Raw genomic sequence first — 72,089 nt, 5'->3', positions numbered from 1 at the left:
TTAAAGCATCTCTTTAATAATACTTCCCGTTGACCCGACCAAGTGAAATCTCACCTATGATCATGCTGTGCCCTCTGTGTCAGCCAGTTCAGAATGGGGAGGAGTTCACCAAACCAGCTTATATAACCGTAGAGAGTTTAGAGAGAAGGGGGAGATGGATGAAGTGAGTAAGAGAGAGACTCTTATTTTGTGTGTGTGGTCTCACCTGGTGTCCACACTAAGTGGCTACAGAGTACTTTATGATGAAAAACAGACACATAAGGACAAACAATAAAATGGCTGTGTTTATGTGGTGTAAATCAGAAAATTAGCAGCATCTTAAGGGTTTTTAAATTAATGCATGTGAGATAGGTTCCATGTACAACAAGACAGGCAGAGATGGAGAAAAACAACACAGAACAGTTTAATTACCTCTGGTTATGGACACTTTTGCCAGCAATAAAGCTTCCACAGCCTGTTCCTCGGATAGTGAACATCTGGCAATATCTACATTTGAGACTCCTTGGTCAGCTCGCTCTCTGAAAGTAAAGAAAATAGCTTATTTTTTATACATATGAAAACAATAGCTGAGATATGATCATTCAATCTCAGGCAGCAGATGTGATTTTTAGGATACGACAATACAGCCCAGTGCTGCTTACCTGACATACAATCTTCATCCGCTTTGACTTCCTTTGTGTCGAAAAAAGTTGCTTCCAGGACAATTATTTTTGATTGAAAATAAAAAAGGTTTTGCTTGACAAAAAGACACAAATGTACCTCCATAAGCATATAACAATTTGCCTGTGAATAACCACACCTTCATACAAACGTATGCAGAATTCTTGACGCACAACCGAAAAGGGCTGCCATATCGTGCCAGCACGCCCACAGGCGAGCCACTCAGGAGCAGAATAATGACGTGTGGAAGAGGGAAAGGAATGAGATGGGAACAGAAATTTGTTGCAAGTTGGGGAGGGGGGCTAATAGCAGAACAATAGACTATTCAACCTTTACTAAAGAATAGTCTCATAGCCTAGCTAGGTGTGATTAAAAAAAAATCATATACCAGATTTGATCTAATGACCAATTGGTGGCTTGCTACTCAATGTAATAAAGTAATGACTTTTCAAAGAAGTTATATTACACGTTATGCTGCCTGACAATTTGCTACACTGTCCTTACGAACCACATAGTATATCATTACAGCAGTATGTACTGGTATGTTAGCTAGCTACCTAACATTAGTAGTTATACATCATACTTGCCAGGTTATTCACTATAGGCTAACTACCCAACGTTTATTGACTTGATTATTCTCGTCATTCTTAGCTTAGCTAAATGGTGTAGTCGTGATGCTTTCTCAATGGACATGAATGGAATTCCATTAAAAATGGATCCCTTTTTTATTTTACCACTACAATCTTTTCGTCGGACAAAACTGGAAAAAAACATTGTTACCCATCGCTTCACAAAAGCCGCAGCTCTCAGTGACGTCACCAATTGAACCGCTATTAGTGCGGACCCCACTAACTAGCTTGCCATTTCACACCGGTTTCACCCGACCTGAAAAAAATCTAAATATACACATTGCGAGATATTTTGGCGAAATATTCCCCCATAGGAAACAATGAAGACCGCAGAGTTCCAATATTATGTTATTTACATTTTGTTGTTTACATTTTAACTATAAAACAACTGAGCAGCTCTCATTGCCAACAATAGTGAAGCAGGCATTGTGACGTTGAACAATAAGCTGGGAATAGAAAATTCGGAATGCCACGGTGCTCAATAGAACTAATAGTGTCACGTTCTGACCTTAGTTCTTTTGTTATGTCTTCGTTTTAGTATGGTCAGGGTGTGAGTTGGGTGGGTTGTCTATGTTCTTTTTTCTATGATTTGGGATTTCTGTATTTGGCCTGGTATGGTTTTCAATCAGAGGCAGCTGTCAATCGTTGTTCCTGATTGAGAACCATACTTCGGTTGCCTGGTTTCACTTTTGAGTTGTGGGTGCATATGCTCTGTTCTGTGTTTTGTTTCACCGTTCTGGACTGTTCATTTTGTTGTTTTATTGTTTTGTTCAGTATTTCTTATTAAAAAGAGATGAACACTTACCACGCTGCCCCTTGGTCCTCCTCTCTTTCTCCCAACGTCGAACATAACAAATAGGAGCTAGCAGGGTGAAAAATGCTTGAAAATAAGGCCTGTTTTTTCGTGATTACTTCAAAAAGACAGCAAGCAGCTGGGAAATATGGTCATAGTATGAAACTGGTCTCCACGGCAGATGCAATGAACAAATTTTTATTCGAAAATAACGTTACAAATGTCATGTGTCCAGCCTAATATCTACACGAATTTCAGAGCACTCTAGTCTGAGTGTATCAGAGCACAGAATAATGAATTTATGAGCGCTCAATACCCGTTGAATATGGCCGAGTCAGTAAACTCGGGGGGAAAAAAGCGTAATTAAATTCTTTCCAGCAGCACATTTACGCTCTGGTTAAAACACAACATATATTTATGTTAGATCACCACCAAATCCAAATCCATTTTTTCCCAGGCAAAGATAGAGTCACAAAAGCAGAATTAGCGATGAAATTAATCACTAACCTTTGATAATCTTCATCAGATGACACTCAAATGACATCATGTTACACAATACATTTATGTTTTGTTCGATAATATTCATATTTATATCCACAAATCTCGGTTTACATTGGCGCCATGTTCAGAAATGTCTCCAAAATATCCGGAGTAATTACAAAGAGCCACGTCATATAACAGAAATACTCATCATAAACTTTGACGAAAGATACATGTTTTACATATAATTAAAGATACACTGGTTGTTAATGCAACCGCTGTGTCAGATTTTTAAAAAACATTACGAAAAAAGAATACCATGCAATAATCTGAGACGGCGCTCAGAAGTAAATATATTTCTCTGCCATGTTGGAGTCAACAGAAATACGAAATTACATCATAAATATTCCCTTACCTTCATCAGAATGCAGTGCAAGGAATCCTAGTTCCGCAATAAATCGTTGTTTTGTTCCATAATGTCCATTACTAGTGTCCAATTAGCTGCTTTTGCTAGCACGTTTTGTTCAGCTGGCGCCGGTCCAGGCGAACTCGGACGGAAACTTCAAAAAGTTATATTCCAGGTCAAATAAACTGTTCAAACTAAGTAGAGAATCAATCTTCAGGATGTTATTATCATATATATCCAATAACGTTCCAACCAGAGCATTCGTTTTTGTCTACAGAGTAATGGAACGCAAGGCGATATAAGGACTACTGCGCATAACCAGGAACTGGCATTCTGCCAGACCAGTGACTCAAATAGCTGCCATCCGGTCCCACATCACACTAGAGGCTTCATTCCGCGTTCTACTGACTGTTGACATCTAGTGGAAGGCATAGGAAGTGCGAACAGATCCATATCTTATTTGGATGTGAATAGGCGAGGAGTTGAAAATCAACCAGCCCCAGAATTTCCACTTCCTGTTTGGAAGTTTGCCTGCCCTATGAGTTCTGTTATACATAATTCAAACAGTTTTAGAAACTTCAGAGTGTTTTCTATCCAATAGTAATAATAATATGCATATATTAGCATCTGGGACAGAGTAGGAGGCAGTTCACTATGGGCACAGAATTCATCCAAAGTGAAAATGCTGCCCCCTATCCCTAAAAGGTTTAACTCTCTGATGGCCTTGAGATAGCTGTTTTTCTGTCTCCCAGTCCCAGTATTGATGCACCTGTACGGACCTCGTCTTCAGGATGGTAGCAGGGTGAACAGGCAGTGGATCAGGTGGTTGTTGTCCTTGATGATCTTGATTATATATAACATACTATACAGTCAATTTAACATTATTTAGTTCATTAATGTCAAATGCAGAATGATGTACAGTAACAAAGTTATTTTGTATCCACACAGGAATAACTGGAAACATTTCAGACACTATATGCTCCTTTCCCAAGTCAATGTGATATTCATTTGATTATACCTCATATAGTTTGTTCCTGAGAGAAGACCAATTATGTAAAACATGAATGACCTCTTTCTATATAGTTTGGACCTTCTTATGGCTGTAATCCCGTTAACGGTATCGATATGACAACAGTCAGTGAAAGTGCAGGGCGCCAAATTCAAACAGAAATCTCATAATTAAAATTTCTCAAACATACATGTATCTTATATCATTTTAAAGGTCATCTTGATGTTAATCCCACCAAAGTGTCTGATTTCAAATGGGCTTTTCAGCGAAAGCACCACAAATGATTATGTTAGGTCACCGCAAAATCACAGACAAACACAGTCATTTTTCCAGCCAAAGACAAGAGTCACAAAAATCAGAAATAGAGAGAATGAATCCCTAACCTTTGATGATCTTCATCAGATGAAACTCATAGGACTTCATGTTACACAATACATATATTTTTTGTTCGATAAAGTTAATATTTATATCCAGTTTATATTGGCACCATGTTCAGAAATGCCTCCAAAATATCCGGAGAAATTGCAGAGAGCCACGTCAAATAACATAAATACTCATCATAAACTTTGATGAAAGAAACATGTTTTACATAGAATTAAAGATACACTTGTTCTTAATGCAACCGCTGTGTCAGATTTCAAAAAGCTTTACGGCAAAACACAAGATTCAATAATCTGAAAACAGCGTTCAGCCACAAAAGCAAGCCATACAGTTATCCGCCAAAGTGTGCAGTCAACAAAACTCATAAAATTCATTATAAATCTTCACTTACCTTTGCTGATCTTCGTTTGAATGCACTCCCAGGACTCCCACAAGAAATGTTCGTTTTGTTCGGTAATGTCCATCATTTATGTCCAAATAGCTATTTTTGTTAGTGTGTTTGGTAAACAAATCCAACGTCAGGAAGAGCGTTCACTAAAAGCTGACGAAATGTCCAAAAGTTCCGTAACAGTCAGTAGAAACATGTCAAACGATGTATTGAATCAATCTTTAGAATGTTTTTAACTTCTTGGATATAGGAGGCGCTCTTTTAATTTATGGATTAAAAAACGTGCCCGTTTTAAGCGCAATATTTTGTCACGAAAAGATGCTCGACTATGCATATAATTGACAGCTTTGGAAAGAAAACACTCTGATGTTTCCAAAACTGCAAAGATATTATCTGTGAGTGCCACAGAACTCATGCTACAGGCGAAACCAAGATGAAACTTCAAACAGGAAATGAGCAGAATTTGTTTTCCATTGTCTCCTTATATGGCTGTGAATGCGCCAGGACTGAGCCTGCCCTTTCTATCGTTTCTCCAAGGTGTCTGCAGCATTGTGACGTATTTGTAGGCATATCATTGGAAGATTGGCCATAAGAGACTACATTTACCAGGGGTCCGCCCGGTGTTCTTTGTCTAAATTGGTGCGTAATCTACAAGCTGCACGCAGTCATCCAGTGATTGAGAGGAGAGAGGAGGCTTCCACGAACGATATATCATGAAGAGATATGTGAAAAAAACCTTGAGGATTGATTCTAAACAACGTTTACCATGTTTCAGTTGATATTATGGAGTTAATTTGGAAAAAGGTTTTTTTTTTTTTTGGTAGCCAAACGTGACGCACCAAACGGAGCGATTTCTCCTAAACAAATAATCTTTCAGGAAAAACTGAGCATTTGCTATCTAACTGAGAGTCTCCTCATTGAAAACATCTGAAGTTCTTCAAAGATAAATGATTTATTTTAATGCTTTTCTGATTTTTGTGAAAATGTTGCCTGCTGATGCTAACGCTAAATGCTACGCTAGCTACGCTAGCTGTTACACAAATGCTTGTTTTGCTATGGTTGAGAAGCATATTTTGAAAATCTGAGATGACAGTGTTGTTAACAAAAGGCTAAGCTTGAGAGCTAGCATATTAATTTCATTTCATTTGCGATTTTCATGAATAGTTAATGTTGCGTTATGGTAATGAGCTTGAGGCTGTATTCACGATCCCGGATCCGGGATGGCTAGAATCAAGAGGATTCTTGGAGCTCGGGTCTTTTTTTTCAACATTTTGTTAAAAATCGCGCAAATTTTCAACGTCCTGCTACTCATGCCAGGAATATAGCACATGCATATGATTAGTATTGTTGGATAGAAAACACTCTGAAGTTTATAGATAGTTAAATCATGTCTGTGGCTATAACATAGCGTGAGGGGCAAGCGAAAGCCAAAGGAAAACTGTGCACAAAAAAAATAATGATATCCAGCCAGTTGCCTGTATTGTCAATGGGAAATGAAAAAAGATGGGGATGAGGTTGCAATACCTACAGCTTCCACACGATGTCGCCAGTACTGTCATTTGCATTGCTTTTAATTCTTGGTCAGATGAGAAATAGACCCTGCCTGTCATCAAGTACACATCTTGAACTTTTGAGAGAGGGAAAACGGAGCTTCATTTCAAGAACTGCTGCTATTGAATACAGATCGCCCCGTGATCAATTTGATCGATTATTAACGTGTACTAATACCTAAAGTAGGCTTATAAAAGTAGTTTGAAGTGTTTTGTCGAAGTTTATCATTAACTTTTTCAATTTAAAAAAATGATGTAGCGTTTTGTAAAGCTGTTTTTTCCTGGATCTGACTCGCTTCATAAATGGACATTTTGGGCATACATGGACGGATTTAATCGAAAAAAAGACCCAATTGTGATGTTTATGGGACATATAGGAGTGCCAACAAAGGATCTCGTCAAAGCTAATGAATGTTTTATATTTTATTCCTGCGTTTTGTGTAGCGCCGGCTACGCTAATTCCTTTGTTTACGTCTTTTTCCAGTATTGCGGGGGGGTGCATGCTATCAGATAATAGCTTCTCATGCTTTCGCCGAAAAGCATTTAAAAAATCTGACATGTTGGCTCGATTCACAACGAGTGTAGCTTTAATTGAGTACCCTGCATGTGTGTTTTAATGAAAGTTAGAGTTTTAGCGAGTACTATTAGCATTTGGCGTTGCGCATTTCCATTTCCTGTAGGCTGTGAGACGCAGACGTCTCACCTGGCCCTAACAGGTTTTAAAGGTGAAGATTAAGCATAACTCTGACTGGTGTGTGATTTGCTCTCTCATCATTTGGTAATTAAGGAAATTTCCACGACACACATTCATTACTATGGGGGACAGCTGGAGATCGACTTGCAATATTGAAACAATGTTGCAAATGTCGACGGGACAAACAGCAAGATTTATACAAATCTCCGCTTTTGAAAACCAAATGCTAGTCTAAAAGAAATGGGAGATAATGTCAAGATGCTTTGCATAGTGGAAATCAAGTTTATCAGCCCAACCAGGCAATGTATAAGACTAGATTGCGCAGTGAGATGGAACAGAGTAAATATGCATTTCATCACATGAAACTTTATTAATAAACACATGAAGCACATTTGGGCCGTCTTGATACAAAATTAACAGAAATACAATGGTTCACTAGATCAGTCTAAAACTTTTAAATCTAAATTGCAGCTGAGTTGGCTGGAATAATACATTATGGTCTTTCTCTTGCATTTCAAAGATGATGGTACACAAAAACTGTAGAGTCACAATCTCGATGTTGGCATTGCCTGCTAGTAATATTGGACCACATTCTTCACTTTCTATACTTAAATACACATTGTGTGCATTGCCCCCCCCCCCTTTCACAAAGTGCTTTAATTTTGAAACAGTTATACCGATATGGATGAAAAGTCCAAACGAGTACAGAGTCAAAACAACAAGAAATGTGTCCAAATCAAATCAAATCAAATTTATTTATATAGCCCTTCGTACATCAGCTGATATCTCAAAGTGCTGTACAGAAACCCAGCCTAAAACCCCAAACAGCAAGCAATGCAGGTGTAGAAGCACGGTGGCTATGAAAAACTCCCTAGAAAGGCCAAAACCTAGGAAGAAACCTAGAGAGGTACCAGGCTATGTGGGGTGGCCAGTCCTCTTCTGGCTGTGCCGGGTGGAGATTATAACAGAACATGGCCAAGATGTTCAAATGTTCATAAATGACCAGCATGGTCGAATAATAGTAAGGCAGAACAGTTGAAACTGGAGCAGCAGCATGGCCAGGTGGACTGGGGACAGCAAGGAGTCATCATGTCAGGTAGTCCTGGGGCATGGTCCTAGGGCTCAGGTCCTCCGAGAGAGAGAAAGAAAGAGAGAAGGAGAGAATTAGAGGACGCACACTTAGATTCACACAGGACAGGAGAAGTACTCCAGATATAACAAACTGACCCCAGCCCCCCGACACATAAACTACTGCAGCATAAATACTGGAGGCTGAGACAGGAGTCCATGTCCCAATACTTTTGGAACTCACTTTATTACAATGCATTCGTACAGTATTTGGACCCCTTGACCTTTTCCACGTTTTGTTACATTCTAAAAATTATTAAATTGTTATTTCTCCTCATCAATATAAATACAATACCCCATAATGTCAAAGCAAAACAGTTTTTTTTAAACGTGTGCAAATGTATATATATATATATAAAAAAAAAAAGATTTAGATAAGTATTCAGATTCTTTACTCAGTACTTTGTTGAAGTACATTTGGCAGCAATTAGACTAGATTCTTCTTGGGTATGACACTACAAGCTTGGCACACCTTTATTTGGGAAGTTTCTCCCAGTCATCTCTGCAGATCCTGTCAAGCTCTTTCAGTTTGGATGGGGAGCATCGCTCCACAGCTATTTTCAGGTCTCTCCAGAGATGTTTGATCGGGTTCAAGTCCGGGCTCTGGCAGCGCTACTCAAGGACATTGAGACTTGTCCCGAAGCCACACCTGCGTTGTCTTTGCTGTGTGCTTAGAGTCATTGTCGTGTTGGAAGGTGAACCTTCGCATCATTCTGAGGTCCTGAGCGCTCTGGAGCAGGTTATCAAGGATATATCTGTACTTTGTTCATCTTTCCCTCGATCCTGACAAGTCTCCCAGTCCGTGCCACTGAAAAACATCCCCACAGCATGATGCTACCACCACCATGATTCACCGTAGGGATTGTGCCAGGTTTCCTCCAGACATGACACTTGGCATTCAGGCCAAAGAGTTCAATCTTGGTTTCATCAGACCAGAGACCAGAGAAACTTCAAGTGGGCTGTCATGTGCCATTTACTGAGGATTGGCTTCCATCTGGCAACTCTTCAATTAATTCCTAAATGTTGGAGAGGTACAGATATTGGAAGGTTCTAAATGTACATGTATTGATAAAAACTTGTTTTTGCTTTGTCATTATGGGGCATTGTGTGTAGATTGAGGATTTGTATCTATTTAATCCATTTTAGAATAAGGCTGCTTGGCATTCAGGCCAAAGAGTTCAATCTTGGTTTCAACCAGTCACTCACCCCGTTACAAAAGGACTCTCATGGTCTGAGGGGGGTGAGTGACTGGTTGCCGGGAAGTCAGGCGCAGGAGAGCAGAGAACTTTAATTTACACCCTGGCCCAAAGGCACAGGTGAGGCAGCACAAAGCACAACCACGGTAAACATGAACTGGATTAAACAAAACAAACAGACCTAGGTTTGAAAGAAACCTAGCGCAAGCCAGCCTGTAGCGTAACACCCTACACAAAGAACAATTCCACAAACAGACATTGTGTTGTTTAAGTGTTCCAAACAGGAAGTGGGAATTCTGAGACTGGTCGATATTCAACCAAGATTTCACAGCGAGATATGGATGAGTTTGCACTTCTTATAGCTTCCACTAGATGTCAACGGTCTGTAGAACCTTGTCTGATGCCTCTACTGTGAAGGGGGGCCGAATGAGAGGGGAATTAGTCAGGTCTGCCATGACCTGACCATGCTCTAACCATACATGTTCACATGAGAGGGAGCTCTGTTCCATCGCTCATCTGAAGTCAATGTAATTCTCCGGTTGGAACGTTATTCAAGATTTATGTTAATAATAATAATTAAGCTTTTGCAATAGCATTTTGACTTTCAACAGTTCAGTATCTCTAATGAAAAGTTGAGAGTGGTCAACATAATGGCAAATGGGATCCTTTCTAGCAAAGATCCACCCCCCATAGACGACATGACAAACCACAGGTCTTAGGAACTTACACAAAGAAAGACTTTACTTCAGAGAGGAATATCCCCTAGCCAGACAGAGTTGGCTATAAATTATCGTTCAGTTTGGTCTCCTAAACAAAGCTCTTATCTCGTCCTTGGTACAAAATGGTACCAAGACATTACCCCCACCCTATGATATATATCAAATTGTCATTTAGATACAACCAATTCTAAATACAACCAATCCTGGACAAGCTCACGGAGAGGAGAGTGAGGCTATAGGTCAAGATAGGAGCAACAAAAGAGGGAGCATAGAATGATTCCAGACACTGCCATCCTCCTCTCCCCGATGGGAAAAGTAGGGAGTGACTGGCACACAGACACAGTGGAGCAAAAGATATGTTTACACATGATGACACCTTGACCTCTCCCCTCTCTGCGGCCCAAGCAACTTAGTCCTGACAGAGAACAGATAACTGCCAATGGCCACCACTATAGTACAACGAAATACATTCTTATGAGAACTAACTCATAAGCATATCATGAAAATAAAACATCCTATCTATGTTACCCAACTAATTCTGATTAATCCCCAACACGTGTCGGGAAGAGGGATGAGACAGACAGGCAGACAACTGGCATCATTTGTATTGATCTACACAGAGAAATGTCAATTTAAAAAAATCAGGTTAAACTAAATGAAATGCAGTTACTGTAGTTTGCTGTCTTTCCAGCTTCAGTTTGAAGTGATTGTGTTAACTGTGTTGTTGGCTAGCTCATCTGAACAACAGTGTCCTGACAAGAGAGCACATGTTCTATGCCAGTCGAAATCACCCATCATTAGCTCATTGTTATGGACGTATCCAAATAAATGTCACTAGAAAACAGCTTTAACAAACGCAAATGCAGTTACTTTGCTGTTATTCTGGCTGCATTGTTTGAAGTAACTGTAAGTTTTGCCGTAGTTTACTAGCAAGCAAACAAGGGATAAGAACATTGCGAGCCAGTATGGCAATGGAACATTTAGAACAAACGACTGGATGGCGTCCATAGATAGAGAACAAAAGACTTAACGACTTGGTAGTGTCTCTGGCAACTAAACCGATAGAACAAACGCTTGTTTTTCAAGTTTTTCATGAAGATATATCAATCATTATTTGAATATGTTGGTAACCGGTTGTATAAAACTCATAAAGCCCTCAAGTCCGGTTTTTGGAGGATATATTGGTACGGTTTGCCAGCCCTCGACTTCATCTCAGGCCTAACAACACCCGTGCCAATATATCCTCCAAACACCGGCTTCTCAGGCATTATCACTTCAACAATAAACAGTCATAGGAATACAGCTGTAATAAAAGAGAACAAAAATCACACTTTTTTATACACATACAGTGCCTTGCGAAAGTATTCGGCCCCCTTGAACTTTGCAACCTTTTGCCACATTTCAGGCTTCAAACATAAAGATATAAAACTGTATTTTTTTGTGAAGAATCAACAACAAGTGGGACACAATCATGAAGTGGAACAACATTTATTGGATATTTCAAACTTTTTTAACAAATCAAAAACTGAAAAACTGGGCGTGCAAAATTATTCAGCCCCTTTACTTTCAGTGCAGCAAACTCTCTCCAGAAGTTCAGTGAGGATCTCTGAATGATCCAATGTTGACCTAAATGACTAATGATGATAAATACAATCCACCTGTGTGTAATCAAGTCTCCATATAAATGCACCTGCACTGTGATAGTCTCAGAGGTCCGTTAAAAGCGCAGAGAGCATCATGAAGAACAAGGAACACACCAGGCAGGTCCGAGATACTGTTGTGAAGAAGTTTAAAGCCGGATTTGGATACAAAAAGATTTCCCAAGCTTTATACATCCCAAGGAGCACTGTGCAAGCGATAATATTGAAATGGAAGGAGTATCAGACCACTGCAAATCTACCAAGACCTGGCCGTCCCTCTAAACTTTCAGTTCATACAAGGAGAAGACTGATCAGAGATGCAGCCAAGAGGCCCATGATCACTCTGGATGAACTGCAGAGATCTACAGCTGAGGTGGGAGACTCTGTCCATAGGACAACAATCAGTCGTATATTGCACAAATCTGGCCTTTATGGAAGAGTGGCAAGAAGAAAGCCTTTTCTTAAAGATATCCATAAAAAGTGTCGTTTAAAGTTTGCCACAAGCCACCTGGGAGACACACCAAACATGTGGAAGAAGGTGCTCTGGTCAGATGAAACCAAAATTGAACTTTTTGGCAACAATGCAAAACGTTATGTTTGGCGTAAAAGCAACACAGCTCATCACCCTGAACACACCATCCCCACTGTCAAACATGGTGGTGGCAGCATCATGGTTTGGGCCTGCTTTTCTTCAGCAGGGACAGGGAAGATGGTTAAAATTGATGGGAAGATGGATGGAGCCAAATACAGGACCATTCTGGAAGAAAACCTGATGGAGTCTGCAAAAGCCCTGAGACTGGGATGGAGATTTGTCTTCCAACAAGACAATGATCCAAAACATAAAGCAAAATCTACAATGGAATGGTTCAAAAATAAACATATCCAGGTGTTAGAATGGCCAAGTCAAAGTCCAGACCTGAATCCAATCGAGAATCTGTGGAAAGAACTGAAAACTGCTGTTCACAAATGCTCTCCATCCAACCTCACTGAGCTCGAGCTGTTTTGCAAGGAGGAATGGGAAAAAATGTCAGTCTCTCGATGTGCAAAACTGATAGAGACTACAAAGTATTAACTTAAGGGGGCTGAATAATTTTGCACGCCCAATTTTTCAGTTTTTGATTTGTTAAAAAAGTTTGAAATATCCAATAAATGTCGTTCCACTTCATGATTGTGTCCCACTTGTTGTTGATTCTTCACAAAAAAATACAGTTTTATATCTTTATGTTTGAAGCCTGAAATGTGGCAAAAGGTCGCAAAGTTCAAGGGGGCCGAATACTTTCGCAAGGCACTGTAGCAAGTTAACAAACATACATGGAACGGAATACATGGAAAACGGTATCAAACACATACACTTCTGATGGGTTAAGCAGAATTCCATCCAGGTCAGCGGGAGTGATAAGCCAATGCATTATACTTCTGAGCAAATATTCCAGCACCGTACAGGTGCTTTGCTTTATGCCTGTTGAAACTATACAACATACATCACAATAGTAGGCATTATGCACCTTTTCATTTTAACAAACCACCAATAATCTCCTAGAAGTAGAATAACCTTTTACTATTTTAAAATGGAGAGAGCACTCAATGGTTCTGGTCAAACTGTCACATACACGGAAATGGCAAAGATAGGGATGTGTCCTCTTTACAGCTTTAGGGTGACAGAACTTCTGAAGGAGTATGTATGCTTTGTCCCTGATGTAAAGTGAAAGTAAATAGGAGACAACAAATTCACAGGTAGGAATGTTCCTTGTAATAGAATTCCGTACTATAAACAGGTAACTGAATACTAAAACAACATACCCTTTTAGAAGTCTATGATGGTATTCTAATGTTCCTAAAGAATGAGTATATGACACCAAAAAACAAATATATGCTTTCCTTTGTACTTGAGGGGAAAAGAAGCCTAAATCTCAGCCTGCATTAAATACTGCAGTGCATCTCCTCCTCATGGACTGCACCAGATGTGCCAGTTCTTGCTGTGAGATGTTACTCGCACCAAGGTACCTCCATGTTCTTGATATTTCTTGGGGGAATGGCCCTAGCCCTAGCCCTCACCCTCCGATCCAACAGGTCCCAGATGTGCTCAATGGAACTGAGATCCGGGCTCTTCGCTGGCCATAGCAGAACACTGACATTCCTGTCTTGCAGGAAACCATGCACAGAACGAGCAGTATGGTTGGTGGCATTGTCATGCTAGAGTCATGTCAGGAGGAGCCTGCAGGAAGGGTACCACATGAGGGAGGAGGATGTCTTCCCTGAAACACACAATGTTGAGATTGCCTGCATTTCTGAACAATAAAAATGCACAAATAAATAGGTAGTAGACCCAAAATGGCTTTGTAAATAAAAGTATACCAGTGACTGAGCCTACGAGTGACTAGAGAAGGCCAGCCAACCCTGGTATACAAAGTGCAGTGGTGCGTAAGGGTTTTGCAGTTTAAAATAAATCTCAAAGTGCCATGGTAAAAAGAGTGTCAATTGATCTCAAACACTGAGCGGAAGCATTCATATATAAAATATCCCCATGGTCTAGTAAAGGCATAAATGTAGCTGATACTAGCCTCCTTCTGGCTTCAAAAGAAAAACAGGCCTTATTCCTAAAATAAACATGTATGTGTGCATTTATTTTGCAACGCGAGCAGTGTGGTCACCATGTTAGCCCCACCCATGTCTTTAAGGAGTGACATGGGGTCCATGTACTAAACAGAGTGATTATGGTAATGTAGTAAACACCCAAAGATTTCAAGACTAAAAGTGGTTAAAGGAGTAGCCTACAATAAGGAAAAACTCTATGTAAAAATACACTTCATCTAGTCCTTGGCCTTTATTCTAGTCTGACTTTGGTGCCAGTCGTGTTGTTCTTCACATTACCATCTCTGGTAATCACACACTATATCACAATAAATTAAACGTTTGTTTGTCACCTGCACAGCATACAGAACGTGTAAGCGATACGGTGAAATGATTACTTAAATAGTGGAGTCTTTTGTTAAGATATTTAGCTAGCTAAACTATGAACCATAATCCAATCTCATAATTCCACGCATGCACCATGCATGAATCTGCCGGTAGCTAAAGCTAACCAACTACAGTAGGTTCAATGTTACTGTAGCTACCTAGCTAACATTAGGCTATATCTAGCAATGCAAACGGCTTTCTGAGATACAAATAATATTACTACACAGATTATGCACGTAACATTAGCTAGTGAGCCAGCCAGCTAACGTTAGCTAGCTATTAGTACAGAGACAGGTGTTTTTTACAACAGCATCCTGTGTTCTCTTTTCGACTCTCTCCGCACTTGTAAATCATTTCTCTGCTTCCACCGATTTCAAAACTGGGTCAACTTCAGTGACAACACTGTTGATCACCGTTTCTTTTGCTGACGGTGATGGGGAAGACTCTACAATGTCTGGTTCAATGAAAATATTTTTACAAAAAATGAAACAAATAAACTTCAAATACCTTACCTGTGAAGTCGTGACATGCGACATTTGCCTAGCTTCTTGAAAAGGGTCATATATTAAGGTACACTATAAATAAACAAGTATGTGGATACCCCTTCAAATTAGTGGATTTGGCTATTTCAGCCACACCTGTTGCTGACAGGGGTATACAATCGAACACACAGCCATGCCATATCCATAGACAAACACTGGCAGTAAAATGGCCTTACTAAAGAGCTCAGTTACTTTCAAAGTGGCACCGTCATAGGATGCCACCTTTCCAATAAGACATCAATTTTTGCACTGCTCGAGCTGCCCTGGTCAACTGTAAGTGCTGTTATTGTTAAGTGGAAAAGTCTAGGAACAACAACGGCTCAGCCGCAAAGTGGTAGGCCACACAAGCTCACAGAAGACCGAAGAGACCACCGAGTGCTAAAGCACGTCTTTCCTCGGTTGCAACCCTCACTACGGAGTTCCAAACTGCCTCTGCAAGCAACTTTAGCACAATAACTGTTTGTTGGAAGCTTCATGAAATGAGTTTCCATAGAAGAGCACCAAATGTCGGCTGGAGTGGTGTATAGCTTGACGCAATTGGATTCTGTAGCAGTGGGAATGCGTTCTCTGGAGAGGTAAATCATCAGTACGAAACTAATTTCGATAAACAATTTGTCAAAGTAACCCGTAATGGCTCTCCTCTGAAAGTGACGTGCAGCATATGCCTAGCTTCTTGAAACCGGTCAAATATGTTGTTAGCTTATACTTAAAATACCTATCCAGGCATTGTAAGGTATGAGGAGGAATGTTCCCCTGATCTGAATAGTCAAAAGACCAATTAGGCTGTGTTTACACAAGGAAACCAATTCTGATATTGTTTTTCACTAACTCATTTGAAAAAGATTTGATGTGATTGGTCAAAATACCAAATAGTGAAAGAGTCAGACCAAAAGCCAGAGTCAGATTATACATTCAGAGGGGAACTGCTGGATTTACTGTAGATCAGCACTCCTACTGACAACATATGAATACAGGCCCAGAACATTTAGCAGTTGTATGTTTTTCTAATCAGTTTAACTATTCTGTTTATCCCTCAGTGCTTGTCATGGTTAAATAATTCACATGTCAGCAAAGGTGTAGTCCCGAGTATGCTTCCCCTGTTGTTTTACATTTTGGGATTTGTGCCTTGTACCTTGTCCATAGACTGCTTACGGGGTAAGGAAACCAATATGTGATATTGCAATTTGATTGAACTATCCTTGTATGTTCAAATTATTTATATTTTTGCTAGAGAATTTTATTTTCTATGACTTCATATAAAGAAATGTACACCCTGTACCTCAAATGTTTAGAAAAAAATGAATAATATTTCAAACTGTGACTTCTATTTCTCTCAATACTCCATTACTAAATCCTACACTACTATGCACTCTGTTCAACAGGAAAGGTAGCATTTATTTATCTTTGGATAGCACAGTCTAGAATGCTTCTGAAAGCACAAAGCCAGTTTTATCATGGCCAGTGCCAATTATGGCTTCCACCATTTCAAAGTACTCAACGGGGTTCTACTTCAGACACAGGTAGCTGGTGGCTGCCTTATTTGGGGAGGAAGCACTCATAGTAATAACTGAAACAGAATGGTATCGGACACATTATTTCCATGTGTCAATTCACTCCATTCCAGCCATTGATGAGTCATCCTCCCCTCACCAGCCTCCTGTTGGTGTAACATTTTTACACTTTATTCATTTAGCAGACCCTCTCTTCCAGACAAACTAGGGTTGCTCAAAGGTATATCAGATTTTTCACCTAGTCATATCAGGGATTCTAACCAACAACCTTTTGGTTACTGGTCCCACGCTCTTAACCGCTAGGCTACCCCAGGAGGAATCATAGAATTCCTTCTCGGTCAGCAGGAGGGATCAGCCAATGCATTATACCAGAGACAGAAGAGAAAGCAAAACACTCTACTCCAAATGTTTTCTATTTGGGTGGGGCCACTCTGGTGACACTAAGTAGCCTAGAGTCAACTGTTCCCTCTCTCTTGTTAGCATGCCATAGATTTAGGAACCATGAACTTACAGACAGGAATCTTGACAATTTATTTCAATGGAAAACAGATGGAGTATCTTATTTATCCACCATCTTTGATTATATTTCTGAGCAAATTTTCCAGCAGTGTTTAGCTGCTTGGCTTTATACCTGTTTAAACTATACACAATCCTGCACAGTAGGTGGCGGCATGTACCAATAAATTCACGGAAGTAGAAATGGACTACTTTAAAATGGAGGGGGGGCGTCAAACTTTAGGTTGACAGATCTTTTGAAGGAGGAGTATTTAATGCTTTGTCCCTGATGTAAAGTGAAAGTAAATAGGAAAGACAACACATTCACAGGTAGGAACGTTCCTTGGAATTTCATATTATCAACATAAATTAATACTAAAACAGCATACTTTTTAAAAACTTTATCATGGTATTCTAATACTTATGCAGTAAATGCAGTAAATTAGTACATTTCTGAAAAAAATATATTAAAAAAATGCCTTCCTCTGTACTTAGGGGAAAAGTTGCCTTAATCCCAACCATTATAATAAATGTCAGATCTTTTTTTGTTCGGTGTTATATCTTGTAGTAGTTTTCCTGTCATGGAATATGCAGTTTGGGTTTTTTACAATGCCTGAAAGTGCTAAATTCATTGTCGCAATGCACCGCTTATTGTTGTATATGGATGAATATAATCGCTTTCAAGTGAATTTGTTTGGGGCTGAACAGTTCTTAAGTGTATAGATGTATTTATATAAAAAATGTTTACAAGCATTTACCAAGAATGATATTTCCTCATGTTTATAAAAGATGGTGTCATTTCTCAGGAACCTATTTGCTTAATGTTGGTTTGTTCCCATTCTTGATGTGTCACCCTGTACTTTTACAGTGTGTTGTTAAACCTGTTCTAGAGATCATCTGATATGGTCTTAGAAACCAAGGGCATTAAAGGGACATTTCACCTTAGCTCTGCCATTCTACAGTATATATTCATTACTTTAATAACAACAGTTTGTTTTGTCATAAACCACAAGTCCTCACCAAGAGTTGAACAAAATTATATCATTGATAAGCATCCGTCTGGAAAGCTTTTGCATATACACTACCGGTCAAAAGTTTTAGAACACCTACTCATTCAAGGGATTTTCTTTATTTTTTACTATTTTCTAGATTGTAGAATTTTTGTGAATGCATCGAAAGGTTGGTCAAAGGGTTGCTATTTGAAGAATCTCAAATATAAAATGTATTTTTTTAACACTTGTTTGGTTATTACATGATTCCATATGTGTTATAGTGAAAGCCTCAACCTGACATACAGACATACCCTCTCAGACAGCCAGGCAGACATCTCGTGAAGCATATCTTTTGCAAAAGTATACCAGACTGATGCTTTTCAGGTGATACCACACTGGTCACCTTCGACATCTAGCAATGAATCATCTGATAGGAACAATGGCTCTATCGAACACGGACAACCACATCTAAAATACACACAAATGTATCGTGTGATCGCTATAACAGAGGCCTTGCAGAACAGGACTGTTTTTACCTTATAAATGTTGTCCACGCAGTCAATATACCGGATGTGGTCATTCGGTGCGTCCTGTTGGCCAATTATGTGTGAAACATATCTGTGACCTGGAAGTGCCTCAGACACAAATGTTCAGTTGAAATTTTCCTTTAAAGACATTTTTCATCTCACTCATTGACAAACTGATTAAAAAAAATGTGAACACAAGCATAAGCGTTACGATAATTTTGTAAATGATGGGATATTTGGGGTTTGGGTCAAGATTCACATGGCCTGACAAACAAATGTATCTATTTTCAGATATGGCTTCCTCCCTGAATGAAAGCCAATTCCAGTGCTCCATCTGTCTAGAGTTGTTCACTGACCCAGTTTCCACTCCATGTGGCCACAACTTCTGTAAGAATTGTATCGGAGGGTATTGGGATATCAGTGACCTGTGCCAGTGTCCTTTGTGTAAGGAGACATTTTACAGACGGCCTGAGCTTCGAATCAACACGTCGTTCAGAGAAGTTGTTGATCATTTTAGGAATATGAGAGTTAATGAAGGGTGCATTGCTGCAACTGGAGAAGTGGCCTGTGACCTCTGCTCTGAGAGGAAGCTCAAGGCCCTGAAGTCCTGCCTGGTGTGTCTGACCTCTTACTGTGAGATTCACCTGGAGCCTCATCAGAGAGTGGTGAATCTGAAGAGACACAAGCTGATTGACCCTGTGGAGAACCTGGAGGACAGGATGTGCAAGAAGCATGATAGGCTGCTGGAGCTGTTCTGTAGGAGCGACCAGACATGTGTGTGTCAGTTTTGTGCTGAGACAGACCACAAACATCACCACACTGTGCCACTACAAACAGAAGCGCAACTAAAGATGGTACCTTTTCCTAACGACGTTAACATTTTCCTTTTAACACTAAATATACAAACCTCTTTTTTTTCTTTTTTTTAACTAGGCAAGTCAGTTAAGAACATATTCTTATTTTCAATGACGGCCTAGGAACAGTGGGTTAACTGCCTGTTCAGGGGCAGAACGACACACTTGCCAGCTCGAGAGTTTTGAACTTGCAACCTTCTGGTTGCTAGTCCACCACTCTAACCACTAGGCTTAGGGGGTAGATCAGCTTTACTATTGCAGATTGTGGGTTCTATCAATGTTAATGTCTGCATCATATCCAATCGCCCATATAGTTCTCATTTTTTAAATATAATTTTCCTTCTTCATTACTTTCCCATAACCCAATCACCCCTCCCCTAATTGGAGTAAACTAACGGACAACAATGCAACACTGAACAAAAATATGAACGCAACATCAAAAGTGTTGGTCGCATCATGAGCTGAAATAAAAATAAATAAATAAAATCGCAGAATTGTTCCATATGCACAAAAAGCTTATTTATCTTAAGTTTTGTGCACAAATTTGTTTGCATCCCTGTTAGACAGCATTTCTCCATTGCCAAAATAATCTATCCACGTGACAGGTTTGCCATATCAAGAATATTAAACAGCAGGATTGTTACACAGGTGCACCTTGTGCTGTGGACAAAAGGCCACTTTAAAATGTGCAGTTTTGTCACAACACAATGCCACAGATGTCTCAAGTTGAGGGAGCGTTCAATTGGCAACACGCCAGCCAAGGACCCACATGTCCAGCTTCTTCACCTGCAGGACTGTCTGGTTGGGGGCGGGTACTGAGGAGTGTTTCGGTCTGAAATAAAAACTCTTTATGGGGAAAAACTCATTATGATTGGTTGGGCCTGGCTCCTAAGTGGGTGGGCCCGCCAAGGCCCTGCTGCTCCCCTGCTCAGTCATGTGAAATCCATAGATTAGGGCCTAATGAATTCATTTAAATTGACTGATTTCCATATATGAACTGTAACTACAGTTGAAGTCGGAAGTTTACATACACTTAGGTTGGAGTCATTAAAACTAACTTTTCCACCACTCCACAAATGTCTTGCTAAACGTTAAGAATCAGTGTCCCGCTAGCGGGACAACTTCCGGTGGAACTGAAGGGCGCGCAATTCAAATATTATGGATTTTAAACATTTAGGTGCATATAAGTGTCTTATATTGGCTGAAAACTTAAATTCTTGTTAATCTAACTGCTCTCTCCGATTTACAGTAGCTATTACAGTGAAAACATGCCATGCGATTGTTTGAGGACGGCGCCCCACATCAAAATATTTTTTAAACCAGCACAGGTTTTATACATTCACATATAAAGATTAAATTTCCACCTACTTTTTGAAAATCTTCAAATTTGTCATCCAAAAGGGTCCTAGCTATAACATGGTGACGTTTTGTTAGATAAAATCCTTATTTATATCCCAAAAAGTCTGTTTAGTTGGCGACAGCGATTAGAGTAATCCACTCGTTCAACTTGCAGAGAAAGGATTCCAAAAATCTACCCCTAAACTTTGTTTCAACAAGTCAAAATATGATTCTATTTACTCCTCAGATACCTTAAAATTTTATCAAACTATAATATTTATTTTGGAAAGAAGCATGTTTTTAGCAGGTGTGTAATTTCTTCATGGAGTGCCCAAACACGGATTTCCAAGACTGTGTCCTTCTACTAAAAAACTGTTATTTCTTATTTGTTTTTGATGTTACAAGACTGAAACCTTGAATTTAGACTGCTGACACCCTATGGGAGCCATAGGAATTCCATCCACGGAGATAATTTACAATATGACCTTTCTCTTGCATTTCTAAGAGGATGGAAAATATACAGTTGGTTTTTCTTTGGATTTTCTCCTACCATATCTATTGTATTATATTATCCTACCATATCTATTGTGTTATATCCTCCTACATTATTTTAACAAGTGTTTTCTTTCCAATGGTACCAATTTTTGCATACCCTGACTTCAGGGCCTGAGCTACAGGCAGTTTACTTTGGGCACGTCATTCAGGCAGAAATGGAGAACGAAGGGGCCTAGCCCTTAACAAACTATAGTTTTGGCAAGTCAGTTAGGACATCTACTTTGTGCATGACACAAGGAATTTTTCCAACAATTGTTTACAGACAGATTACTTCACTGTATCACAATTCCAGTGGGTCAGAAGTTTACATAAACTAACTTTAAACAGCTTGGAAAAATCCAGAAGATGATGTCATGACTTTAGAAGCTTCTGATAGGCTAATTGACATCATTTGAGTCAATCGAAGGTATACTTGTGGATGTATTTCAAGGCCTACCTTCAAACTCAGTGCATCTTTGCTTGACATCATGGGAAAATCCAAATAAATCAGCCAAGACCACAGAAAAATAATTGTAGACCTCCACAAGTCTAGTTCATCATTGGGAGCAATTTCCAAATGCCTGAAAATACCACGTTCATCTGTACAAACAATAGTATGCAAGTATAAACACCATGGGACCACGCAGCCGTCATACTGCTCAGGAAGGTAATGTGTTTTCTCCTAGAGATGAATGTACTTTGGTGAAAAAAGTGCAAATCCATCACAGAGCAACAGAGAAAGGACCTTGTGAAGATGGAGGAAACAGCTACAAAAGTATCTTTATCCACAGTGAAACGATTCCTATATCAACATAACCTGAAAGGCCGGTCAGCAAGGAAAATGCCACTGCTCCACAACTGCTACAAAAAAGACAGACTACGATTTGCAACTGCACATGGGGACAAATATCGTACTTTTTGGAGAAATGTCCTCTGGTCTGATGAAACAATAATAGAACTGTTTGGCCATATATTTGGAGGAAAAAGGGGGAGGTTTGCAAGCCAAAGAACACCATCCCAACCATGAAGCACAGGGGTGGCAGCATCATGTTGTGGGGGTGCTTTGCTGCACGACGGCCTGGTGCACTTCACAAAAGAGATGGCATCATGAGGTGGGAAAATTATATGGATATATTGAAGCAACATTTCAAGACATTACTCAGGAAGTTAAAGCTTGGTTGTAAATGTTTCTTCCAAATGAACAATGACTTCCATACATCCAAAATTGTTGCAAAATTTCTTAAGGACAACAAAGTGAAGGTATTGGAGTGGCCATCACAAAGCCCTCAATCACATAGAAAATTTGTGGGCAGAACTGAAAAAGCGTGTGCAAGACATTTCACATTCTTAAAATAAAGTGGTGATCCTAACATACCTAAAACAGGGAATTTTTACTAGGATTAAATGTCAGGAATTGTGAAAAACTGAGTTTAAATGTATTTGGCTAAGGTGTATGTCAACTTCCAACTTCAACTGTAAATGCTACCTTTCCATTTGAACAGAGTGCATAGTAGTGTTGGATTTAGTAATCGAGTACTGAAAGAAATAGAAGTGACAGTTTAAGATATTATACATTTTTATCTAAACATTTGTGAGGTACAGGTATACATTTCTTTATATGAAGTCATAGAAACTAAAATTATTTAGCAAAAGTTTTCATTTTAATTTTTTAAGTGATAGTTCACTCAAATTGCAAAATTACGTATTGGTTTCCTTACCCCGTAAGCAGTCTATGAACAAGTTACAAGGCACAAATCCCAAGTCATGGTACCTATATTAGCATGTTTCACACAGCATTTTAAACATGGGAAGCATACTCAGGACTGGCATCATGAGGTGGCATGTGTGTACGTAAACTTCCGACTTCATCTGTCAGTAAAATGTTTGAAATTGTTTCTTGTTGCAATTGCATTTTTGTTCAGTGTAATATATACACTGTACATTTTACAATAGTTATCTGTTTGTTACCTTCAACCCCTCCCATCCATCTCTGAAAACCATCCAATTAGAACTTCTACTTGCCATATATTTTTCAATTGTGCTGAACCTTTCTATTCACCCAGCAGTGCACATTCCTAGTGTTCAATTATAGCCATGGTATAAAAGGGATATTCAATTAGGTGTCTATGAGATATCTAGAAAATAATGCAACTTCGTGTAATGTCAGTTCCACTCCGCTAGCATGTCGTGGAACACACCTTCCATGTATTTCATTACTTTCCATGGAACGTATAGCCCCTTGTTGATTATCCCTTACATAAGGTTATCTTATCCCAAGAAACTGCCCTACACCAGCTACATTTTGGGAATAAATGAAAGAGTGTAGCCCAGGGGTACTCAACTCTTACCCTACGTGGTCCAGAGCCTGCTGGTTTTCTATTCTACCTGATAATTATTGCATACACCTGGTGTCCCAGCTCTAAATCAGTCCCTGATTAGAGTGGAACAATGGGGGAAAAAATGCAGTGGAACTGGGTTTGAGGTCCAGCGTTGAGTTTGAAGGATGTAGCCTCGTGTTGTCCACAGGCTCTTATTCGGAGGTCAAAGGCAGATGTGCAGCAGATGATCCAAGACCGGCAGCTGAAGGTGGAGGAGATCAACGCTTCAGTGAAGTTAAATAGAGTGAGTCCTTAGATTAACAGTCCCCCCAGGATTCCGCAGGGATTTTTTGTGATGCTTGAATTTGCTGCAGCTATTCTGACATTTTGCATGACAACATGCCAAAATGTTTTCCAATTTGACACGAATGCACTGATGAGGAAAAGGTGTGTTGACATGGGGCATGATTGAACCATATGTCGTTCATGTGCAGTGATTGGTTGAAATTGCGAGCCATCTTTTTGTACTGTGGTAATAGGTCAGTTTTATGCTACAATATTGCGATGATTTAAAATGTTTGCTGTGGAAATAGCCTTAACATATGCCGGGGATAGTTTTGTCAAAATGCATATCGCAGAATCCAGGAGGGACTGATTCAAGAATTCAGCATGTCAAGGTATTCAGCATTATTTGTTGTTGCATCGCTGATGCGTTTCCAATCATAAATGTAATTTTTCAAGATGTATTATGCTGGACAATTTATCTACATGTATAACTAAACCACATTGGGTATTAGTCTAAATCTACTGTCGATGTCTGATGTAATCAATGTCAATTCCTATCAGGACAATGCAGAGAGTGAAATAGCGGACAGTGTTGAAGTCTTCACTGCACTGATGCGATCTATTGAGTCAAGCCAGGCTGAACTCATAGAGGTGATTGAGGAGAAGCAGAAATCAGCAGAAAGGCAGGCAGAAGGGCTCATCAATGACCTGGAGCAGGAAATCACTGAGTTACAGAGGAGAAGTACTGAGCTGGAGCAGCTCTCACACACTGAGGACCATCTCGACCTTCTACAGGTCAGTGGAAGTACTTAATTTTTTTTTAAACTCATCTTGTTCATTCCTTATGCTGGAAACGTGAAAGAAAAAGCTATGTATTTCAGGCCTCTGAGATGTTTTGACAGTAACATTTTACCTTCCTTTTAACAGAGCTTTTACAAGCAAACTACCCTTCCAAAATCTAAAAGCTGGACTAATGTTGCTGTTTATCAAGTCAACTTCTTGGGCTGTGTTCGAAATACAGTGCTCCACGTGAAAGACTCCACCGAAGACCAAATAAGAAAGCTGTCAGCTATTGGTACGTTTGAATCACAGGGTATTTAAATGTTACAGGGTTTTTACATGTTTTGCCTTAAAACACAGGTGTCAAACTAATTACACAGAGGGCAGAGTGTCTGCGGGTTTTCACTCCTCCGTTGTAGTTGATAGAAGTAAGGTCACTGATTTAGTAAGGAACTCTCCTCACCTGGTTTCTAGGTCATAATTGAAAGGAAAACACGGTCAGACACTAGGCCATCCATGGACTGCGTTTGACACCCCTGGCTTAAAATACACTTTTTTCCTGTATTTTGTTCATTAGTCCACTGTTAATACAATCCAAAAAATGGTGCATGTCAGCAGTCAAGTGTAAGTGTTAATAACATGCCAGTCATAAATCTGTGATATACATGTTCTCTTGGTTTAACAACAAATAAGGACAGTCAGGACATTAAAACTTCCCTCTCATTGTAACAGTTAACCGCTAATTTGGCTTGTTTTTCCACAGAACTGAAAGAGATGCAGAAATATGCAGGTACAGAACATAATTTAAGAAATGTAATTTCAGTGCAGAGAATAGCATGTGATGTTTCACTTTTCTACATTAATGTAGTGGACGTGACGATGGACCCCAACACTGCAGGCCCATGGCTTATCCTCTCTAATGATGGAAAACAAGTGAGAAAATCGCCAAGGAAATTGAAGGTCCCAGGTAATCCTGAGAGATTCACTGAGGATGTCTGTATCCTGGCCAAACAAGGGTACAACTATGGGAAACATTATTGGGAAGTTGGGTTACAGGAGAAATCAAACTGGGTTATAGGAGTAGCTTGCGAGACAGTGCCTAGGAAGGAATTAATTTCAGCTGAGCCTGAGAAAGGGTTATGGACTCTGTGTCACAGGGATGGCAAGGAATATCTGGCGTTCACAAATATTCCACGCCTTATTTTACCTTTTCCCCGACCCCAGAAAGTCGGTGTCTTCCTGGATTATAAGGAAGGCCAAGTGTCATTCTTTGATGTTGATGCAAAGTCTCACCTATTCACTTACACAGGGTGCAAATTCTCAGGGAAAATCTTTCCCATATTTGATCCTTGTCTTACTGCAGAAAGAAATGAAGACCTTCCTCTTATGATTACTATGGTGCAGGTAAATTAGTGACAGTACACTCCATGCATAGTGTAGCTCCAGCTACAACGTACTGTATATGCTTCAACCGTAGATAAATTAGATGGGCACGGTCAAATGTTCCCATCTTTCACTCTCACTTGGAATAGAGGCATCTACGCAATGGGGGACATGGGACGTGGACTCATTTTAACTATAGTTTACTTTGGGGGTCTGAAACTTTTATATTTATTGTAATACATTTTGCAAATATCTTTATTTACCTTCCTTATTGTGATAAAATGTAATCCTAATTATTCTAATATCCATTTTTGAAATGTACGGTTTATCAAATGGAAATACTGTATTTCAAATAAAACTTTATTTGCCACATGCACCGAATACAAAAGATGTAGACTTCACCATGAAATGCTGACTTACAAGCCCTTAACCAACAGTGCAGTTCAAGAAGAACAAAATATTTACCAAGTAGGCTAAAATAAAAAGTAACACAAAAAGAATAATGATTTTTATTTGTATCGGTGTGCATAGTATCAGCTGTTGAAATCGGAAGTTTACATAGACTTAGGTTGGAGTCATTAAAACTCATTTTTCAACCACTCCACACAAATGTCTTGTCAACAAACTATAGTTTTGGCAAGTTGGTTAGGACTTCTACTTTGTGTATGACAAGTAATTTTTCCATCAATTGTTTACAGACAGATTATTTCACTGTATCACAATTCCAGTGGTTCAGACGTTTACATACACTAAGTTGACAGCTTGGAAAATTCCAGAAAATTGTGTCATGGCTTTAGAATCTTCTGATAGGCTGATTGACATCATTTGAGTCAATCGAAGGTATACTTGTGGATGTATTTCAAGGCCTACCTTCAAACTCAGTGCCTCTTTGCTTGACATCATGGGAAAATCAATCGAAATCAGCCAAGACCTCAGGAAAAAAACTGTAGACCCCCACAAGTCTGGTTCATCCTTGGGCGCAATTTCCAAATGCCTGAAGGTACCACGTTCATCTGTACAAACAATAGTACGCAAGTATAAACACCATGGGACCACGCAGCTGTCATACCGCTCAGGAAGGAGACGCGTTCTGTCTCCTAGAGATTAACGTACTTTGGTGCGAAAAGTGCAAATCAATCCCAGAAAAACAGCAAAGGATCTTGTGAAGATGCTGGACGAAACAGGTACGAAAATATCTATATCCACAGTAAAACGAGTCCTATATCAACATAACCTGAAAGGCCGGTCAGCAAGGAAGAAGCAACTGCTCCAAAAAAGCCAGACTATGTTTTGCAACTGCACATGGGGACAAAGATCATATTTTTTGGATACATTTCCTCTCGTCTGATGAAACAAAAATAGAACTGTTTGTCAATGATGAAAATTTGTGGGCAGATCTGAAAAAGCGTGTGCAAGCAAGGAGGCCTACAAACCTGACTCAGTTACACCAGCTCTGTTAGGAGGAATGGGCCAAAATTCACCCAATTTATTGTGGGAAGCTTGTGGAAGGCTACCCGAAACATTTGACCCAAGTTAAACAATTTAAAGGCAATGCTACCAAATACTAATTGAGTGTATGTAAACTTCTGACCCACTGGGAATGCGATGAAAGAAATAAAAGCTATAATAAATAATTTTCTACTATTATTCTGACATTTCATATTCTTAAAATTAAGTGGTGATCCTAACTGACATAAGACAGGAAATGTTTACTAGGATTAAATGTCAGGAATTGTATAAAACGTTAAATGAGTTTAAATGTGGTGATCCTAACTGACATAAGACAGGAAATGTTTACTAGGATTAAATGTCAGGAATGGTATACAATTTTAAATGTGTTTGTGGTGTATGTTAACTTCCGACTTCAACTGTATGTGTTATTTTTTATATACATTTGCAACAATGTCTAAACCTGTTTTCACATTGTCATAATGCGATGTTTTGTGTAGGTTGAGGATATGTATTTTATTTAATCCATTTTTGAATAAGTCTGTAAATGTAACAAAATGTGGAAAAAGTCAAAGGGTCTGAATATTTTCTTAGGTAATCAGCAAATGCAAGCATGGATAGAACTCAAGAATTTACAAATATTTGCAATAGGCTTATTCTAATCATTCTCATGTGCCAACGTATCTATACATCCATGCTTTGGTGAAACTTGAACTCCTGTAGATCTGAAATTCTTGAAAGTCAGGACAATTATTTTCCTGCAAAGATTTTTTTTTACTAGTCGATAAATTACGTGCCCTGCAGACGTTAATTATTTGGCCATCATAATTTATTTCGAAAAGCACAATTACCATCATAAATTTGTCGCAATAAATAAAGTTCGACAACAAATCCACCAATCACTTTTCGGGCGATCTTTAGAATGTTTTTCTTATAAATGCTGTTTCCATTATACCTGTCGCAAGGACTTTTTTTGCGACGTTGTTTTTGTCAAATAAACCTGGGTAACCTGCCTAGTGACATTGCCACTTTGTCAGCTAAGATGGATAAGTGTGTTTTTCCAACAAAGTAAATAGGTACCCTAGTGAAATTCTTGTAAATGGTATGAATGCATCTATGTTTCAATATTAAGCCACTTTTGTCCATAGCTACTGGAAGTAGTGGTGCAGAGAGCATCCCCTGATGAATCAAAATTGATACAAAAAATATACAAAAAATTTAAAAATCCACCATAATAGTGCACTCTGTCTTTATTAGAACGGAGACAAATATACATATTTGTCAGCAGAGCAGAGAAAAATACCCCCCTCACCCCAAAACATCTTCCCGTGGCCATACTGTTGCCAATCTCTCAGCTTAGATGGATATGTGTGTTTATCTAACACAAAGTAAATATATGCACTAGTGTGTGACATTAGCTAAAATTTACTGGAAGTTAGGTTACAGGAGACCACAACCTTACAGATTAACTCACCCCCAACAGAGGAGGAGAGACGTAGGGGTCTGAAGATGTGGGGGGTTTATGACCCCTCACGCCCATGGTAAATCTTAGGCCACAGACAACATTCCTTTGTCCTCTCACTATGGAGAACCAGCCTCAGAACATTAAACATGCAATAAAGGGTCTTTGGAACAATGGTTTCTGTCAGCCACAATGGTGGTCATGACGATATTCCATCTATGGAAATGTATGCCATTTTTGTTTTGTTATTAAAGGTTAACAGATGACGTTATTACGAAAACATTAACTGTAAGAGTTTTCCTAGGATATACGTTGTGTGGAAAATATCCAAATCAAAGAGAATGTTTTGGTATAGATGAAATGTGAAGTTTGTACTCAAATCCAATTTTAGACAACTATCTAGACCTTGCCTCTTAACTTGGTACACCCAGAGATTTGCCCTAAAGGTGGTTACGCCCACTTCTGACCCGAGGGTATAAGACCTGTGAGTTAAGAATGAACAGATCAGACTAAGTGACCAGAGCTGCAGCCGAGGTCAAAAAAGTAAACAAACCCAAAACTCAACCCAAGGTTGAAGACAAAAATCTTTTTCTACCCATGCTACTGATGAGTAGCTGTTTAAGCGATTGAATTCTAGCCGGACCACCTAGCCTCCACTCTCCATCGAATTGTGGTATCTACACGGTTTCATTCCTACGCTGTGAGCTCTGAGCTACAGAGCCGTCTGTCCTCAGTAGACCCCTATCAGAGCAAGGGCGAGGAATCAGACCACTAAACCAAAAAGACACTGGCATCGTGAGGACAACCAGAGAGTTGCGCAGGAGAAGTGCGTCATTGAGAAGCCTAAACGACCCACGCGAAGCTTCACATCTGAGACCTCCAACACTTAATTACATTATATTCTGACCCATAAGAGCGGCAGTTTGGGGCAAGGCTAGGGTTAAAATAAGCATAGCTGACAAATGCACCCAAATGTATATTTCTCTCATGTACTTTCTCTTTCTCTCTCTTAAATCCCCATTTTGGGTGACACGCACCATACTGTGTTAGCCCGTTATACTAAGTTCTGATCAATAGCCTAGACTGTGTTTTTGTGTATGTGTATTTTTTAACATAATTTTAGCTTTCTAGTTAATAAATGATCAACTAAGATTGGTGTGGTACGAACTCATTGGTGGGAGCCAGGTCCGTGCAGATTTCCTGATTATTGTCACGCCCTGGCCAGAGGCTTTTATTCTCCATTTTGGTTAGGCCAGGGTGTGACTAGGGTGGGCATTCTATGTTATTTTTTCTATGTTTTTGTATTTCTGTGTTTTTGGCCGGGTATGGTTCTCAATCAGGGACAGCTGTCTATCGTTGTCTCTGATTGAGAACCATACTTAGGTAGCTTCTCCCCTCAGGGTTTTTGTGGGTAGTTGTTTTCTGTTTTGTGTCTGCACCAGACAGAACTGTTTCGTTCATTCTCTTTGTTGTTTTGTTGTTCAGTGTTCAGTTCTAAATAAAAGTATGAACACGTACCACGCTGCGTTTTGGTCTTCTTCCTTCCTTCTTCCATACAACAGCCGTTATATTTATGCGATGTTCAGAATGAGATTGTAGAGGAAACGGATTAATTAGCGACTGTTGTAAAATCGATATTCTGATAGAGTTAATTTGGAAAATAGAAACTCAATAAAACAAATTATCCCATGGTGCCCCAGGTTAATGAGTTAATTGCTTGATTAATCACGCAATTAGAAACCTTTAATCATTCGATGAGTAACAGTCATCACATTAACTAAGACAACGTCACAACAGAAGTCTGGTGTGATGGATGACAGGGAAAGTCAGAGATTATGCTGGCTTTCCAGTATGTTTCTGCTTTTACTTTCAGCAAGACCACAGCAGAGAAGTCACCATCATGCTGAAAGGTAGCATGATTCTGATTTTATGACATGCGAGAGCAGGATACTCTCCCACTGCACCAGAACTATGGCAGTGTCATTTCCGGGAAGTGCATGTTCAGTCCAGTATCAAACGACAGCTCCACCAGCTGATCCGCTTCAGTGCTTGGCAACGTGATGCTTCACATCTACACTCGAAAGGGGTCCCGTATCCAGTTGTCTTGTCTCCTGTTCTACTCCGGGAAGTAGTCAAAACTTTCCCTGCAGCTTGACAAGATGCTGTTTAATGTTTTTTTTTCCCTGTGTGTCGCAGTGCGCTTTGTTGATCAGATTCTGAATGTCAAAATCAGCATTGGGAAACATGTCAATCCTCCTGTTAGAAACATGATTTGCCCAAACAGCAAGCGTCATCTTGAAGGCATCCACTTTGTCCCTCTGTTCAAATATACTGCTCAAAAAAATAAAGGTAACACTTAAATAACACAATGTAACTCCAAGTCAATCACACTTCTGTGAAATCAAACTGTCCACTTAGGAAGCAACACTGATTGACAATAAATTTCACATGCTGTTATGCAAATGGAATAGACAACAGGTGGAAATTATAGGCAATTAGCAAGACACCCCCAATAAAGCAGTGGTTCTGCAGGTGGTGACCAGAGACCACTTCTCAGTTCCTATGCTACCTGGCTGATGTTTTGGTCACTTTTGAAAGCTGGCGGTGCTTTCACTCTAGTGGTAGCATGAGACGGAGTCCACAACCCACACAAGTGGCTCAGGTAGTGCAGCTCATACAGGATGGCACATCAATGCGAGCTGTGGCAAGAAGGTTTGCTGTGTCTGTGTCCAGAGCATGGAGGCGCTACCAGGAGACAGGCCAGTACATCAGGAGACGTGGAGGAGGCCGTAGGAGGGCAACAACCCAGCAGCAGGACCGCTACCTCCGCCTTTGTGCAAGGAGGAGCAGGAGGAGCACTGCCAGAGCCCTGCAAAATTACCTCCAGCGGGCCACAAATGTGCATGTGTCTGCTCAAACGGTCAGAAACAGACTCCATGAGGGTGGTATGAGGGCCCGACATCCACAGCTGGGGGTTGTGCTTACAGCCCAACACCGTGCAGGACGTTTGGCATTTGCCAGAGAACACAAAGATTGGAAAATTTGCCACTGGCGCCCTGTGCTCTTCACAGATGAAAGCAGGTTCACACTGAGCACATGTGACAGACGTGACAGTCTGGAGATGCCGTGGAGAACGTTCTGCTGCCTGCAACATCCTCCAGCATGACCGGTTTGGCAGTGGGTCAGTCATGGTGTGGGGTGGCATTTCTTTGGGGAGACGCACAGCCCTCCATGTGCTCGCCAGAGGTAGCCTGACTGCCATTAGGTACCGAGATGAGATCCTCAAACCCCTTGTGAGACCATATGCTGGTGCGGTTGGCCCTGGGTTTCTCCTAATGCAGGACAATGCTAGACCTCATGTGGCTGGAGTGTGTCAGCAGTTCCTGCAAGAGGAAGGCATTGATGCTATGGACTGGCCTGCCCGTTCCCCAGACCTGAATCCAATTGAGCACATCTTCGACATCATGTCTCATTCCATCCACCAACGCCACGTTGCACCACAGACTGTCCAGGAGTTGGCGGATGCTTTAGTCCAGGTCTGGGTCTGGGAGGAGATCCCTTAGGAGACCATCGGCCACCTCATCAGGAGCATGCCCAGGCGTTGTAGGGAGGTCATACAGGCACGTGGAGGCCACACACACTACTGACCCTCATTTTGACTTGTTTTAAGGACATTACATCAAAGTTGGATCAGCCTGTAGTGTGGTTTTCCACTTTAATTTTGAGTGTGACTCCAAATCCAGACCTCAATGGGTTGATAAATTTGATTTCCATTGATAATTTTTGTGTGATTTTGTTGTCAGCACATTCAACTATGTAAAGAAAAAAGTATTTAATAAGAATATTTCATTCATTCAGATCTAGGATGTGTTATTTTAGTGTTCCCTTTATTTTTTTGAGCAGTGTAGATTGTGCCCCTCCCTTGCATTGACACATTGATTGAATTCAGATTCTCAAAAATAACCGCCAGCTCGGCAACCTGTGCGAGCCATTCCTAACAATCTAAATGTTCGGCCAGAGAGGTGACTCGTTTTCTGAAAGAAACGCAGCAATCTCAGTTCAAAGCTCATAAAAGCGATCCAACAAGCCAGCGGACCTCTGCATAATAAAGCACCTACTGGTGCTCCCTCCCCATATCCCTGCAGAAGGCCTGGAGACACCTGCTGGTGCTCCCTCCCCATATCCCTGCAGAAGGCCTGGAGACACCTGCTGGTGCTCCCTCCCCATATCCCTGCAGAAGGCCTGGAGACACCTGCTGGTGTTCCCTCCCCATATCCCTGCAGAAGGCCTGGAGACACCTGCTGGTGCTCCCTCCCCATATCCCTGCAGAAGGCATGGAAACACCTGATTTTCGTGGAACTCTTTTTTGATAAAGTTGACACACTTGATCACATCCTGGAGAGTGGCGTGGAACTCACACCATGTCCATCGCTGCCAGTGACTCCATGTGTAGGAAGCAGTGGTTCCATGTCGCACTATGTGCTCTCTCCAGGATCTGCTTTACTACCCTGGAGTGCTTTCCCATCATGGTAGCTGCCCCATCAGTGGTCACACCCATCCCAGGCCAGCCCCACGAAGCCCAGGTACATATCCATTGTGTTAAAGACAGCCTCTGCATTGTTGGTGGTGGGGAAATCACCACTAAAAAAGGAACTGCTCCGCAAAGTTATTATCCCAGACGTGTCTGACATAGACCATTAGAATTGCATGGTTAGCCACATCTGGGGATTCATCAAGCTGCAGTGCGTAATGGCCATTTGCACTAACGCGCTCTGATGTCTGGCATGTTGTGTTCTCAGACATGTCCTGTATTCTCCTCCTCACGGTGTCATTTGGATATGGGTATGGTTTTAAGTTTGTTGGCGGCTGACTCTCCCAAGATGTCACTGCACATATCAACCACAGCAGGGATTGTGAGATCCTCTCACAACAAGCTGCACAAGAACTCACTACTGTAATGGTCCAGGTTACAAAGTGGCTCAGTGACTCGTGTTTGCATCTCAATGTGAAAAAAACTGTTTGCATGTTCTTCACAAAGAGGGCAACAGATGCTACTGAGCCAGATGTCTATGTGTCAGGGGAGAAGCTCCAGGTGGTATCCGATTTTAAGTACCTTGGCATCATACTTGATTCCAACCTCTCTTTTAAAAAGCATGTGAAAAAGGTAATTCAAATAACCAAATTCAACCTAGCTAATTTCCGATTTATACGAAATTGTTTGACTACAGAGGTAGCAAAACTGTACTTCAAATCTATGATACTCCCCCACTTAACATACTGCTTGACTAGTTGGGCCCAAGCTTGCTGTACAACATTAAAACCTATTCAGTCTGTCTACAAACAGGCTCTCAAAGTGCTTGATAGGAAGCCCAACAGCCATCATCATTGTCACATCCTTAGAAAGCATGAGCTCTTGAGTTGGGAAAATCTTGTGCAATACACCGACGCATGTCTTGTATTCAAGATCCTTAATGGCCTGGCTCCCCCTCCACTCAATATTTTTGTTAAACAGAAAACCCAGACATATGGCAGCAGATCCACAAGGTCTGCCATGAGAGGTGACTGTATAGTTCCCCTAAGGAAAAGCACCTTTAGTAAATCTGCATTCTCTGTGAGAGCTTCCCATGTCTGGAATACACTGGCATCAGACACACATAACTGCACCACATATCACACTTTCACAAAATGCTTGAAGACATGGCTAAAGGTCAATCAGATTTGTGAACATGGTCCCTAGCTGTGTGTTGCCGCTCTCCATGTTGTCTGTTGTCTGTAGCTTGTGAGGTGTGGAAACACTTTGTTGCTTTTATGAATTTTGACTTGTTGCTTTTTGTTCTATGCTGCTCTGTCTGTATGCTACGTCTTGCTTGTCCTATGTTGCTCTGTCTGTATGCTATGTCTTGCTTGTCCTATGTTGCTATGTCTTGCTTGTTCTATGTTGCTATTGTCTATATTGTAATTGTTTTTAATAACCTGCCCAGGGACTGCGGTTGAAAATTAGCCGGCTGGCTAAAACCGGCACTTTTACTGAAACGTTGATTAATGTGCACTGTCCCTGTAAAAATAAAAAATAAACTCAAACTCGACTCAACTCTGTGCTGGTGTGTTTTTTGTTGGTGTTGTACTTATCTTGTGTCCCATCGCATTGCTATGATGAGCGAAGTGCCTTTTCTTGTACCATCGATACGTTCTTCAATTAATCTTGTGAGGTCTCCAGATATTGACATTATTTTTTTTAAGTCAGTGGAGTTATTTTTGTGGCATGGACGCTTGTTGTTCAGATGCCTTTCATGCTCTCATTAGCTAAAAGCTTGTTGCATAGGACGTATTTTACGAAGTCGGGGTGGTATTTTCTCTTCTTGACAGGGACCGGGCTGTTGTTCTTAACATTGGAAGCAGCAGTAGACGAAGAGGGGGCTGCACATTTAAGAACGTGTCCATGATTTTACTCTGACAGCTAGCCTACATGATTTAAATGACAGCTAACTATCCAGGTGTACAATGCCTTCAGAACACATTTGCATAGTTAGCTGTCAACCAAGCTAGCTGTCAGAAGAAGATATGTATGATCTGATTGGATGTGGCACATTTAAAACTGAACAATGTTGCAGAATGTCATTTCATTGGATCAGTGTGTGTGTGTGGTGAGGGGGGGGGGGGGTGTTATTGTATTGGTCAGTGAGTGTGTGTAGCGCAAAAACCTTCTGAGACCGAACATAGCCAGCCATTTCACCACTGCGGATGCACTGCCAGCAACAATATGAGGTAAGACAGCGGTTACCTTTCAAAATAATGTTGTTATAAATTAAAATATGTTCTTGCACAAGTCCTGTGACCCCTTAAAATCCTCCCAGTTGAGAATCACTGGTCTAATTGACAAAACAACAACAACCAAAGAAAGCTAAACGTATGTTTCTTAATAAACCAGAAAAGCTATACATATTTCTGGTTGTTCATTTAAGTGAATTGGCTAACTAATTGATCCTACCTCTGCATTTAATTAACAATTTATTGTAGGCTGCATTTCATAACAATTCAGTTTAATATAGGTAAAATGATTAAAATGACAAAATAATTGTTGAGCTTGTTATCCAAATCAAATGTTATTGGACACATACACATATTGGTTGCGTTCCAAACTGACTACATTGCAGATGTCGCATTGCATCAACCAATTGTTGCATGCCAAGTCATCTACTGTGCAATCGGTTGTCAGATTGATATATCATAGCTTAGCTGATATGTTCACCAAATTGGTAAGGATTGCAAAAAGACAATGTTTTTAAAGCACTTCAGTGCTTGTTTTTCAAGCACTGAAGTGTTGAGTGGTTCAGGACTGTTTCTGACTCACATTTTGGTATACAGTACAAAGCACTCTGAATGCCTTAGGGTCCCGTACCTTATAGTTTCAGCAAGCCCCGTCTGTCTGCTCTCCGCTCCCACTCTCTAAGCGGAGCTGACTTGAAGTGTCAGGATTCATATCCTACATTTGCATAGGGAGTGACAAGTCACATTTTATGGCCTATCCAAAAAACTATAGATTTGCTCTTCCTCTGAGCGACTGTAAGATGGCATGAATGTAACAGTCCAGCAAATCCAACAGTTGTGGTTTGATCTCGCTGTTTTATCCTTGATAAGGTTTAAAGGGGCAGTTAGTGGTTGAAACAGTAACACAACACACTCCCCACCACTGTTTCGGTAAAAAGCTGAGGGATTGTGCTGGAGAAATGTAATCCCTCTCAAACTGATAGACAGAGTTATGGATGAAAGGACTGACTATCCATGATATCAAAATTGTGTGGTTTTAACCATGTTTTAAGGGTATACAGTGTTTGTTTACATTTACGTTGTTGACAAACATTAGACCAAAACAAGCTTGTATTTTGGGTTCTGATCAGGTAGGTGGGTTCTGTTGAACTAAGTTCATGAGTCATAAGTTAAGTCCAAAAATGGATATAGCAACTGCATTTTGCTCTTTTAATGTATGTGATGTCTCCTTTTCGTTTAAAATTAGAGTCCTTACCTGTGGTTGTATGCCTCTTCAGTGTAGTGTTACCTCTGGGGCCTGTTGCACAAAACTAGGATAAGGGATTAAGCCAGGATATCTTGGTGATCCTGGCTCAATTGATCTGTAATCCGGTTGCACTAAAGATGGATAGGGGGCAGGAGGATATGTTATGGTATAAATTACCATGGAGATTTATTCTGTGGAGCTAGCCTGCTCCAGACCAGGCTAAATTCCAGGATCTATTTAATCTCATCCCTAATGTCAGTCAGCAGTCACCACAAATGGAAACCAATAGTTATTTCACTGCTCACTATACATTGTTATCACATAACTAGACCCACTGTTATTATTTAAACGTTTGTGATCATTAATTTCAATGATTTTGGATAAAAAAGGATTTTTAGATGATGTTGCTATCATTAAATAATTTACAGTTTCCCATAGACTATAAGGCTATATATAAAATAGAATATTAGGGCCACAGAGGGGGAAAAAAACACAAGTGTAACCAGTTGTTTTAAAGGAGGACAGTTGTTAAAATGACAGATGTGGGGCATTTCGTGAAATTGTACTTCAGTATGGTTTCATAAACAAAGACATGCTGATGTGCCAGAATATTAAGTATCACATTGTCATAAGTATCAAAACTGTAAAAACAATATGTAGCTTTTCTGCAGAAAGAACCAGCCTCATAAATTTATGACTTTATCCTTTTTCTTCAGTGTGGCCCTAGTACTCTGTCATATAAACAAATACACATTCCATATGAATATAAAAACACAATGTGTAACATTATGTTCCTTTATTGAATAAGGACAAAACAAAGCAGGTAAACCATCAGCTCCTTTCGAAACTGAAGTCACAGTGACTCTACAAGATGGAAAGCACAGAATCCAAGCATATTATACAAAATGATACATACACATTCAAAGGTCTGTATATAACACACCCTGCATGTCTGCACACTAAAATAAATGCAGGACAAATACATACACATCAACTGAACAGACAAATGAATGGATGCAGTAGCCTCCCTGCAGCCTTGTATTACACACAGTATACCGCACAAACATCATAAGAGGCCAAATTCGTCAAAAAACGAACCCAAAAAAACCCAAATTCCTCTGCCACCGCAGGACATATTTAACCAAAATTGAAAGCACACATACTAACTAAAATAATTCAACACATATTGGTCCCTCAGCAGCCGACCACTGTCGTCATCAGGGAAGATTGCCGGATTGTCCCAGTCCATGGCTGGTGGCACTCTGGGGGCCCTCTCCTTCCTCAGGCAGGCCACATTGTGGAGGACAGCACAAGCCACAGTAATATCACATGCCCTAACAGGGCTGACCCTTAATTTGTGAAGGCAGTGAAAGCGTGCCTTCAGGAGGCCAAAGGTCATTTCAACTCTGGCCCTGGTCCTGGCATGGGCATGGTTGTAGGCCTGCTGTGCTTCCTGGGGGTCTGTGAAAGGTGTCAGGAGAAAAGGCTGGCAGCAACACACCAGAGAATTCACCTGTCAACACAAAATCTCATCATTACTACCTCATAAACACAGTGATATTCTTGACACAGCCATGATGGTTATAAATAGGGGTTGTGTGGCTTACCTTGTGATAGGCACTGATAGATTTCAGAGGCCCGAAAGATTCTGGAGTCATGGACTGAGCCAGGCCATTTTGCCACAACATTGCTGATCACACAGTCAGCATTGCAGACCATCTGAAATCATAAGATGAGGAATATTACACCAATCAATGCACATCACTGGCAATGCAGAGTGTTCGTCAATGGACAATATCAAAAAATGTATCATAGCTTTATACAGTGTGATGGAGTTACTTTACACAATTTCACTCATATCTGCAGTGCATTTCAATAATTTTTTTTACCGTTTCATAATTACAGTACAACTGCATTTTTGGAGATGTGAATTAAATATTTGAATTGTAATTGTGATGTTTCAGCGGAGCGGTGAGTGTGTAATTGTGCACTACTTACGCATTCAGGCGGTCTGCAATACTTTGCCACGCTTTTTCTCTTTGCTTTATCACTGTGGCGGTGTTGCCTTTCTTCTTAATTATATATTTTACCTCGTATGCCTCCATGAGGATTTGTGCTTCCGACGGGGAAAAGTACGCGGCTCTAGTTGCCATGGTAAATCAGTTAATCTGTGATCTGTGGCGGGTCTATTTGAGTGAGCCGTGAGCGCGCACCTATCCAGGATTGGTTTCACCTGGCTTAATGAATCCGTGTCTTCTCATCCTGGCTTGGTCTTTGTGCAACCAATTAAGCCTGGACGCACATGTTTTGGCTTCATTGAGCTCAGCTGAGTCATTTATCCCGGATGTCTTAATTCTACTTTTGTGCAACAGGCCCCTGTACGGTGAGACCAATGGTTGTTGAGCACATAACCGTACTAAAAACTTCCAGTGATGTGGTTTTTTTCATGAAAGAGGGAGGAGTTTACCAGTCTTCAAAATGCCACCTGAACTCAATCAAGGAAATTCATCAGATTGTGTTTTCCCCCCAGAAGTGGAAGGTAATTGTTTCCTTGTGAGCTGTGTTCTGCATACATAGACAGGTGAGTTGCAATTGAATAGTTTTGTCAAATGTGATCTATGCCGCACCATCCCCACATGGCATTCACAAGAGCCTTAATTTCCTCTCAACTGAGTCAAACACAAACGGAACTCTTGACAACCTTTAAGCACTTGCGTCCATGTACAGACTATACTTTGTTAGATTACAACATGAGGATTACAACATACATACAACATAAGGACTTCACCCCAAAAAAATTGTACCCAGTTATTGCAACAATCGTTTGTCCACCTGTGTTTGTGGTCACAGTTTAGCGCTGTTTTAGAGGGTGCGAGCGCACGTCACTATATTATTTCGGTCACTGGTAAAGTCAAAGATTGTCATATTTTGACAAAATGGTCGAGTGAATGCTTTAATGGGAATGCATCTTCTCAAATATGGAAGGCAGGAGAACGTGCGAAAAGGTGGGGCGATTCTTGCCAATGGGGCAGAAGCATGTGACCAATGGGTCTTAGAGGACTCATCTTTGTATCTGTGCCATTAAAGGATCTGTGACAATGGGCAGTGCTAATGAGTCTGTCTCTCCACTTTAAAATCGTCAATTTCTTTCTTAATTGGTTGATTTGTTCCCAACTTGTATGAATCCCCCATCAGTTGCTAATTTAAAATGGTGGAAGCCCTTTTTGCTCCTGAGTGGCACAGTGGTCTAAGGCAGTGCTAGTAGGTGTCACGGCAGATCTGGGTTTGATCCTGGGCTGTATCACATCTGGCCAAGATCTCTAGTCCCATAGGGCAGTGCACAATAGGCCCAGAGTCGTCCGGGTTAGGGGAGGGTTTGACACTGGAGGCGACTTTACAAGTAGGCAGTCATTGTCAATAAGAATTTGTTCTTAACTGACTTATGGGTTAAATATTATTACCATTTAAAAAATAATAATTACGTCCATGAGTCTCTATGACAGCGGGAAACTCTGATTTATAAATCCACAAGCATCCACTTATCAGTAGTGCATATGTAACAACCCGAGCCATTGTGAAACTTCGATCCTTTCAAATAAGTCTTGCGTATCAAATTAGCAAAAAAAATGTTTTGTTTTTCCAAATTCGACACTTATTGACCTCCATACAAAAATGATTTACTTATTGGCCTTATTTTTCTGGACAGATTTTCCTCTTCGCTTTGCCTCTTCCTCTGGTAAAATGCATTGGTTTATTCAGTTTCAGATTATTGTTATTTGTTCATGCTTAAGTTATTTATGTGGTTTTACATGTTTAACGGTGTCTATTTTAATTTTGTCATGCGAGTCTCGACTGGTCTCTGTCTAGCCTAAAACCTAGGCATACCTGCTGATCAGAATGGTTTAGCCTGTTTTTGGGAGTGTAAGTTCAGGTTATACTATCAACTTCTATTTATGACAACCTGTACTTGGAAGCTCTTATGAGTGTTTGTCAAATGTGAACTATGCTGCACCATCCCCAAGTGGAATTCATAAGGCCTTTTAGTCTAACTCTGTGTTTGTAACGATATGGGTGGGAATATACCATTTTGTGAAGTCTCAACTACTAGTTGGCTGCATTCACGTTCTTTGAACTCGTTGAGAAACAGACTGGCTGGCCAATAGCCACCAAGCTACGTAAACCATAAGCTTAAAGTACAGCTATCCTGTAGAGGTCGACCGACTATTCAGAATGGCTGATTCATTTGGGCCGATTTTCAAGTTTTCATAACAACCGGAAATCTGTATTTTTGGACACCGATATGGTGTCCAAGAACCTTTTTATTTAACTAGGCAAGTCAGTTAACAACACATTTCTTATTTTCAATAATAGCCTAGGAACGGTGGGTTAACTGCCTCGTTCAGGGGCAGAACGACAGATTTTTACCATGTCAGCTTGGGGGATTCAATCTTGCAACCTTATAGTTAACTAGTCCAACGCGCGAACCACCTGCCTCTCATTGCACTCCACGAGGAGACTGCCTGTTACGCGAATGCAGTAAGCCAAGGTAAGTTGCTTAAACTTATCTTAAAAAACAATCAATCAATCATAATCACTAGTTATAAGTACACATGGTTGATGATATTACTAGTTTATCTAGCGTGTCCTGCGTTGCATATAATCGATGCGGTCGCGTATTGTTGCTCCAATGTGTACGTAACCATAAACATCATTGCCTTTCTTAAAATCACTACACAGAAGTATATTTTTAAACCTGCATATTTAGCTGAAAGAAATCCAGGTTAGCAGGCAATATTAACCAGGTGAAATTGTGTCACTTCTCTTGCGTTCATTGCACGTGGCGTCGGTGTATATGCAACAGTTTGGGACGCCTAATTTGCCAGAATTTTACGTAATTATGACTTAACATTGAAGGTTGTGCAATGTAACAGGAATATTTAGACTTATGGATGCCACCCGTTAGATAAAATACAGAACACTTACGTATTTCACTGAAAGAATAAATGTCTTGTTTTCGAGAGGATAGTTTCCGGATTCGACCATATTAATGACTTAAGGCTCGTATTTCTGTGTGTTTGACCTAGTTATAATATGATTTGATAGAGCAGTCCAGGCTCGTAAGCAGCACTTTCGTGTGTTTGCCAGTAGCTGTTTATGACTTCAAGCCTATCAACTCCAGAGATTAGGCTTGTGTAACCGATGTGAAATGGCTGGTTAGTTAGCTAGTTAGTGGGGTGCGTGCTAATAGCGTTTCAAACATCACTAGCTCTGAGACTTGGAGTGGTTGTTCCCCTTCCTCTGCAAGGGCCGCAGCTCTTGTGGAGCGATGGGTAACGCTGCTTCGAGGGAGGCTGTTGTCGTTGTGTTGCTGGTTTGAGCCCAGGTAGGAGCGAGGAGAGGGATGGAAGCTATACTGTTACACTGGCAATACTAAAGTGACAATAAAAACATCCAATAGTCAAAGGTATATGAAATACAAATGGTATAGCGAGAAATAGTCCTATAATAACTACAACCTAAAACTTCTTCACTGGGAATATTGAAGACTCATGTTAAAAGGAACCACCAGCTTTCATATGTTCTCATGTTCTGAGAAAGGAACTTAAACGTTAGCTTTCTTACATGGCACATATTGCACTTACTTTCTTCTCCAACATTGTGTTTTTGCATTATTTAAACCAAATTGAACATGTTTCTTTATTTGAGGCTAAATTGATTTTATTGATGTATTATATTAAGTTTAAATGTGTTCATTCAGTATTGTTGTAATTGTCATTATTACAAATGCATTTTAAAAACCAGCCGATTAATCGGTATCAGCGTTTTTTTGGCCGTCCAATAATCGGTATCGGCGTTGAAAAATCCTAATCGGTTGACCTCTACTATCATGCTTGTAAACAAGTTGGCATATAAAAAATATTAATATATTGCTTTTTAACATGTTGCATTTACCTACTGAAAATGCAGCTAGTTTCCCACTAGTAATATCCAGTTGGAGGGCCGTTCAAGTGTATTTACATTTTGTGACCGTGTGTTGTGAACTCCCACTTGGTTATGAAAGCAGAATTATTCCCTTGCCACTGTCGGACATATAAATTGAACTCTTGACAGTCTGAAGTTTGTAGCACTTTTTTTATTTATTTTTTATTTCACCTTTATTTAACCGTGTAGGCAAGTTGAGAACACGTTCTCATTTACAATTGCGACCTGGCCAAGATAAAGCAAAGCATTTCGACACACAACACAGAGGTACACATGGAGTAAAACAAACATACAGTAGATAAAGAAGTCTACATATGTGAACAAATGAAGTGAGATAAGGGAAGTAAAGGCAAAAAAAAGGCAATGGTGGCAAAGTAAATACAATATAACAAGTAAAACACTGGAATGGTAGATTTGCAGTGGAAAAATGTGCAAAATAAATAGTCGGGGAGGAGGTAGTTGTTTGGGCTAAATTATAGATGGGCAATGTAAAGGTTCAGTAATCTCTGAGCTGCTCTTAAAGCTAGTGCAGAGATGCAGTGCCTTAGACCACTGCGCCACTCAGGAGCAATATTGGAGGCTGTGGAGGGAAGGATGGCTCATAACAATGGTTAGAATGGCATTTGATACCACTCCAGTCAAGCTATCAACACGAGCCCGTCCTCTCCAATTAAGATGGCACTAACCTCCTGTGGTGTGTGCGTACCCCTAACAACAGAATGGTGTGGGCATATATCGTCATAAAAAAATATTAATGCAAGTAGACCGCTGATTGACCAGCTCATCCTCCTCTGTGCTGCTGATTGGCCAACTCATTCTCCTTAGGGAAATGACATCATGTTCTGAGGAAATGGCGAAACCAATTTACTGTCTTTGATACAAGTTTGAGGTGTTTTTTTTTGTTTTTTTCAATTTATGCTTTGTCAATGCAAGTTTACCTTTATTTGCATATGAGAACAGACTATAAACTTTAGAAAGTGCACTTTTCTCTGGGCAGTTTAAGTCACTAAAACTTTTGATACCTTACCATAATTTTGGGACAAATGTGAATGCAAGCAATAGGCTGAACAACGTACCAGGTTTTGGTTGTTTCCAACCTTATCATTTTCAATATTCGCATAAATTTTTATCAATGCAATATTCACAGGCTGTTTGTGTTTAGACAGGCAGCCCAAATCTGATATGTTTTCATGAATTGATATTTAGACCGATTGTATTAGCTGTGAAAAAGATCTGATGTGATTGTTCAAAAGATCCAATTAGGGGAGGGGGTGTTTATCGGACTGCCTCAGACTAATTCATCTAATTCAACTTAAATTTATTTCAATGTTTTCTAACCGGTTGTCCCCAGCTTGAAGAGATGGCGTCTTACAGCACCATGTCAGAGGACCAGTTCCTGTGCTCCATCTGTCTTGGTGTTTTCACCAACCCGGCCACAATCCCGTGTGGACACACCTTTTGCAAGTCTTGTCTCGAGGGTGACTGGAACAGCAGTGGAGACTATGCAGTCTGTGCTGTGTGCAATATGAGCTTCACACCTACCCCCACCATCTTGGTCAACATAGTCCTGAGAGACCTTGTGGAAAGTTTCAAGGGGGCGAGTAGATGTGGCGGCTCGGCCGTAGACATTCCCACTGTGGCGCCGGGAGAGGTCTCCTGTGACGCGTGCTTAGGATACGGGATGACCAAGGCTGTCAAGACCTGCCTGGTGTGTGTGTCGTCGTACTGCCCGGAGCATGAAGTGGTTCACAATGCCCGGTTCTCCAGGCATCAGCTGGTCAGGCCCCTGGCTAACCTGGAGAAGAGGATGTGTTCGAACCATGAGAGGCTCCTGGAGCGTTACTGCCGCACTGACAAGACCATGCTGTGTGCGGGGTGTGATACTCACCCGGAGCCAGCCCACCAGGTTGTGTCGATGCAGGTAGAGTTCTGGGCTAAAAAGGTAAGAATGAGTTTTAGAGCCATGGTTCCTCAATCCAAGGTCTGATTCACTAGGCAACAAACGGAAGCAAACTGACTGAAACCGAGAGGGACTAGCTGAACTTGTCCAATAAAGAATTGTTTCTGATGTGAAATGATTTCCTTTGATCCTGGTCCTTATTTGTATTCATTAAGGCACACTATATCAAAACATTTTGGAACAGAACATTGTTCAAGTAGGTCCTCACGTGTTTCATCCATTTTTTTAATTATTTAGTTTGGTGCCTAATGAATATGCCCATGGGGACCGTGTGTTTTTTGTTGTTCTATCCCAGCACTAATGCTAACACATATGAGCTTCACTTCAGGCTCAGCTGACTGAAGCCCAAGCAAAGGTAAAGGAGAAGCTGAAGGCCACTCGGAAAGAAGCAGAGCAATTCAACTCTTCATTCCATCACTGCAAGGTGAGTTTAAAGAAAATGTGAATTGTCTATAGTCACGGCCGTTGTAATTGTGCAGTCTTTTGTCATAGCATTAAATTGTAAAACATTCCAAGAAACCTCACATGGGGTTACAAAGACTGGGACAGTTTTCCCTATGCACTTGGGTTAGTCACTGCTTTGGGGCATTTGCTTACATTGTTGTGCCTACTGAGAATATATTTTGCCTTAGGATGTGTTCAGGATGGTGTAATGCTTTGGAACATTCAGATAAATGTGTTGTGTAGAACATGCTGATTGAGATTAAATGATTGTCCATCTAATGTATTTCTATCTGGAACTTTCAGAAGTTATCACATCAATGAAAACACCTAGATCTGTTTTGTGTACTTGCCCCTTGCAGGATGTAGCGACGAGCCAGATCCGGTTTGTGAATGGGTTCCGACTAGACCTGGTCAGCAAGGTGGGGCAGATTTGTGAACGCTACAACATTGAGGCCCGTAGGAGGGTGGATGAGATGAAGAGCACAGCCTCCCGTCGGAGACGTGTGCTTGAAGATAACATAACAGCTCTGACGAGCAGAGATGCCGAGCTGGAGCGGCTGATTGGCTCCTCAGACTCCTTTGCGTTTCTTAATGTGAGTCATTGCAGCCGACTTGAGTCCAGAGTGACTTTTCTGCAAATCCCCTTGCATCCATAAATGTCACAATTGACTAATGCATCATGGTTTTGATGCTCTTGTACATGGCCATTGGCTGCACTCTGAATTGCTTCCACTTCTCCCAAAGTGTTTTTTTTAAATTACACTCCAAGTCAGATGTAGCTATGGTGGAAACTTCCTACAGCCAATGCTTACAAAAATCAAACTCTTTTAAATCCAAGAAGGGTACAAGTGTGGAGAATCTAAACACGGCATTGTTGCAGGTCAACTGGCTTGTATGTTCAACCCCATTCATTCCATATCTCTTTGTTCCTTCTCTTTTTAGATTCTTCCCTCTCTCCCTTCTGCTCTTCCAGATGGGGTCGGAGAACAATGCAGCATCAACATCCCCCCGGACCTACTGGGAAACCTTCTGTATACCTTTATGAAAGACATGAACAAACTAGCCAAGATGGGCAACTTGTCTACAAATGGCTATGCTGCCCCAGGTCTTTTTTTCTCAGTCTGATGTACAACATTTTGCGGTTATGTTAATTTTTTTGTAACCTTTCTGTGTTTATCCCACAGAGATTGCCGTGGTTAAAAAGTTCACAGGTGAGCGAAGGTGTACTCCTGAGTACGTCCCATGTTTTATATTTCGTATCCACCCAGCAGATTGAATGATTCTGGAAGGTGGATTGCTAACCTCATCACAGGAGGCCGGTGAGGGAGGACTGCTCATAATAGAATGGAGTAAATGGAATGGTATCAACCAGATGGAGACAGCGTGTTTTATACCATTCCGTTCCACCGATTTACTATGAGCCTGTCCTCCCCAAATGAAGGTGCTGCCTGTAAACCTCATGTATTCTAAACTTTGACCTTAACCCTTACTGAACTTGTTTATGTACCAGGGACAAATATACACTTGTCTATAATGGCAAAGGTGCATAAAATGGAGGAATTCAACTATGAAGTCATTGTTTTAGCACTACCCACAGAGTTTAACTATGGTGTTCGACATGATTCAATATAACAGTAAATTGACACAATCTACTTTTTTCGTTAATACATTTTTTTATTTGGAGCTGGAATTGGGTCATGCTGTGCTAGTGATTTATATATTTTAATAACAGAGCAGTGTACAATATGGCAAAACTAAGGAATTTGTGTCTGCTATTGGATTGAAATGAATCTAACCACTGATCATAAAGTTGTCCTCTAGCCATACCCCCTCCCAAAATGAACCCTTACGTAACCTTTGGATCTGCTGGCCAAATACCTATAATAGGGAACGATTGATTGTTGCGTTCCTCTAGCCCAACCTTTCTCTTCTCCTCCTTTCAGTTGAGGTGACTCCTGACCCCAGCACAGCCCACCCATCGCTCCTGTTCAAACAGGCGTCACGTGAGATCCGAGTGGACCAGAGGACGAGGGGAAACGTCTGGTCCATGTCTGCTCAGCACTTCACCCAGGTGCTGTGCGTCCTCGCCCCCCAGGGATTCAGCAGCCACCGAGCATACTGGGAGGTGGAGGTGGAGAACTGGACTTCGATGGGATCTGGTGTGTGGTGTGTGGGTGTGGCAACTAAATCCTCCATGACATCACAAGGGGTGGATCTCACCCCTGAGAAGGGGTTCTGGGTCCTGGTACACCGCGGGGGAAAGCTTTGGCCCTCCACCACCACAACCCCTGTGGCTGTCGGAACACAAAGGAGAATGGTATGTTAATGGCATAGTTGGACAGAAGGCACTTGGCCCAAAGTGTTCTCGAGTCTAATACACCTCTATGATTTATATTGATAAATACAACTATACTTTAAATGTTCCTCACCAGGAGAGGGAACAATCACACTGGAATATTTGAACTGGGGAAAAGGTTCTCATTTTGATTCATGCATGTCTTTTGGAGCTAGCCTTTAAAGTGTCATGATGAATATTTGAAGATACAAGTTGAATATGTCTAATGTTTGATCACTCAATATGTGGCATAGATATGAGTCAAACATTTTATTCTAGTCTCAAAAAAAATGTAAATGGAATAAGTTTGGTCATAAAGTCCAAAACTGAGATTTGCTAAATGGAAAAAATGTATATTACAGAATGAAGGGGTACTGTAAAAGTCCATGGGTTTATTTCAATCCTGCCCACAGCTGGCATCACTCAAGTTGGCTGCATCAGAACCCGACCCGATCGTAAAACCCTTGGTCAATTTGGTTTGACAGTGGATATCCCTATGGGGCTAGTTGGAGACCATCCGTAAGTTACACTATGTACATGGGACAATATTTTAAAAGGTCAATAGCTATTTTTATTTTATTTTATTGACCTCAAACCAACTATACATTGTAGAAATGTCTATATACATATTGAAACCATTTAATGAGACAATGAAAAGGTGTGTAACATGAAGATATTGTTCCACTTAAGTTATTGATGGTCGCTAACTAGCCCCATAGATTGGCTATCCAAAGTCAAACCAATTTACAACGGTAGCATACCAGCTGACGGAAAGCTTAATGGCGAAAAGTTGGCTGGCTAGCTAGTCTACTTCCAGACATGACCTGGTTAGACGCTCTCAAATTTTCTAGAAGGGTGATTTGACTGTGGGTTTTGGCAGGGAAGTACAAACGCTTCCCTCGTTTGAACACACACAAACGTGGGCGCACTCGAGATGCCCACATCAAAACATGCCTCCTAAATCCTGCTCTGTCACATTTCATAATGAGAGGAGTTGAAAAGTTGGCTAAATCCAGAATCATATCGACACCTTTAAATTCAAGTCAAATGTATTTATTCCGGAGGGGCAATTTTATTCAAATACAATTTGTTTACTTTAAGTAAAAACTATTAATAAACGTATTTTAAACTTTACAGGCACATGTGGGTGTGTACTTTGACGGGCGGGAGCGGCGCGTGTCTTTCTACGACGTGAATCTCGGTTATCACCTCTACACATACCACCACGTGCCAACCAATAAAAGACTCTTTCCTGTCTTCAGCCCTGATTTCTTCAGTCCTGGAGACAACCCCGCCAACCACGTCATGATTGTTAGACCCTTCGCTGCTAAAAACCACCAACCTGGATGATGATGCTCAGAGCCAGTCCAAGCCTTTTGGGGGAGAATTCTGGTCAAGATCACTTTACTTTTTTTTGTTTTTCTTGTCAATTATTTTTATCCAATTAATGTTTTTAAATATGTCTTAATAAAAGTAAAACACTTAACTCAAGCTCCTTATTGTTGCATGTAGAAAACCGATCTCTCCCTTCCTGTCTAACAGGACCGTATAGTGGCATTGCCTTATTCTCATTTAACGGGAGCTGAATTTGAAAAGAAAAAAAAGATTTACCTTTGCTTCCGCTGTCCTTGTTTTCTCAATGAATCTTATTGAAGGAGGTCTGAAGGAGTCATCTTCCCCTCTAATGGAGTTCAGGAGACCCAGGGGAAGATCTCAATTGCATACTCCTCGTGTCCTCTCGTCTCATTCTCAAAACCCACTGGATGAGTAAGCCAGGGGTCCCTCTGAACTCTTCCTCCAATCGGTTTTGAGGAGGAGGCTACGCGAGGGGTATGAAATTGTGCTCTTTTCCAGGATGGGGGAAGCAAGGGTTGAATGATAGTAATGTTTTCAGACAGCCAAGGCTTAGGCTGATGTAGTGCTAGACTTGGGCAGGAGCTCACAGTAACTGGGTACTTGCAAAGGTGACGGTCACAGTAAATCAAATCAAACATCAAATTGATTAAAATAGCCCTTCGTACATCAGCTGATATCTCAAAGTGCTGTACAGAAACCCAGCCTAAAACCCCAAACAGCAAGCAATGCAGGTGTAGAAGCACGGTGGCTAGGAAAAACTCCCTAGAAAGGCCAAAACCTAGGAAGAAACCTAGAGAGGAACCAGGCTGTGGGGTGGCCAGTCCTCTTCTGGCTGTGCCGGGTGGAGATTATAACAGAACATGGCCAAGATGTTCAAATGTTCATAAATGACCAGCATGGTCATATAAGGCAGAACCGTTGAAACTGGAGCAGCAGCACGGTCAGGTGGACTGGGGACAGCAAGGAGTCGTCATGTCAGGTAGTCCTAATAAAGTAGATGGTCTATTCCCAAACCAAATTGATTGGGGTGATCTGTTCAGAATGCTGCAGATGGTAAGAGGGCAATGTTTTTTATTTATTTATCTGGGCTGCATTCCACTTCTACACATTTCTCAAAGTGTACTTGAGCATTCATGTATTTGAAAGCATTGGATTGGTGTAAGCTTCCACCACTGTTAAATCTGTAACTGGGAGTGTACACTTCAGGAGGAAGGAGATATTGTTGGCACTCAATCATGACTGGGAGTATGCAAGTGTAAGCGACAGAAGAGTTGGGAATCGGGATGCTGCCTAGGTAATTTCTACATCACCTCAACTTTCCTCCATTTTACACTCAATGTTGAATTTAAATATACAGTGTATATGACTGGACAAATCATTGACCAATACAACTCTTACAGAAGTTAAGGCCATGAGGAGTAGTGACTGGATTAGTGAACAATTCCAGACTGAGCAATTGAACTGTCTTTCAAGCAGACTGTTTTCTAAAGGAAGCTATATCTGATAATCGAATAGTGTGTTGGTCAATGTCATGTGAATCTTGAACCAAAACTCATATCTCTTGCGACTTCACAAATATTTCCAATCTGTGTTTAGCTCTAACTGATGGCAATGGAGTGAAACGACACTCGTTCTTAGGCTACTTCAGTGTGCATTGTCACAGGTATATCTTGACTTAATCTGGTTAGTTTTTGTAATGTTTTCATGGAAAGGAACAAATTTACAATTCATTATAGCCTAGGCCTAATTGTGACAATTCTGACAACTTTCCTTAGGCTTCTGGAGTGATTGTGATGTCGTGGTATTGGGGTTGAGTAGGGCGTGCGTAAAGGTGCCGACTAGAGAAGCACTAATTTCCCACCATGTCCTGTGTTCGTAAAGCATTTGACTAGGATTGCTGATCAAGGATCAGTTTTGCATTTCGACCGTAATATGATTATATGGACTTGGATAAGGGGCCTGATCCTAGATCTGCACTCCTGCTTCGCGAATACAGGCTCAGGTGAAGTTTGGACACACCCACACTGCTCAGATCAAAGTGAGAGAGGGAGGGAGATACTGCAGGGTGTGATGTTGAGCTCGAGTGGAGAGACACTAGTGAGTTTCACAGGGCCTAAACCTGTTGTGTATTTCCATAGAGACTGCCAAGTCCAATACAGTGGAGTAGGGAGAATGCTCCGGAGTCCTGTACAGAGACACGGGACTGTGTGGACACATGAGAAATAGGATACCTTAATCAGCATGCAGAGTAAGTCAACCTTTTTATATTTATAAACATTTTTATCCCTTTTATTGTAATATGTCATCAAGTTGGTTACCAAGAATGATTGTAAACTTGTTTGGACAGGAGTGTGAGGAGTGTTCATAAGTGTATTTAAAGAAATGTTGATCTAGTATATAGAACAATTTACAAAAGTATGATTCAATGGTATGGGTGGAGATATTATTTTTAAAGTCAACATGAAAGAATAGTGTCAGAGTTTTGTTTTAGCATGAATTTGATAATAGTTCTGTGGAAATTGACATTGGTTATTCTGCCATATGCTCTCCCTGTAACTTCCTGTATTTGTGAAGCTGTTTGGTTAATAGTATTGTTATTTGAAGTTGAAAAGGTATTTATCGAAACATGGCATGTCATTTCTGTTCAAGTAGGTTGTGTCCCAAAGGGCACCATATCCTCTATCCGTGCACTTCATTTGACCAGAGTGCACTGTACAGGGAATACGGTGCTATTAGAGACACGGACAGTACACATCCGTGCAGATTCTTTTAAAACCTAGAGCAGGTACAAGGTAGACGTACAGCCTGCATTTCTACATTCCAGGGGTGGTTTACAGCTGAAGTGTTTGGAACAAGCTCTTTCATAACCTGTTTGCTGATGGGAGTGAGCATTGTGTTGATGTTTAAAAAGTTAGGCCTGTGGTGCTCATTTCCAACATACTGGCTTTTTTGTCTCTCTCTTACGCACGCTCTCACTCACTCGCTCTCCTCCCTCCTCCCCTCTCCCCCATCAGGTGTGAGATCCCCAGGGAGGGGGGGCACCTTATCAGAGGAGTCATTCCAATGTTCTATCTGTCTGGAGGTCTTCGTAGAGCCTGTCTCGACCCCCTGCGGACACAGCTTCTGCAAGGCCTGTCTTCAGGTATCACTATTTTATAAAGCCTTTTTTACATCCGCAGTTGTCACAAAATGCTTTACAGTTACGTGGCCTAGACCCTAAAAAGCAAAGAGAACATTCTAGAAGGTATTAAGGAACCTAGGAAGAATACTAGACTACGTGCTTCCAACCCCTCGTGTGTTTCCATTCCTTCTCCTCTTTCTCCTCCTCCCTCCCTTTCGTCCTCCTTGTTCTGTAGGGCTACTGGGATCACAGCAAGAAGTTCCAGTGCCCCATGTGTAAGAAGAGCTACACCCGGAGGCCGGAGCTCAGCATAAACCGTGTCCTCGCCGAGATTTCTTCCCAGTTCCAGGGGCTCGATGTGGGGGTGACTTCACCGAACACGAAGGCGGGTGCGGTGGCTGGGTCTCTGGCGGTGGGACATGGGTTTCACGGAGAGTCACCTGCGGCGGAGGGTGGAGAGTTCGCCCGGGCGGGCGAGGTGCCATGTGATGCATGCATTGGGAGGAAGATGAGGGCATTGAAGTCTTGTCTCAACTGTCCCGGGTCATACTGCGACGCACATCTCCGACATCACAAGTGAGAAATAAAGAATATAAATATTTTTCCACCTTCTCCCTATGATTGAAATGTAATTGACCCCCACCCTGACACATAAGCTAAACTTGACCTAAACACAGGAAGGTGAAGTCTCTGACATCCCACCGCCTGGTTGAGCCCATGCACCGCCTGGATGAGAAGATCTGTAAGAAGCACGAGCGCCTGCTGGAGGTCTACTGTCGTAACGACCATGGCTGCGTCTGCATCTCCTGCGCAGAAGCCTCACACAAGACCCACGAGATCGTCTCCGTCGACCGTGAGTGGAAGAAGAAGATGGTGAGTCCACAGACAGATACAGCAAAAATATAGGCTTGATAGCCAGGCTTTAGCTCAGCGGGCTAACAGTCTTGTAGTGCACAGGATACCCTGGTTGATTATAATTACAGAAATTGTGTAGCACTACAGTGCATTAGCTCAGCAGGCAGACAGACAGATGGGCAAGCTGAGATGTGTAACACTATATAACTTGTGGATACATTATTGTTGGGTACAGCCAGCCATTAGGGTAATGGAGGTGATTTGGCATTCATCACACCTAGCATCTGTATCACATCTAGCCAGTAATTGCAACAGAAGCACCCCCTTTTGTGTATGTTTGGAATTGTACTGTACTATACATCAGACTTGGATATTTTCTGCCCTCACACAGAGTCATCTGGGCAAGTGGAGGTCGGAGCTTAAACACCTAATCAAGGAGCGGGCCAAGAAGTTGGAGGAGATCAACCAGTCCATACGGGTCATAAAAGTGAGTTCTTTGTATAAATGGTGATTTCATCAAAATGCACAACCTTTGACTTTTGTGGTGTTTCGTTGAGTGAGTGTAAACTGGATTGTATTCATTAGGGCAAACCGTAGCAAATCAACAATAGTGCATTGTACAGTTTAGTTGATTGGCATACTGCCTCTTGATCAGACTTTTCTTCGTTCTGTTATTTCTGTAACATAAACATCTATCTTGACATATGGTGAATAAAGTTATACAATGTATAAATGAAATGGAATACATTTGCATAGTGTCCCCAGCCCTTACGCTAGGTCTTACAGTTGACTACCATAGAAAGTGTTTTTGCTCCCATGTTTGTAATGGCTCTGGTCCATCCCCTAGGCCTAGGCAGACTAACCGGCATGGCCAGTGTAAACATTTACCTGAGTGCCCACACCCTGTTTTAATCCTATACTCCTTAGCTAGAACCTCCTGGAAACTCCCTTTGTGGACCAAAGAGGTTAATAAGGTAGAATATCTGTAGGTTTTAAAGGGGAAATCCGGTATTGGAATAACAGCAAGACGACCACCCCTGCCACTTGTTTAGGTAAACAGCTGAGGCATGAGACTAGAGAAAATGTAGCCACTCTCAAATGCATAGACAGGCAGTAGCCAAGGTCGTGGCGTCAAATCCTGCAGGGATTACATACTGTAGACACAGCCAATTGAGACTAGGCTAAATGGTAGTAAACAACTCCAGTTCTCTCTGTAGCAGTACTTTCCACTCACTAAAGCTTCCTAAGTTCACTGGGTGACCAGTCTCCTGGTCAGATATTGAGTGTAAAAAGAGCACAGTGAAACTACAGTTCATTTGAGCCATGTTTAAAAATGAGATGAGGATGAGTTAACAGAGGGAGGGAATATGGTGGGTTACTTTCTGACTGGAGGGAGGGGGGAAAGGGATGGGGGGGGGGCATGATAACCAATTCTGTTAATAGGTTCTGATTTACAACGTTTTTGTATTATACACTTTTCCTGTGTAATCATGAACATCTGAAATGGAAAGGAAGTATAACAAAACACACACGGTTTCCTCCAACTCAAACCGGTAGATATTTGAATGTGGGCTGAGGGAGATAAGGCAGCCAGACCTGTTTGGCGAGTTGTACTGTTGGCAAACCGGGGTGGGTGTGTCCACAGCTTTAGTCACCTACCTCAGCCGTGTGTGTTTTCACACCACAACCTCTCTCCTGCATCACCCCATCATGTCTTTATAGCAGTGCTCAGAGGGAGATAAATCCTTCACTCTCCTCCATCTCCACAATGTCTGTGTACAGTGCATTCAAAGTATTCAGAACCCTTGACTTTTTCCACATGTTGTTACGTTACAACCTTATTCTTATTCTAATAGTTTTCCTCAATCTACACACACTACCCCATAATGACAATGTGAAAACAGTTTTTTTTTTAAATGTTTTTATTTGCAAATGTATTTATTTAAATGTTTTTTCCATGTGCAACTCTGTCACTTTGCTTTATCTTGGCCAGGTCTTAGTTGTCAATGACAACTTGTTATCATCTGGCCTACCTGGTTAAATTAAGGTGAAATAAAACATTTAGAAAATAGAACAATGCCTCAATGTCTGTATGTCTATCACCTGTCTTTATAGAGCACTTCCCAGAGGGAGTTGGAGGACAGCTGGCAGGTGTATGCAGAGCTGCAGCGTCTAGTGGAGCAGAGCCAGGCTGAGCTGGTGGAGCTGATCGCTACGAGACAGCGTGAGGCGGAGAGGCATGCCCAGGATCTGGCCAGAGGTCTGGAGGATGAACTGAGCCAGCTCCGGAAGAGGAGCGGAGAGCTGGACGCCCTGGCACAGAACCAGGATAAAGTCATCTTCCTCCAGGTAGGCTAAGACATGACGAGGGGATACACAGACCCACACACACACGTGTATATATATATATACACACACGTGTATGTGTGTATATATATATATATCACACACACACACACACACACACACACACACACACACACACACACACACACACACACACACACACACACCCGCAGTTAAACCCCTCCTCGTCCTCCCCTGCAGAGCCTGCCCACCCTGGCGCCCCTCCCAGAGCCCAGTAATTGGTCAGGCGTGAGTGTGAACACAGAACTCTACCTAGGAACCATCCAATCATCCGTAAGCACCCTTGTCGACAGGTTCCAGGAAGAACTGAAGAGTCTGTATGGAAAAGGTGGGAAAATCAACCATTCTTATATAGAGCAAATGATACCTTGTTTTTCAGGGTAAACTAGTGCTGCACTACCCACAGCAGGGGTAGGCTACAGGTACTGCAGGATTTTGTTGCCACTGGGCACCACTCCTGACCAACTCAGATAATTGATCAGTCCAGTGATTGCCTAAATTCAACACACCTGGTTTTCCACATCGGTTAAATCAAAAACATGAAGTTCTACGGCACTCCAATACCAGGATTGCCTACCCCTGATCTACAGTATAAGGCTTTAGTCAAATGTGTAAAACTGACAATCGAGAGACAACCATTTTCACTTGCTTACTGTGACCTCACTTTCTGTTTCCAAATCCCATTTCTCTCCAGATAGAATATACCTGTAGGCACCAATATAGGATCAGTTAGTTTCACTCAATCCTTACCTCAACTGCAGGGAAGAAAAAACCCACCAAACTGACCTTACATCAGTGTTTATCACGGCTCATAATAATGGCCAGAAAGGAGCAAATGGAATGGCATCAATGGCATTGGGTTGATGTATTTGATACTATTCCACTCCAGCCATTACCATGAGCCTGTCCTCCCCAATGAAGGTGCCACTAACCTCCTGTGGTGTCTATGTAGATGTAGGTCATTGGACTAGCACCTCTAAATATAAAGAGTGAGTCATCAGCTGGAAGTAGATGCCAAAGGTCAGCCATCTGTTAGTCACCTGTTTCCATCTCATTACTGACAGCGCCACATGAAGGTGGGATTAGCACTGCTTGTTTACCTCCATTGTTGACTTTGACTCTGACTGTCACTCGCCCGGCTGCGCCGACTGTCGCTTTTCTTGGTACCATCTTTGAAATGCAAGAGAAAGGCCATAATGTATTTTTCTAGCCCAGCTGAAATTTAGATTTTGGCCACTAGATGACAGCAGTGATTGTGCAAAGTTTCAGACTGATCTAATTAACCATTGCATTTCTGTTCAGAATTTTGTATCAAGACTGCCCAAATGTGCCTAATTTGTTTATTAATAACTTTTCATGTTCAAAACTGTGCACTCTCCTCAAACAATAGCATGGTATTCTTTCACTGTAATAACTACTGTAAATTGGACAGTGCAGTTAGATGAACAAGAATTTAAGCTTTTTGCCAATATTACATATGTCTATGATCTGGGAAATTTACTTAGAACCTCATTCTAATCGCATTAGCCTACGTTAGCTCAACCGTCCCGCAGGGGACCCCCCAATCCTGAAGAAGTTTTAAAGTACAAAATGGAAAATAAATAAACATAAATATGGATGGTTTTTGTTCTTCACTGGTTGCCCTTTTCTTGTAGCAACAGGTCACAAATCTTGCTGCTGTGATGGCACACTGTGGCATTTCACCTAATAGATATGGGAGATATCAACATATGATTTGTTTTCAAATTCTTTGTGGGTCTGTGTAATCTGAGGGAAATATGTGTCTCTTAGGTCACACGTTTGGCAGGAAGTTAGAAATTGCAGCTCAGTTTCCAACCTCATTTTGTTGGCAGTGGGCACATCCTGTAGACTGTCTTCTCTTTAGAGCCAGCTCTCAATAGCAGGGATATTCTCACTGAGTCTGTACATAGTCAAAGCTTTCCTTAATTTTGTGTCAGTCAGTGGTCAGGTATTATGCCACTGTTCTCTCTGTTTATGGTCAAATAGCATTCTAGTTTGCTGTCTTTTGGTTCATTCTTTCCAATTTCAAGTAACTATTTTTGTTCTCGCTCTGTCTTTTGCAGAGCTCAGGCAGCTGCAGAACTATGCAAGTGAGTACAGTTACCTGTATTTTGTTTTTTAGATTGGTGCGAATTTTACTTTCAACTGTGATTTTGCTAAACATACTCTTTGAAACAACTTTGTTTTATTGTTAATGACAGAATCCTGTGGACTTCTAAAATGTTGGTCGATATTAGAGGAAAATTGTAAGGCTTTGTTTGAACCTCCGTAATTCAGCTTTGTCTATACTTCACTGTCAGTACTTGGTCATGATAACAGGATTTGATACAAACCTGCAGTGGAGGTTGGTGGCACCATAATTGGGGAGGACGGCACGGTAAGGGCTGAGCAGAGTAAGTGGAAAGGTATCAACAACATCAGACACATGGTTTCAATGTGTTTGATGCCATTCCATTCGCATCGTTCCAGACATTTTATTATGAGCCGTCCTCCCCTCAGCAGCCTCCACCGGTTGTTTACTCCAGGAATATGTCCACTCCTCCATTTTGTTTGGTCAACTACAGTACATACATTGTTTTAAATGGAACTTGGACTGGTCACAATATAACCCACCCTCTTCCAAATATAACTTACTCTCTTCTCATAAGAATCAATGCTGTTCTAAATAGAATCAGCACTGTTCTCAACATGGCTGTCTCTCTGCTCCTCCAGCTGAAGTGTACCTAGACCCAGGCACTGCCCAGAGGAACCTGGTCCTGTCAGAGGACGGTCGCCAGGTGATATACGAGGAACGGAAGCACAACCAGTCGGAAGGCACTCGGCGCTTCAGCCCTGCACTCTTTGTGCTCGCTCGCGAGGGCCTCTCCTTTGGACGCCATTACTGGGAGGTTGAGGTGGGCCGCAAGACTGCCTGGACTGTGGGTGTGATGCGGGCATCGGCCCGCCGGAAAGGAGAGATAAAGCTGAGCCCTGACGGAGGGTAATGCTGACTTTCTATTTAATTGTTTTAATTTTTCAATTAAAATGTCATTCATATTAAGGATAAAAGTTCAAATGTAATACAAAAAGCAACACATCCTTCCACAAATTTGAACACAAAATATCACAAATTGCCCAGGTGGCGCAGTGGTCTAAGGCACTGCATTACAGTGCTAGAGGCGCCATTACAGACCCGGGTTCATTCCCAGGCTTTATCACAACTGGCCGTGATTGAGAGTCCCATTGGGCAGTTTACATTTGGCCCAGCGTCACCCGGGTTAGGGGGGACTTTACTTGGCTCATTGTGCACTAGCGACTCCTTGTGGTGGACCCGGGCGCCCGCAAGCTGACCTCTTGTCAATTGAACGGTGTTTACTCCGACACATTCGAAAGGCTGGCTTCCGGGTTAAGCGGGAGGGTGTTAATAAGTGCGGTTTGGCTGGTCATGTTTCTTAGGACGCATGTCTCGACCTTTGTTTGCCTCCCAAGCCCGTTGGGAAGTTGCAGCGATGAGACAAGATTGAAGTTGGGGAGAAAAAGGGGGCAAACAAATGTATACAAAATGTATAATAACAATAACATATATTCAAAAAGCTTCAGAGTCTAGATAGATTTCATGACCTTATTGTTACAAAGCGTATTATTCAGTGTAGCAGAGACATTTTTTATCCTACCTTTTTCAAATATTGTTTTATTTGAATTTTATTGTTAACACTTTCCGATAAGGGTACATGAATAGACATGAACAAATAGCTAGTTAACATTAGTTAATACATTTACAGATAATTTATGGATATGATATTTAGCAAGAATAATAATCTAATGTCAATACATCACAAAGGTACTGGTGCCTGTGGCTGAAGAGTGGGGAGGTCAAGGCTCTGGCATCCACTCGACAGCCCCTCCAGCTGACCTCTCACCCCCAGAAGATTGGCATCTTCCTTGACTATGAAGGTGGCCAGTTGTTGTTCTACGACGTCAAGGCGCGCACGCACCTCTTCACGTTCGTGGATACTTTCAGTGAGAGTTTGTATCCGATATTCAGTCCCTGTCTCAACCAGGATGGAAAGAACATGGCCCCGCTCATCATCAGTGCTGTGAAACATAGCTGAGACTAAACATGGCATGGGTTGTGTCCCAAATGGCACCCTATTCCCTATACAGTGCACTAAGTTTGACTGCACTCCCATGGGCCCTGGTCAAACATAGTGCAGGGAATAGAGTGCCATTTGGGATGCAACTTGACGACAACCCATTCTGCTCAGAGGTTGACCAATCACAGTTTAGCCACTTGATTAGGGGCCTGAGTTCTTCCTCACTGTGTGATCTTACCAGGAAAAACTGTGGTACCCAAGTGATAGCCAATATACTATATAACTAAGGCCCAGAGTTTTCCTCAGGTTAGGTAACATGGTCAGGAAAGCTAATGTTTGATTGACCTTACTGTCCAGATTCTTACTTGCTTTAATATACAGAAGTCTAATGCTTTACATTTGAACTATTTTGATAGCTGGATTAATCAAAATGGACATTTAGTTGGGTATTGCCATACTTTAATTTGATTATTGCTTTACTAAACAACTAAACATGTTAAGTATTTGTTAAAGGGATCGGTCTTTGGATAAAAATATATCTTCTAAAAATCCTTACTGTGGAACAGTTTACCTTTTTTTATGTCTCATTATATATTTTTAATAAGTCTAGAAGTAAATTGAAAGCTATAAACCTAACTACAGTACAGCAACTTCGTGTGTGTACGAATGGAGTCGTGACTCCGACATTGCTTATGCTAAAACTTCTATTCCATTGTTTTACTTTTTGATTGGTGTGTGTATTCTTAGATATTACTGCACAGTTGGCGCTAGGAACACAAGTGTTTCACTACATACACAATAACCTCTTAAATATGTAAATACAGTACAGAAAATTCAGAAGTTTTTACTTTTGCACTTCAATCTGCAGCTTTTAAATAAAGATGTTCTATCAAGGTTATGGCCCCTGATATTATATTCAACCCAAGTCCTAGGAAAGAAAACCACTACAGCAAAGTTGTGAAATTCACAGTGGACTTGGAGTTATATAAATGTGTCTGGACTATCATTAAATGTGAAGACTGTATATTATCAAATCAATTCTCTAGGTTTAATTATTATGTGACTAAAATAATAATGTAAACATTTACTAGGAAGTCAGGGCACCACGGAAAAATGTTTCTAATTTCCCGAATATAACTCTTGAGATATTAAAATATCTGATCAATTACTCTTAGATTTAATGAATTATTACTTTTATGTCATCAGTTCTCATTACTGAACGTCGCAAACCCTTGAATATCTGCACGGACCCTAGTTTCCGTAATGAATCAGTAATATACAATTTGGCTTAATTCTTTATGTACTAACTAACTCATCACAGAAATGCATAACAGTAGAATTTGGTTACCAACACTGATTGAAAGTCCCTAGTGGGTTAAGCTAAAATGACTGCTTGGTAGACAAAGGGGTGGGGATAATTAAAATAATTGAAATTCTAATCCTTTGCAATGAATGGCCGCTCATTCAATGTATATATTTATCCCTGTATGTCGGTCTTCTCTGTTGGAATACTCAATCGTCCTGCAGAGTTCATCAGTCTCTAGTTAACGTTCCCAGAAGTCACATTGTCTTTTGTGGTTGTAGGTGGTTAGAATGTATACTTCAGAGTAACGTTTGTAAATGTTCTCAGAGAGTAGATGCTTCGACGGTTGTCGGTATTCTCGTTCTACATATTTTCACAAATAGCTTCATATTTAATCACACGTTTCACATATGTTGATTTCCCAGCAGGGAAATGTACACAATAAGAGACAGGGTTATGTGTGTTTCCTGTCCTCCATGAAACACACTCGACATGACTTTCCCTTAAGTGTCCACGGACCATTCCCACATTCTCAAAAATAGAATATTTAGTTCTCCATTTTGGGAATTAGGAGAAGCTCTTTGTTCTGGTAGACTCTCTCCCTCAATACTGCATGGCAGTATTAGTGGTTCCTTGTGAGCTTACACCGTTGGGGACTTAGAGGTAACCAGCATCACGGCTTTATTGCTCCAGACCACCACAAGGGGGAGTTAGAGCACTCATGAATTTGGCTCCCAAGGTTTATATGATCAATCATATCAAGTGGTTCCATTGAGTTTGAAGTCAGCCACCTGTCCCTGGTGACTTTCTTCAGCAAAGATGGCTAACAAAACATTAAGGTGGAAGCAAATGTAATTAATTATAACGTCATGAGTCAAGCAAAAATATAGAACTGAGAGGAAAATGTTAGTTAATGTAGAAAAACGATTGTGCATATTTTTTTTGTTAAAGTTTATTTGCAAAAATTGCTATTTATCAAGATGGCTAGCTGGCTAAATGTTAGCTAGTCAGTTATCTGGTGTTATTTAATGTTTTAGGAACTCCTGAGAACTAGCAAACCAGGCTTGTCATCTTGGGAAACAGTGAATGTAAAGAATCTAGCTTGCTAAAGCATTTACAGCTAAATGAATGGCCTTGCCGTGCAATGCAGCTGAAGTAACATAGCTAAATATTTACTTGCAAATTGTGTAGTGGAGGATAAAAATAACTATGCCTATGGATGTGTAGCTAGCTACAGTATGCAGCCGATCTGTTTATGGACCCTAAAACCTTAGGTTCTGAACTAATATTCATACCATTCTATGAACCTCGGCTATCATAGTTGTTGTATCAGGCTTCAAGTCTGAATGGCATTAATGAAGCCTATTGATAGACTAACTTTATTGTGCCAAGGATGCAAGTCCTATAGACATGTACTGAAATCATTACCACGCATGAGATACCCACATTGTAGCCTGTACATTGATTATATCCACTGATCATGTACTCCTCATTGGTAAACAAAGGTGGTTCAGGTATTAATCTGAGACATAATTTTTCAGTCATATCCAATACCAGGTGTATCAAACTCCATTCTTTGAATGATGCCGTGTCGGCATGTATGTATTACAATTATACACTTCAACAATGTTTACCGCTCCTGGGACATCAATGGTTACATATTGTAACTATGCGGTAGACTTGAAACATGATTTGAAGCTGATTTGTAATTCATATGCATATCTAACTCCATCTGCATTAATCTGAGGACGCAGGATAGTATTCGAATGAGATGCTAAACTTCAACCAGTGGAGAATGTGAAATGCTTTATTGAAAGAAGTTCATTATCCAGGTGTTATAAATAATACATGCATGATAATTGTAATATATTACAAGTTCAATCTGTACGTCAATGCACATATGGTGTGCATTATAAAATGAGGAAGATGTATGAGTGGTGTAGAAGGGAAAGAGGTAAGAACAGAAGATGACAACTTATGATTACAGTGTTACCCTAATATTCTCTGTTCATCACAATTACAATGTCTCTAGCAGTGTCTCCTAACCTTTGGGCCAACTGGGGGTCCAAGGCTTGTTATCTTAAGATCGGGTGAGGTGGCGATGACAGGACTGGATTCCTCTCTCACATCAAAACATACCAGCAGACGAGAGAGCATGATTAAGCCTTGGTTTTTTTTTCTGACACTGTCAGTCATAATTATCAGGTGGTGAAATGCAAAACTGACCTTGAATCATTAACTCTGGGACTACTACATCTCTATCTGTATTTCAATGTAAAGCATCTCTTTAATAATACTTCCTGTTGACCTGAACAAGTGACCTCTCACCTATGATCATGCTGTGCCCTCTGTGTCAGCCAGTTCAGACGCGGGAGGGGTTCACCAACACTGCTGATATAACCTAGAGGATTTAGGGAGAAGGGGGATAGGGATGAAGTGAAGGAGAGTGAGATTGTCTGTGGTGTCTCACCTGGTGTCCACAGAGTACTTTATGCTGAAAAACAGACACGTGTCATTATTAGACATAAATACCACTTGAAGCTTGATGACTTGATCATTTGAATCAGCTGTGTAGTGTTAAGGCAAAAACAAATGTGCACAGGTGTTTGGAGCATTCCGATATGCCACAGCTGGTGAGGTGTCAGGTTCGCCTCTATACTTAAAGGGTGATTATTCCAACTCTCTGTGAAATGCTGCAGATCTGCCCACAGATGAGGTAGGAACACATATCCCACACAGAACTGGTGGAAAGAATTTGACAGGTAAAGGTATCCTTATTCCTCCAAACTGCATGTGAGACAGGTTCCCATGTACAAGACAGGCAGAGAGAAAAATAAGTTTAATTACCTCTGGTTATGGACACTTTTGCCAGCAACACGGCCTGTTTCTGCGACAGTGAACATCTGGCATTATCTACATTTTTGACCCCTTGATCAGCTCTGAAAGTAAGCTATTTTCTTAATTTTTTTGTAGATATGAAAACAATAACTGAGATGACTGTTTAATCTAAAGCAGCAGATGTCATATTCAGGATACGTCAACACAGCACAAAGCTTAACACCAGACTGGTATTGTGGTTGTTCATTAGGTGATGGGAAATATGTAATATGTATACAAAATAATCTACTTACAACTGGTATCTTGAAAAAAAGCATTGGAATTAAAAGTGAAATGATTAACCTGCTTCATTATTTATGTATTACCAGTTGAGGAACTTCTCCAATTTCATACATCATTGAACATTTGTCTATGAATAAGTAAGAATAAAAAAGATAACTTCTTAGATTTTTTGAAAACATACATCTTAGTACCTTATCAATTTATGATTTGTATCAATGTGGATGAGACGGGAGCAGGAACAGAGTATTTTTGCCGAGCAATGCAACGAAGCTGGCAATGATAGCTGCACCATCTACACTCTGCCAAGACTCTTAGCCATTGTACACGATGGCCCATTGCTCAGACTTATTTGACCATTCTAAAGCCCACATGGGGCATCCTTGCCTTACTAGTTCTGACGTTCTGGTCTAAATCTTCATCTGACATATCAGAATAGCATTCCCTGACAGACACCGTGACCTTTCATCCTTCTGTAAACAAAGCCAACCGTTACACTGTCATGAAATATGACTACATATCGACTATGAAACAAATAGGACATGGCCTGCTTATGAGTTGCTATAAAAGAAAGTTTGATTAATTCAATTGAAAATGGCGAGAACAGGCATTCATAGCTAAATGCTTTTGGTTAGCTTGAGAATAATAATTGCTCCTATGATTTATCATTCTACGGTGTATGTAATATAGGAGAATGTTATGAACCTACACAGAATCTTAGGAGCTATGTAAAAGTTGGACGGAAGAACGCCCAGTGCTGCTTACCTGAGATGTCATCATCACACAGTCCTTCTTTGTAAGTTTCTGCTATGACTTCATAAATGTCGGAAAAAAGTTGCTTTCAGAACAATTGTTAAAAAAATTGAAAATAAAAATGTTTTGTTCTAGACAAAAAAACACATATGTACCTCCATAGCGTATTACAATTTGACGTTCACATTTGAGTAACTTAGCAGATGCTCTTACCCAACAATTAGAGTTAAGTAACTTGCTCAAGGGCACATTGACAGATGGTTCACCAAGTCGGCTCGGGGATTCAAACCAGCTTTCGGACACTAGCCCAACCCTCTTACCTGCTACGCTACCTGCCACTCCGGTATGTCTATTCTATGTGTTACTAATTTTTGTGTTGAGTGTATGAATCTTCTAAATGTTAATCAATTAAAAAGTGACCTAGGACTGTGGGCAAAGAATGGTAAAAGACATTGCCTAATAAAGGGTTAATCTTGTTCCCCTTTCTGCACAGTGGTCGTGGAAGTATAAATTGATGAAGAGGCGGCGGGAGAGGGGTATATTTTGGGGAGTGGGGCTGTTGGGGGCATTAGTGTCGTGTGTGTCAGTGTTGGTCAGAGCAGTCTACAGTGGTTCTCTACAGCAGCTGCCTTCTGGTGAGTGTTCCCATATCTCTATTTTTCTCTGTCTAGCTCTTTCTGTCTCTGTCTCTCTCTCTGCACATTTTCTCTATACCTTAACTGCTTCAGCAAGAATACACTAAAGGTATAGGGAATTCTATAATGTATTTTTGATTGTGTTTGTATTCCATCAGGACCGATGGGAAAGAGTTTATTATCGTTGATAATGTGAGGCTTCAACTTAAGCTTGATCTCAGCTTTTTGCTTTTGTACTAAGCTGTTGAAATATCTTGATTGTGTACTACAGGCGGATTGGAGGATGCATATGAAAACAAACCATTTTGTAATTATCTGAGAATTAAATGGCTTGACAAGATCCAGAAAGTCTCTTTGTGGATATTATTATAACAGTCTATTTTTCCTCCAGAAGTTAACACTCATTCACTTATACTTCACTTTAATATACCGGTACCAGTCATCTTTCAAATCCATGAAGAGAAGTGCACACGTCTGGAAAAAGAAGCGCTTATACGGATGCACCCAAGTTGTTTATGACAGAGCAGATGTATGAATAGCCAACCTTCTATCCATGGGGTGCATTCCAAATGGCACCATATTCCCTTTATAGTGCACTACTTTTGACCAGAGCCAGGTGGGCACTAGTCAAAAGTAGTGCACTGCATAGGGTATTATGGTTCCATTTGGAACGTAGGCCATGTGTTCATAAATGCTTGTTGCCCAAATTCCAAAGCAGGTGGGTTTTAACATGCTGACAACCTGCTTTCCAAATCAAATAACTCTTGCCTAGTCTATTTAACATGGGGGATAATTCAAGTAATGAATGCCCACACGCTTATCAACAGATCTCGCTTGGCTCGTCATCAGAAGTGGCGAGGACCACATTTGTTGTTAGTGTTATAATAGTAATTCTTCAATAAGCACTAGAAATTAATATTCAATATCCTGGTTTGAGAAATAGATTTTGGAGACTATATTAACATCCATCCATACTTCATGGAGACCTTTTTGTTTTAAAATACACCTGATGTTACTGCCTGCTTTATGGCCTGCATCTCACAGGTCAGATATCACAGGTTGGACAACGTTCCCAATGTCAATAGTGTCACAGAACACTGCAATGTAAAGTGTGACAGTGCATGGTGTTCTTTGCCAGCAGTGGCTTACCTTGCAGGAAATAATGGACATCTGGCGGAGGAGCAGGTCCATTGTTCCATCTGTCTGGACGTGTTCACCAACCCTGTCTCCATCCCCTGTGGACACAACTTCTGCCGCTGCTGCATCCTAGACTACTGGAAGACCACCGCCCTGTTCCAATGCCCCATGTGCAAGAAGACCTTCAAGAGGCCCGACATTAGCATCAACACCGTCCTGAGGGAGATTGCAGAGCAATTCAAGGACATCAGGGTTATTAATGCAGAGCGTCTCCAACAGCAGGAGCTGAAAGAGGAACGTGAGCTACAAAAGAAGATGGAGGAAAGGAGCAGGAGGAGAAAAAGATGGAGCAGGAAACTGAGAATGAACAGCAGGATCTGGTTCAAAAGCAGCAGAAACTTCTTCAGGAGCCGAGGCTGAATCAAAAGATACCGAAGCTACAGCTGCAGTGAACGACCAGCCAGGAACCAGAGAAATTAATGGATTCAAAACCAGAGGAAAAGCCTAAGGCACCACCAGCCCTTGCTCTGCCCTCTCCACCCCACACTCCCTGGGGCAAGGTTTCTTGTGATGTCTGCATGGGTGATCGCATGAAGGCTGTCAAGTCCTGCCTGGTGATATATGATTCTTATTAGATTTGTTTGTTGTGTTTGGGATAATATATAATTTATACATTTCTTGTCTGTTATATTTTGATGAAAATTATTCAAGTTGATGTTTGTTTTGAAACGTGCATAACAATTGTAATAATTTATTTGGATAATTATTATGAATTATTCGTAGGTGTGTCTGACCTTGTACTGCGAGGAACACATGAAGAACCACAACACCCGCTTCACTAAGCACAAGCTGATTGAGCCTGTGGCTAACCTGGAAGATAGAATGTGTCCGAAGCATGAGAGGCTCCTGGAGCTCTTCTGTAAGAAGGACCAGGTGTGTGTGTGTGTGTGTGTGTGTGTGTGTGTGTGTGCTGTGCACCGAGACAGACCACAGAGCCCACTATACTGTCCCTGTGGAGAGGGAGTGGTCTGACAAAAAGGTGAGAGGAAACCCCTAGACTTGAGGTTAAATCCTAACATCCAATTTTCTCTTAGTCATGCATTGATGTCAGTGAGAGACTGGAAGTTAGGATTTGCCCCATACTGTGCAAACACTATACTGTATATGAACGTGTTGAGAATGAATTGGCGTTCATTGAATTGGTTTATAATTTTCGAATACATAGCAACTCTTCTGATGTCAAGGCCTGATGCACATAGCATGGAAAGCAAAAGAGTATAGTCTAATCCTGATGTTGCATCACATTATGGCCAGAAGATGTCAGACATTTCTAGTTCACTACTAATAAAACTGACATACAGTGATTTCCATTGTGCTTGTAAAAGTAACTTTCAGAAGAGATCAAGTGTATTTGTTAAATACCAATAAAACACTAAAATGTGTGAGGCCTAGCCCTAGATTTTATTGGAAGAGAATATGCTGCCTACCCTGAATTCCAGTCTGCTTGCGCTATCATGCCAAGTCCTTGTTGGTCATTGTCAACATGTTGTATAAGCAGATCTGGGACCAGGCTATAGACTGCCTGCTGTAAGATGAATTATCTCTCACCTCCGTTTTCCACATCAGGCTCAGGTAAAGAAGACAGAGATTGCTGTACAGCAGATGATCCAGGACAGACTGAAGAAGGTAGAGGAGATCAAACACTCAGTGGAACTGAATAAAGTGAGTTATTTGGCTGCTAGGAAAATGGTACCCTATTCCCTACATAGTGCACTACTTTTCATCACAGCCTTGGGTCCTGGTCAAAAGCAGTACTCTACAGCATATAGGAAACAGAAGTTATATATTTTTATATAGCAAGGCAAGTCGGTTAAGAACAAATTCTTGTTTACAATGACGGCCTAGGAACAGTGGGTTAACTGCCTTGTTCAGGGGCAGAACAACAGATTTGTACCTTTTCAGCTCGGGGATTCAATCCACCAACCTTTCGGTTACTGGCCCAACACACTAACCACAAGGCTACCTACCACCCAGTTGTCACGTTGCCAGTTGGGATTCGTACTGTACAAGAGATTAAATCATAGATTTATCAGGGATATATTTTGACAAACATGGTGAGATGAACTTGTGGATACCATTTGTATGTCTCTGTGTCCAATATGATGGAAGTTAGAGGTACTGTAGTTTTGTGAGCCAATGCTGACCAGCATTAGCTCATTATGCTAACGCTCATGAGCAATTTAACTAGTTAGCCACTTCCTTCAAACTGCACGCAGAGACATAAAAATGGTACCCAAATGTTAATCTGACTCTGGGGAAGTTGATACAGGGCCTCATTGCCAAAATCCTGAAGAATCCCTTTAAGGACCAGGGTTAACATAATACACTGCTGGATTCTAGGATATAATTTAGCTTGTACATTGGTCCAATGTGGTGAGCAGGGCTGACACAATACATTGCTGTTAGATTTTGTAGTGTAGATCCATATTTTAGCTTCAAAGTATTTTCCTTCCTTTATCGAGATGATACATTTACACTGTTTTTCTACCTCTTCAGGCAACCTAAAGGTCATCTGACAGAAGGGGTGGATCTCAATAACGTCCTGGACACTCAAAGCCAACACTTCAGCCTTAAAGACCAAAGAGTCTGGAGTGGGGGTGCATCCCAAACATCCCCCTATTCCTTATGTTGTGCACTACTTTTGACCAGGATCCTGGTTAAAAGTAGTGCACTTATTAGGGAATAGGGTGTCATTTGGTACGCAACCTGGACCTCTTGGCAGGGTTGTCGTGTTAACCTAATTGATGTGCTTACTATAGGGCGTTAGACAGAATACTGTAGTACACTACTGCTGCTGCAGCTGCTGCTCAAGAAATGATATCCTCTTCTACACTCTAGAGGGGTGTCCCAAAACAGTATAATAATAACATTGATGATAGCCAGTTGCTAGGAAGTAAGCAATATTCAAACGTGTAATAATCTAATCAAATTTGTCACATGCTTCGTAAACAGCAGGTGTAGACTAACAGTGAAATATTTACTTACGGGCCCCTACCCAACAATGCAGATAGAAAAAATTGAAAGATAATAACACAGGGAATTAATACACAATGATAATTTACTCATTGTAACACTGCTCTAAAATGGTTTTTATCATGTTATGAAGTCTAAATATTGTGAAGTATGATCCAGTACCCAGAGGGAATATCATAATATAAACAACTAGTATGCACACTTGTGCAGTCACAACTGGGTTTACAAAATTCCTGAAACTTTCAATAAATTCCCTGGTTTTCCCGAAATCCTGGTTGGAGATGTCCTGATTATTCCCTTCTGATTCCAGGAATCCTCCAACCAAGAAAACCAGGGAATTTATAGAAAGTTAAAGGAATTTTGCGACCCTAGTCTCAAGTATGCAATAATAAATATGTAAATATCGTGTAACAATGTATAATAACATTGTAATTACTATGGTATAAATGGGACCCCAGAATGCAATACTGCTTCACCTTAAGTAATGGTATACCCTGCTATAGTCCAGCGCCCAGAGGGAGATCGAGGACAGCAAGCAGATGTTCCAGGAGCTGATTCGCTCCATCCAGAGGACCCAGACTGAGCTGGTGCTGGCCATCAAGGAGAAGCAGAGCGAGACAGAGAGGTGTGTATGGAAGGTACTACAGTACCCATAATGCTCTGTGTCGTGTATCCGGTGTTATCTTACTAAAGAGGTTCCTGATGGAGAAAATGGCGCTGACAGATGGCAGCTCTGCTTCTAGCGCCTAAGCAACTTTTCAGTATTTTGTTTTTTTTTGTCTGTTATTTCTTACATTATTAGCCCAGAAAGCTTTTTGTGTTATTACATACAGCTGGGAAATAACATTTAGATATCAGATCGGGGGTAACTCACCAGCATTACGACTATGGATATGACTTTCCCGAATTGGATCCTTTGTTCATATCCCACAGGGCAATTGAACTTATCCCAAAGGCTGCTCCAAGACACCACCGGCAAAGAGGTATTCGGAGTGGACTTCTAGCCGACTAAGGAGGCGTATACACCATCCACCACTTCAGAGTATTTTACTAGCTAATGTTCAGTCCTTGACCTATAAAGTAGACAAGCTCAGGGTGAGGAACTCCTTCCAGAGAGACATCAGGGACTGTAACAATCTTTCACGGAATCATGGCTCTCTCCAGAAATATTGTCCCCGTCCATATAGCCAGCTGGGTTCTCAGTATATTGCGCAGACAGGAATAAAGAACTCTACTAGAAGAAGAAAGGAAGTAGTGTTTCATGATTGACTACTCATGGTGTGATTGTGATAACGTACAGGAACTCAAGTCCTTTTGTTCACCCAACCTAGAATATCTCACAATTAAATGTCTACCGTATTACCTCCCAAGATAATTTTCTTTGGTTATAGTCACAGCGTGTATATTCCCCTTCAAGCTGATACCATGACGGCCCTCAAGGAATTACACTGGACCTTGTGCAAACTGGAAACCACATATCCTGAGGCCGCATTTATTGTAGCTGGGGATTTTAACAAAGCAAATTTGAGGAAAACGCTACCAAAGTTCTATCACTCTTTTGACTGTAGTACCCGCGCTACAAAAATTCTTGACCCTTGTTACTCTCCTTTCCGGGATGACTGCAAGGCCCTCCCCCACCCTTCAGCAAATTAGATCCTGACTCCATTCTGCTCCTCCCTTCCTATAGGCATAAACTCACACAGGAAGTACCCGTGCTAAGGTCTTTTCAACGCTGACCAATCAGAATCCATGCTTCAAGATTATTTTCAGGTGGACTGGGATATGTTCCGGGTTGCTTCTGAGAATAACATTGACGTATTCACGACAGGGTAACTGAGTACATCAAGAAGTGTGTAGGGAATGTTGTTCCCACTGTGACTATTAAAACCTACCTTAACCAAAAACTGTGGATAGATGGCAGCATTCTCACAAAACATAAAGTGCGAACCACCGCGTTTAACCACTGCAAGATGACTGGAAATATGGTCCAATACAAACAGTGTAATTACTTCCTCCGTAAGGCAATCAAACAGGCAAAACATCAGTACGGAGACTAAGTGGAATTGCAATTATATGGCTCAGACACGAGATGTAGTATGTGGCAGGGTCTACATACAATCACGGATTACAAAGGGAAAACCAGCCATGTCACGGACACCGACGTCTTGCTCCCGGACAAGCTAATAAACACCTTATTCGCCCGCATTGAGGATAAGACAGTGCCACCGACACAGTCCGCTCCCAAGGACTGTGGGCTCTCGTTCTCCATGGCCGACGTGAGTAAGACATTTTAATCGTGTTAACCCTTGCAAGGCTGCCAGTACAGACAGTATCCCTAGTCGCGTCCTCAGAGCATGTGCAGACCAGCTGGCTGGAATATTTACGGACATATTCAATCTCTACCTATCCGAGTCCACTTGCTTCAATATGTCCACCATTGTCCCTGTACCCAAGAAAGCAAAGGTATCTGAACTAAATGACT

General features: G+C 41.0%; 3 protein-coding genes across 7 annotated transcripts; all 3 read left to right on the top strand.

Annotated features, from left to right (window-relative positions):
* The first annotated feature begins 17,485 nt into the window (after nucleotides 1–17,485).
* Nucleotides 17,486–28,413, top strand: LOC109906344 (E3 ubiquitin-protein ligase TRIM41). 2 transcript variants are annotated; one of them, XM_020504005.2, is made up of 7 exons: nucleotides 17,486–17,509; nucleotides 18,990–19,552; nucleotides 23,951–24,046; nucleotides 24,589–24,822; nucleotides 24,955–25,102; nucleotides 25,571–25,597; nucleotides 25,676–28,413. In XM_020504005.2, the coding sequence occupies exons 2-7, from the start codon at nucleotides 18,992–18,994 to the stop codon at nucleotides 26,218–26,220; spliced, it is 1,611 nt and encodes a 536-aa protein (XP_020359594.1). In that variant the 5' UTR covers nucleotides 17,486–17,509; nucleotides 18,990–18,991; the 3' UTR covers nucleotides 26,221–28,413. The 2 variants fall into 2 exon arrangements, with proteins under 2 accessions (XP_020359594.1, XP_031648847.1); XM_031792987.1 differs by lacking the exon at nucleotides 17,486–17,509 and having other exon boundaries at nucleotides 18,954–19,552.
* An 11,086-nt stretch (nucleotides 28,414–39,499) lies between these two features.
* LOC109906337 (nuclear factor 7, ovary) lies at nucleotides 39,500–60,523 on the top strand. Of its 4 annotated transcripts, XM_020503994.2 has the most exons (17): nucleotides 39,500–39,696; nucleotides 44,449–45,039; nucleotides 45,386–45,481; nucleotides 45,861–46,094; nucleotides 46,444–46,606; nucleotides 46,686–46,712; nucleotides 47,445–47,818; nucleotides 51,331–51,440; nucleotides 52,207–52,334; nucleotides 52,549–52,889; nucleotides 52,991–53,186; nucleotides 53,560–53,655; nucleotides 55,284–55,517; nucleotides 55,716–55,863; nucleotides 57,620–57,646; nucleotides 58,269–58,536; nucleotides 59,377–60,523. In XM_020503994.2, the coding sequence occupies exons 8-17, from the start codon at nucleotides 51,434–51,436 to the stop codon at nucleotides 59,645–59,647; spliced, it is 1,716 nt and encodes a 571-aa protein (XP_020359583.1). In that variant the 5' UTR covers nucleotides 39,500–39,696; nucleotides 44,449–45,039; nucleotides 45,386–45,481; nucleotides 45,861–46,094; nucleotides 46,444–46,606; nucleotides 46,686–46,712; nucleotides 47,445–47,818; nucleotides 51,331–51,433; the 3' UTR covers nucleotides 59,648–60,523. The 4 variants fall into 4 exon arrangements, with proteins under 4 accessions (XP_020359583.1, XP_020359585.1, XP_031648845.1 ...); XM_031792984.1 differs by lacking the exons at nucleotides 51,331–51,440; nucleotides 52,207–52,334; nucleotides 52,549–52,889; ... (5 more) ...; nucleotides 58,269–58,536; nucleotides 59,377–60,523 and adding exons at nucleotides 48,250–48,355; nucleotides 48,974–49,322 and having other exon boundaries at nucleotides 39,615–39,696; XM_020503996.2 differs by lacking the exons at nucleotides 51,331–51,440; nucleotides 52,207–52,334; nucleotides 52,549–52,889; ... (5 more) ...; nucleotides 58,269–58,536; nucleotides 59,377–60,523 and adding an exon at nucleotides 48,974–49,323 and having other exon boundaries at nucleotides 39,501–39,696.
* Nucleotides 60,524–66,463: 5,940 nt separating this feature from the next.
* LOC116354064 (E3 ubiquitin-protein ligase TRIM31-like) lies at nucleotides 66,464–67,177 on the top strand. The gene has a single exon (XM_031793084.1). It carries the CDS (start codon nucleotides 66,464–66,466, stop codon nucleotides 66,992–66,994), a length of 531 nt encoding a protein of 176 aa, XP_031648944.1. The 3' UTR covers nucleotides 66,995–67,177.
* The last annotated feature ends 4,912 nt before the right edge of the window (nucleotides 67,178–72,089 follow it).

This window comes from Oncorhynchus kisutch, linkage group LG16 (genome assembly GCF_002021735.2).
Source record: "Oncorhynchus kisutch isolate 150728-3 linkage group LG16, Okis_V2, whole genome shotgun sequence".
Taxonomy (NCBI): domain Eukaryota; kingdom Metazoa; phylum Chordata; class Actinopteri; order Salmoniformes; family Salmonidae; genus Oncorhynchus; species Oncorhynchus kisutch.
This window is presented reverse-complemented; position numbering and strand designations above follow the sequence as displayed.

What these genes read in the sequence shown, in the direction of transcription:
- LOC109906344 (XM_031792987.1), top strand. Translation starts at nt 18,974, where the DNA reads ATGTATCTATTTTCAGATATGGCTTCCTCCCTGAATGAAAGCCAATTC. An exon ending in CAGAAGCGCAACTAAAGATG is followed by an intron (nt 19,553 to 23,950) that starts GTACCTTTTCCT and finishes TGTTGTCCACAG; the next exon opens with GCTCTTATTCGGAGGTCAAA. An exon ending in AAGAAAGCTGTCAGCTATTG is followed by an intron (nt 25,103 to 25,570) that starts GTACGTTTGAAT and finishes GTTTTTCCACAG; the next exon opens with AACTGAAAGAGATGCAGAAA.
- LOC109906337 (XM_020503994.2), top strand. An exon ending in TCTGCAAGGCCTGTCTTCAG is followed by an intron (nt 52,335 to 52,548) that starts GTATCACTATTT and finishes CTTGTTCTGTAG; the next exon opens with GGCTACTGGGATCACAGCAA. An exon ending in GCAGCTGCAGAACTATGCAA is followed by an intron (nt 57,647 to 58,268) that starts GTGAGTACAGTT and finishes CTGCTCCTCCAG; the next exon opens with CTGAAGTGTACCTAGACCCA.
- LOC116354064 (XM_031793084.1), top strand. Translation starts at nt 66,464, where the DNA reads ATGGCCTGCATCTCACAGGTCAGATATCACAGGTTGGACAACGTTCCC.